We start from the raw sequence: 72089 nt of genomic DNA on the forward strand, positions 1-72089 counted from the left end.
AATGAAGCGGTGCCGGTGACCGCTGATAGAGAAAGAGGCTGCGGCACCGAAGACAGGCAGGGGGAAGGAGCAGGACGCCGGGAGCAGGTAAGTATCGCATATTCACCTGTCCTCGTTCCACACGCCGGGCGTCGCGCCATCTTCCTGGCGTCTCTCCGCTCTGACTGTTCAGGCAGAGGGCGCGATGACGCATATAGTGTGTGCGCCGCCCTCTGCCTGATCAGTCAGTGCGGAGAGATGCCGGGAAGATGGCGCCGAGGAGCTGCAAGCAAGAGAGGTGAGTATGTTTGTTTTTTTTTTTTATTGCAGCAGCAGCAACAGCTATGGGGCAATAATGGACAGTGCAGAGCACTATATGGCACAGCTATGGGGCAACGGTGCAGAGCACTATATGGCACAGCTATGGGGCAATGGTGCAGAGCACTATATGGCACAGCTATGGGGCAATAATGGTGCAGAGCACTATATGGCACAGCTATGGGGCAATGGTGCAGAGCACTATATGGCACAGCTATGGGGCAATGGTGCAGAGCACTATATGGCACAGCTAATGGGCAATGGTGCAGAGCACTATATGGCACAGCTATGGGGCAATGGTGCAGAGCACTATATGGCACAGCTATGGGGCAATGGTGCAGAGCACTATATGGCACAGCTATGGGGCAATGGTGCAGAGCACTATATGGCACATCTATGGGGCAACGGTGCAGAGCACTATATGGCACAGCTATGGGGCAACGGTGCAGAGCACTATATGGCACAGCTATGGGGCAACGGTGCAGAGCATTATATATATGGCACAGCTATGGGGCAACGGTGCAGAGCATTGTATATATGGCACAGCTTTATGTGGAGCATCTATGGGGCCATAATGAACGGTGCAGAGCATTATATGTGGCACAGCTTTATGTGCAGCATCTATGGGGCCATAATGAATGGTATGGAGTATCTATTTTTAATTTTGAAATTCACCGGTACCTGCTGCATTTTCCACCCTAGGCTTATACTCGAGTCAATAAGTTTTCCCAGTTTTTTGTGGCAAAATTAGGGGGGTCGGCTTATACTCGGGTCGGCTTATACTCGAGTATATACGGTATCTTCATTTATAAAGGCTATAAAATAATAACTGCTCTGCCACCTTCAAACGTAGGTGGGCTGAATCAGTTGACAGACAGCTAAACTCTTTCCTAGCAATTCATTGAGGTAGATGCAGGGGTCCTTTACAACTTTTATTGCTAGGATCATTGTAAAACTACAACAGAAAATAGCAGTACTGGACATATATACAGCATATATTCATATAACACAGCATACAATGAGAATCACCAGTAACATATCCCTGCTGTTCTGTTTTTATTGGTACCATTTTTGGGCACATAACATTTGTTTATTACTTTTCTATTCTGCTTTTTGGGAGGCAGAATGAACAAAAGCAGCTATTTTTTATGTTTTTCCCATTTTACATTATAAAACAATATTAGAAAAAATAGCTTTAACTTTTAGGGTATTTGCACATGTTGCAGATTCCATTGCGGATTTTTCTGCTCGGATCCTGTGGATTTTGTACAGATTTTGTGAGGAATTCGCCTGCGGTTTTACACGTGTGGATTCCTATTATGGAATAGGTGTAAAACGCTGCAGAATCCGCACAAAGAATTGACATGCTGCAGAAATAAACCGCTGCATTTCTGCTCTGAATTTTCCACAGAATGTGCACTGCAGATTTGGTCTTCAATAGGTTTACATGGTACTGTATGGATCGCCCCCACGCCCAGGGCAATGGGGTACTCGGTACCGGGTCCTTCGGTTCGGGGGAATGTCACGGTGGCCCGACCCAACCCGTGGCCCTCTGAGGGGCGTCCAGTAATGACAGGACAAGAGTTTATAGGAATGATGTTCGTGACGCCACCTGTAGTATTCGGTCAGGGTGACCGACGCTGCTTAGGGGTCTGCTGGGGTGATGTTATGGCAGCTAGATGGTATACCTTCCCACAGGTGAAGTGTATCCCCAGGGCTTCCCAGAGGTGTAGATGGTGAATGATGTGAGGCACAGTGAATAACGAGGACACAAGGTTGCAGTCTCTTTACCTTTTACTGAAGGCTTCAGTGTCCACAGTCCAGGGCACCAGATCACAGGGTAGGCAGACAGAATTCAGCCGGTCTGAAGGCAAATCCAGAGCCTCCTTATATAGGTGGAATGCAATAGCCTTCCTATGCACACAGCAACACAGTAGGTCCTCACTTGCTTAAGATCTAATGAGGTCCTCACTGTTATTACTCTTCTCTCGCTGTTCCCCGTGGTCGGATAGAACAAAACCCGTATGACTGATGGCCTGAGGCTTGTGTATAGGGACCCTAGAGATGCCCCGACCCCCACAAGTTGCCACCGTGTCTTCTTAGGTATTAAGGTCGGGCAGCCAACTTGGAATTGACTGTCCTGACAGTCTCTGAAGCAATGGCGTAGAGCACTTTACTCCCTCGGTATTCTGGCTACCAGAACGCGCACCAGAAGGATGCCGCTTCTCTCAGCCACTATCCTCTCTGGTATCCACTTGTTGCTATGCCTTCGTTTCTCACTCACTACAACACGCTTCCTTTCAATGTCTCTCTCTTTGGATGCTGCCGCAAGTGGGGCAGGCGCAGCTCCGTGGACCCTCGTCCTGCTGCGGATCCACAGGACCAAGTCCGCTGCGGATCTGCAGCCAAATCCGCAACGTGTGCACATACCCTTATTTTTCGGCTTATGGAGCTGAGCATAACATACTGCACTTTTTTCAGCAGTATGATGAAAAAGCATCGTTTTTGCCAGTTTCTTTTTTTTGGTGTTCATTGAAGTGGTTAATTAGTGTGACTGTTTTAATCGTTCTGGACACGGAGATACCAAATCTGTTTTGTTTATTTTTTTTGTTGTTCCATAAATATGCATATTTACTTCATTAATATTTTTTTCATATGCTTGTTCATTATTTTATGGAGTTTTTTGGGGGTATATTTTTTTCAACTTCTTTTTTTTTACTTTGCTACTTAGTCCCTCTATGGTACTTTAACTTTTGTTTGTCTGATCACTGTTCTAATTCATTGCAGCATCTAGAACGTTCATCCAGATTCAGTGCGGGCCTTGGCTTTTACAGCATGAGTTTGGCTGTCACTTAAGCTGAGCTCCTGGTGACTATTGAGAGTGCACAGCTTCTGTGCCCACATAATTGCTAAGCAGTACATGTAGGTCCAATTGTGGGTATGCACTTCAAAATAGTATGTACTGGTAAGTCCAGTATCGGGAAGGGTTTGCATCTAATGATGAAAGAGTGTGTTCGCCACTGCTCAATACTCGATGGAGCATTGGGGTGGACAGATATGCTCATTCTCAATTTACTATCATGGGTGCTCGAGTGCCATACTCGATTCCCTACCCCGCATGTTTTAGGGCTGTTAGGGTATGGCTCCACGGTCCGGAGGGGCGGCGGTATCGCCGCTTGGCGCTAAGCCCCGCCCCCTTTCTGGGACGCGATGGTGCCGGATGTGTACAGTACACATCCGGGATCATCGCACCCCTCGCCATAGGGCCCTGTGATATGCCTTGCGGGGACGCTGCGTCCCCGCAAGGTGTACGGACATGCTGCGATCTGAAAAGACGCGCAGCATGTCCGGAGTCGCAGGGCCGCCGCGTGCGGGTTTCCACGCATAGTGGAGACGGGATTTCATAAAATCCCCTCCACTATGCTGGAACATCTGGACGCTGCTTGTTTGACGCTGCAGCGTCAAACAAGCAGCGTTTACTTACCGTGGAAACATACCCTTAGGCAGCCAATAAGTATGCGAGATTTGCCTGCCATACAGAGCAATGCCAAGTCTATCTAAGCAAATAAATAAATATTTTTAAAAAATTATTATTATTTTTATTTATATAGCACCATTAATTCCATGGTGCTGTACATGAGAAAGGGGTTACATACAGAGTTATAGATATCATTTACAGTAAACAGGTTTACAGTGACACACTGGTACAGAGGGGAGAGGACCCTGTCCTTGCGGACTTACATTCTATGGTGATGTGGGGTCCCCCAATGTTTGATTACCAGACAAGGTAAAGCAGACGGGTGGACACTGATATTATCAGGCTAGGAAGATCCATGGTAATTTGGCCCTTCCCAGCCTAAAAATACAAGCCTGCCGTCACCCCATAATTGGCACATCACATTAGATGCACAAATTCTGTCACTTTTCCTGGCTTTTCCCAGTTGCCCTGGTGCAGGGGCAATAGGGGTAATATATTTTGGGGTGATGTCAGTTGTGTAATATCAGCTAGCATCAAGCCCAGGGGATAGTAATGGAGAGGTATCTATCAGACACACCTATTACTAACCCAGTAATACAAAATAGAAACACACACAGAAATAACACTTTATTTGAATAAAGACTCCCCTCATACTTTCCCACATTCACCAATTTATTATCAAAAATGTTCCCACGAAGCTCCTCTGATGTAGTCCACGTTCACCGACTGCAGCTCCGGTCACTGTGAATAGCAGTAAAGTACAAGAGTGACGTCAATTCTCATCAGAGGCTCGATGCTTCACTCAGCAAGACCCGGCGACGCTGATAAGAGTGGTCATCAGCACCTGGCACCTGTGAATAGTTGTACTTTACTGCTGTTCACAGTTAATAGTCTGCCATTTGTTCACATATGGCAGATTTGTTTTGCAGCATATTTTTGTACAAGCAAACTGTTCCATACATCTGAACAAAGATTTTTAGAATAAGCTAGCCCTGTGCAGGGAAATTGCAACACCCTCTGTGACCATGAGCAGGCCAGATGATGGGGTCTGCTCGTAGCCAGCACAATTTTCAAATTGGATGTGCATCCTCAAACACACTTCCAATTTATAACTATTGTGTAACAGCGAGCCACTGACTCTCTGCCCGCATTACATATACAAGCCACAGGTTTATTCGAGGCCTGCAGAATCAGTGGATGTCAATGCTTCATAGCAGGCAATTTAATAATGTTACTGCATTGGCCAAGCTGTATAGGATTATGGAAGAGAAAGACACAGTCACTAGTTGTGGAAGTTGGAAAGATAAGATGCATGTTTTTTTATTGCTATGTAAAGAGGACGACTATGGGAGGCATTATAATAGTGCATTGGATGGGTCCCATACTAGTGGACATTATTAGCATATGGGGCTGCAATGGGGGAAATTAGTAGTGAATGAGGCTACAATGGGGACATTATTGTTGTATGGGGCCACAATGGCACACATTATTAAGGTATGGTGCCACAATGGATACATTATTAGTGTATGGGGACATTATTTGTGTATTACATTACAATGGGGTATATTATTTGTGTATGAGACTACAATGGGGTATATTATTAATGTATTGGAAGACAATGAGAGATGGCAGTATTGTGTGGCAGCACAAGGAGTTATTCTCATGGATATATGTAACCCTGTGTTTAATGTTGACAAACGACTTATGAACCCATGCATATGTAATATACATCATTGTTAAATGTGTCTCCCAATATTTCCCTATTTTGCTATAATATTAATTGGGTAGATCACTGTTATTATTCGCAGTACATTATTCATGGTACATACATTTTGTATACACATATAATTTATTATACATATAATATTGGCAATCTAAGTGAAGTCTATCTCTGTTTTAACATCCCTTTTAATCATGTCTGATATATTGTGTCTTATGTATACTCAATAGAGTCTTTTGAATTTTATTTGTGGCTTCTTTTTGCCTAGTTTTCTATTATGATTTGCAGAGTTTTTAGATATAGCCAGGGCAGCAGAGCTGAAAAAGTTAAGCCAACCCATACCAGTTTCTGTATATACATTGTCTATTGACGGTGAGCTGCTTATCGCAGGAGGGGGCGGAGTTGGGCTAGATCTCCTGCACAATCTGACATGTGACACATCGCTCAATTTTGTATTTAATTCCTACTGCATGCTGTATTTAGATTGCATAGCAAAAACCTGCTGACAGATTCCCTTTAAAGGCTTAGCAGTACTTACAATTTCTTGTGAACTGTTTTGATGAAAATTAAGTTTTGGGGAAAATATTGAGGAAGCTTGCACATTTTTATTACAAAGATTTAATCACCTTTAGTGGTGATATGTGTCTGTCAGGACTCAAACCTCGTAATTCCTTTGTACAGGTAGCAGTTCTTCCAATGAGTTATTCAAGTCTCTGCACAGCTCCATGGTAAGTCAAATGCCGGTACCTGTGTTGTCCCTGATTGTTCCACCCTGTGATTTCCTGATTTCCTCCACTGGGTGATTTCCTGATATAACACCCTATTTAAACCTGGCCTTGCACTTCCTTTCCTGTGAGATTTTTGAGCTCCCAGTGTTTAGTTAGCCACTCTCATTCTACCTGCTTCTACTCCATATTGTACTGCTATTACCATGTACCAACCTGTGGCTTTCCTCTAACAACGCTGCCTGCTGTTCCTCCAAAGTGTACTGCTGTATCCATGTACAGACCTCTTGCATCTACTGACATCACTACTCGTTGCTCCTTCATATCCTACTGCTGTTCCTGTGTACCAACCTAAGGCTCTCTACTGACTATGCTAACTGCCTTTGCTACCCCTAGTAGTTACAATAATAAGACTCCAACCCAGACCACCCGGATCATTAGTGTCTCTTGTATGTGGTGCTATTGCCCTTTCACAGTGGGCTTTGCTCAGTATAAGGATACGTTAACACATTCAGTATTTGGTCAGTATTTTCCATCAGTATTTGAAAGCCCAAACCATGAGTGAGTGAAAAATGCAGAAGTGGTGATGTGTTTCTATTATACTTTTCCTCTGATTGTTCTGACGCACCCCAAATTTTGGGGAGGAAGATAGTAAACATTTTTCTTTAATAAAATAGTGAAACTTCTTATCATCCACTTTTACAGTAGCTTACTTGGGAGGCAGCAGCAGTGGAGTGAAGTCCCAGGAGGCAGGGTCGCTGCTACAGGAAGCTGGCAGAGGATTCAGGAGGTGCTGGGGGCCCCAGGCTGGTAGGAGGGGGCGTTCGGTGCTTTAGGGGCTCCACCGAAATTTTTTGAAAGCCCAGAGCCCCTGGACTTTCCATGCATTTCAGTGTGCTAGATTTCAGAAAAATGGCTGCCAGAGGCGGTGCATGCACAATTGAGATTGCAGGAGCTGAAATCTTGGGAGATGAGATCTCTGTGCCAAGATCTCAATCTGCGCATGTGCTGCCTTCGGCAGCCGTTTTCCTGGAGTCCACTGCATTGAAAAGCATGGAAAGAGCGGAGCTCAAGGCTGTCATAAAATTTTAGCGGAGCCTACATGCCACTGAAAACCTCCTGGGACCTGCAGCTTTGCTCCACCATTGCTTCCGTTATCATCAGAAGCTTACTGCAGCATCGACCCTGGGACCCCACTCCAATGCAGATGGTAAGCTACATTCGTGTTATAAGACGCTCTCCCATTCTTCCCCCAAATTTTGGGGAAAATAGTGCATCTTGTAATACAAAAAATGCGGTATATATTTTATTATTATTTATTTATTTCATATGTAAATGTTTTGAAAATCACTATACATTTCAATATAGAAAAGGTAAAAGTGTACCAATACATTCTGGCTAATGGACATTTTGGGGTTGAAGAGTTTTCCAAAAGCTACACTGTTGACTGTAATACAACATCAGCTGTTTAATAGACTCTTTATTTACTATTCAATTTGATAAATATCAAATATGAGAATTTTATAGTTAGTGAAATCCAATATTCTGCATGATGCTTCTAATGTATGTGACTGAATCACATAGTCTCAATTTAGCTATGACAAAATAACTTTCCATGAAACAATGCAGGAAATTGAAGGATTTTTTAATGTTTAATAGAAATGTATACAAAGTAAATGTTACAAGTATAAATCAAATAATTCTTTCAACTTTCTAAACTCTACACAAGTGTAGCAATCTTGTATTGTTGACATTACTACAAGGGTTTCTCATCTTGAACATATTTCAGAATTGTCCTCTATTATTTACTGATGTCTATTAATGTGATAGGGTACTGAAGGGTATTATAATAGATGCTATCAGGTCTGTCATTCATACATTATTGTGTAGATATATAAATGAAGCCACATGTATTCACATATATATAGAAATGCCACTGTTGCCTTCAGAAATCAAAGCTGAAAATTGAGCAGGCAATACTCCTATCACATCTATTACATAGCATATATCTCACTGAGTGCACTGTGGCAGACTCTTGGAAGATGTCCCATACATCGGCTCATTAACTATACATAAGAGTTGTGCAGCTGCCCCATCTTCACATGAGCAGGGATAAGAGAAATAATGTAAAATGCCTCTGTGGGTAGTCATTCTGTTTTCTTGAAGTTATTACCAGCCAAAGAATAGATTGAGGATATTACATTGGAATTTATAAGTAATGCGCAGTGTGTGGAAAAGTAAAATACTGTGATCTTTCTAAAATAAAGATATCTCATTGTTTTATGTTGGCGGATGTAGTATAACTCTTAAACCCTTCACTCTAGACTTGACATCGATTAGTTTAGCAAATGAAATCTAGAGCATTTGGATCAACATGAAGTCAATTATGCTATTGCATGATGAACAATTACAGAATGTCAACTATTTCATGAAAGTTAAACATTTGACAATAATGTTATATAAAGAAAGCTATGTAAATATAAATGTCATATAATTATGATCAAATTAAATTCTCAGTCTGCTCGCTCAGGTGTTGATAATAAAAGACTTTGTTCTTTCATTGAAGAAATCAAATTGCACAGTCCTTTGTGTATTTTACTGACAGAATACAGGCAGTGTGTTGAGCTTCAAAAACTTGAGTGCATTTTTTACTCTTTGTCTTACTTTTTGAATGACTTTTTCTTTCAAAAACAAGCAATTATACAATTACATAGTGACAGTACATCCTTCTGCCTATTAAATGTAGGCAAATAAAACAAGGTCTGCATTGTCCCTCTCTCTTGTATAGAGTTACCCTACCATGCCCAAACTTACTGGTAGGAAACCAAGTGATAAAAAAACCATATAGCTGGCTTAGAAAATGAAAGAATAAGGTTTCAGAAACGGGTAGGTTTTTTAAGGGATGAATTAATCAATTCAATGTGAATCGAATTTGTGTAATTTTATTTTTTAGGAATTTGCAAGAAATTTAAACAATATAAGATTCTATACATGTGAATCACCTAAAATGTCCACTACTAGTTTGCACATTGCAAAAGATTGCATCAGCTAAAAGGGGTTCACATGATCTTGTGGGCATGCAGGCGGGCTTCCCCACAATACCTGGCAGCTATCACATCATTTATAGCACAGCCAGTCAGGATAGACTATAAAAGCTTGCATAAAAGGAGAAGCAGTAAATGTAACATAATAACATAGTAACATAGTTAGTAAGGCCGAAAAAAGACATTTGTCCATCCAGTTCAGCCTATATTCCATCATAATAAATCCCCAGATCTACGTCCTTCTACAGAACCTAATAATTGTATGATACAATATTGTTACGCTCCAGGAAGACATCCAGGCCTCTCTTGAACCCCTCGACTGAGTTCGCCATCACCACCTCCTAAGGCAAGCAATTCCAGATTCTCACTGCCCTAACAGTAAAGAATCCTCTTCTATGTTGGTGGAAAAACCTTCTCTCCTCCAGACGCAAAGAATGCCCCCTTGTGCCCGTCACCTTCCTTGGTATAAACAGATCCTCAGCGAGATATTTGTATTGTCCCCTTATATACTTATACATGGTTATTAGATCGCCCCTCAGTCGTCTTTTTTCTAGACTAAAATAATCCTAATTTCGCTAATCTATCTGGGTATTGTAGTTCTCCCATCCCCTTTATTAATTTTGTTGCCCTCCTTTGTACTCTCTCTAGTTCCATTATATCCTTCCTGAGCACCGGTGCCCAAAACTGGACACAGTACTCCATGTGCGGTCTAACTAGGGATTTGTACGGAGGCAGTATAATGCTGTCATCATGTGTATCCAGACCTCTTTTAATGCACCCCATGATCCTGTTTGCCTTGGCAGCTGCTGCCTGGCACTGGCTGCTCCAGGTAAGTTTATCATTAACTAGGATCCCCAAGTCCTTCTCCCTGTCAGATTTACCCAGTGGTTTCCCGTTCAGTGTGTAATGGTGATATTGATTCCTTCTTCCCATGTGTATAACCTTACATTTATCATTGTTAAACCTCATCTGCCACCTTTCAGCCCAAGTTTCCAACTTATCCAGATCCATCTGTAGCAGAATACTATCTTCTCTTGTATTAACTGCTTTACATAGTTTTGTATCATCTGCAAATATCAATATTTTACTGTGTAAACAGTAAATGTAGCAGCCAGTTTTAGGTGAATCTGGATAGTGATAGGGTGTCAGGGCTTACAGTTTAAACATTGAAGTAACAGTACAGATTGTGTATGGCAGCACAGTCATGAAGAAGAATAGTCTGTGAACAAATTATAATACCAATGGAATTGATATGGAAAGAGACCTTTCTGTGAGGTAGGACCATAGAGGAACACATTTCTGTCAGCTCCTGCTGCTTGTGGCATTTGTAATCAGTGTGGCTATATTGCTGTGAATGCAATTCAATCACATTTTTCATTTATTCAAAAAAAGCCATCAATAATGCTAAAAAAAAAAAAATTAACAAAATGGTTGCGTCACAAAGTACAGATTTTTTGCACACCTGTTTAATAGTCCAATTTGACATACACAACCAGTACATGCCACAACAAAACTGCAGTCATTGTTGCTATTAATTATACCCAGTATTTCTTGGCAATAGCAATGGCAAAATATTGGTTACTGTAAAAGAAAAAAAGTCCATGCAATGGCATCTGCCTATAACAATAAGGGAGAGTCAAACAGTAACACGGCCACCTCTAGCACCAGTCATAACAGCAGTAGTATTACCAAACACAGGTCACCTTCATCACTTTTGACAAGTGTTCCAACAAAGTGTTAATCCGCACAGCGAGGAAGCCCACTCAGTGCACAGGTAACTGCATAACTGCAAGCATATATACAGCAGTAAGTGCTCCGTGAGCCGGGGTGCCACTCCAAAGGAATAGCCACAATGTATACAAAAATTGAAAGGAACGGATGGCATTCACCGGTTAAAAAACTTCTTTATTCCAATACTTTAAAACATCGGCATCGGGAGGATGGGAGCAGGAGTGGAATGGACGACAGCCGTTTCGTGCTGCAGTGGCGCTTCTACTGGTCATGCCGATGTTTTAAAGTGTTGGAAAAAAGAAGTTTTTTTAACCGATGAGTTCCATCCGTTACAATTTTTGTAACCTTTGACAAGTGTATTAGTAGGAATAAAAGGGAGGATATTATGAATAATGATGGGCGAACCTGAACGCTAAAGTTTGGGGTCTGTATTGGAAACCTTGTGTCTGTGCCTGGACTGTGAACATTGACTTCTTACGGAAGTCTGTGTTACAGTTTGGGTTCTGCAGCCCCAACAAAGCTTGTTGAAAGGCTTGTTGTAGGGCTGGAGAGGAAAGTGCGAGTGCAGGACTGATGAGCGACTACTCATCAGTCTGACACTCATGCTGTCCTCATGAAAACCGGCCACTGTGAACTGAGGTAACCTTGCTGATGTCACTTCAGTTCACAGCAGTCTGGTCTCACAGAGTGCAGCGCATCACCTGGCAGTGGATGATGCTCCAGTCTATGGAGCTGCATTCTCTGAACGAGCTCCATAGACCAGATGAAGGAGACTGGAATCACCGTGGGACATCCATTTGGATTACCCTGTGTTAGACCCTGTGGATTATTTTTTTTAATAAATGGGGGAAAGAGGGAAATTGTTGGGAAGCTTTTTGTATTTTTGTGGGTTTTTTTCAATTTTTTTGGTGTGTTTTCTTCTGTTTTTACATACTGGGTTAGCAATGGGTGTGTCTGATAGATACCTCTCCATTACTTACCTTTGGGCTGGAAGTCAGTGGACATAACACAGCTGACATCAACCCCACAATCCCATTACCCAGATTGCCACCACACAAGGGCAATCAGGAAGAATCGAGGCTAACTGCCAGAATTGGTGAATCTAATTGATGCACCATTTCTGGGGGACCCAATGTCTTTTTTTAATTTATTTATTTACTAGTATTAGAGATGAGTCAACGTACTCAGTGATACTTGGTTATTATTTGAGTATCACGGTGCTTGGATCAACTTGTTACTCCTTGTTACTCAGTGAGTAATGGGCAGTGCAATACATAAAACTCGAAACCCCATCCCTTCATATTTGGCATCTGTTACACAGCCACTAAGTATGTGGGGATTGCATGTGTCACTGTAATGCCATAGCCATCTTGCTTGTGGCATTTCTGTGATTGCTGGCCGTGTGACATCATCAGGGGTGTAAAAGAACAGGTGCCACCTGTGGCTCGGCACACTGACGCTATTGCACAGCTCTGTGACACTTCATATTGGAAAGAGAGTGTGCTTGTCAATGCCTGTTTGTGTGCACAATATAAAAAATCGGAGTCCTGTAGTGTTGATATTTGTGCTGAAGCTGAGCCTTCATGCTAATCATTTGCTTTGCTGTTTGTATCACAAACAATCTGAATTTAGCCTAGGGAGGAAGAGAGAGTTGAAGGAGCAGGGAGATTGACAGAACCCATTTGCAGACAGGGATTAGGGCTGTGCAGTCTGTTAGCACATATATAGCTGCAGTTTTTCTTTTGGGGGGTGAAAAAACTGAACATATTTTTTATCCATCTAGTATTATGTGATTTGTGTTACTTTTTTGTGTTATGTAACATGCCAAATATCCTTAAAAAATTTCCCTGGGTTAAATTTCTTACCGATACACTATTCTGTGTCTTGAATTTTTTTCTTTATATATAGATCTAACACTCCAAAAAAGCGTTTAAAAATTTTGCAGGCTTAGATTTGTCACCTATACAGTATTACATGGTCTGGGTAACATTTCCTGTGAACTATAAAATTGAAAAAAAAACTTTCAAAAATTTTGCAGTCTTAAATTTCTCAGCCATACAGTTTCACGTGTTCTGTGGTACATTTCTGTGCTTATTTTCTACCATATTTTGCAAAATAAATCTTGCCAAATCAGACTGTCACGATCCAGGTTTGGATCTGTGGCAGATCTGGTTTCCCTCCGATTAAAACCTTTTTTCCTTTCTGGTCATTTGGGGTTAATGCAGTTTTCCCCCCGCTGGCTTCTGGTGTTATTGCATTGCATTGCTGCTGGGTCAGCTGATGATGGTGACCACTCCCACCATCCTTCATAAGGTCACCTGATGCATCAGCTGACAGTTGGTTAAACAGGTCCTTTGGATACCAACCTTGCTGGAAAAGGAGCTTGCTGAGTGAATTCTCATACCTGGTGCATTACTCTGCTGTACGGTGCATTGCAGCAGAGAAAGCTAAGTGTGGTGTTATTGTTTCTTTGTCCCTTTGTTGTGTAACTTTCCCTGTGTTGTATTAGTGCAGCGGTGGGAATAGTGCTCTCACCTGCCAATTCCCTACCCAGGGATAGGTGCAGGGCAAGTGAGGGCTGAGGCATCCAGCTCGGCGACAGGTTGAAAGAACCTGTATAGGGACATCAGGAAGATTAGGGCACATCCTTAGGAGAGTGCAGGAGGTGTCCATTTCCCCATTCCATATCGCAGGGCCCATCATTGCTAAAGTGTCCCCGGTGTACCCTTGTGTGTTCTGCTGTTTTGTGACCGACCTCTTGTCGGGTTGTGTCATGCTAGGACAGACACTTTGTGACACAGACAAGGTGATTTTCTGGATTTGTTTTCTCATTTTAACTCTCACAGTTGTGGTCTACCTATAATGTCAATTACAGGCTTCTTTCATCTTTTTAAGTGGGAGAGCTTGAACAATTGGTGGCTGACTAAATACTTTTTTTTCCCCACTGCAAATAATAATCCAAAAAAAGAGTAAAAAAAATTTTCTTGGTTAAATTTGTCATCCATATAGCATTACATGCTTTGGTACATTTCTGTGGCATATAACACTCCCAAAAAGTGTTGAAACTAGAGCTGAGTGAATGTTTGGAAAACGATTGCCAAACATAAATTTGGCAGGAATATGGCACATTTGGATTCATGGTTGGTAACACAACCATTTTTCTTAAAATTGGACAAAGTCGGTAAAATTCTGTAAAAGTGCAGGAAAATAATTGCATTGCCACTAAAATATTTTAAAGTAGCTGATAGAAAGATATATTACATAGAAGAAAAGCCAGTAATTCAGCTGCCACATATTGTTAAATCACATCAGGACACATCAGGATAGAAGCGATGGATTACACACAATATACACAATATATTCTCAGAAGAAGCAATTTGCATATTAACACAATATATACACATAGAATGAAAAAAATGGTTTGGGGCTCTCGTGTAATTTTCTTAACCAGCAAAGGGAAAGCCAACTGCTGAGGGCCGATGTTTATAGCCTGGGAAGGGGTAATACCCATGGAGCTTCCCAGGATATAAATATCAGCTCACAGCTGTATACTTAGTCTTTCCTTGATATTAAAATGGGTAACCTGTTGTGGATTCTGTTTGTGGGCTCCCTCTGGTGGTTACTGCTGGTACTGGGTGACTTTGGTGGGTTGCGGCCTTTGGTTTCCACCTGTCCATCTGAGGCTGGGTGTTTTCTATTTTACCTGGCCTTTCTGTCATTCCCTTGCCGGCTATCAATGTATTCAGATGTGCTCTGTTTGGTTCCTGCCTACCTGCTCCCAGATCTTTCAGGATAAGCTAAGTGCTGATTTTCAGTTGTTTGGTTTTTTTGTCCAGCTTGCTTATTATGTCTCTATGCTAGCTGGTAGCTCTAGTGGACTGAGGTTCTCCCCATGTGCCATGAGTTGGCACATGGGTTCTTGTAATCTCAGGATGGTTTTTTTGATTAGGGTTTTTTGCTGACCGCTCAGTCCCCTTTTGTATCGTTCTGCTTTCTAGTTTACAGCGGGCCTCAATTTGCTAAAACTATATATATCATCTCTATGTGTGTGCCTTCCTCTCATTTCACCGTCAATACATGTGAGGGGGCAACTATATCTTTTGGGGTTCATTCCTCTGGAGGCAAGTGAGGTCTTTATTTTCTCTGCAGTACTAGTTAGCTCTTAGGCTGGTGCGTGGCATCTAGAACCAACGTAGGCACGCTCCCTGGCTATCTCTAGTTGCGTTTGTCAGGCGTAGGGCAGCGGTCAGCCCAGGTTCCATCACCCTAGAGCTCGTCCGTTATTTATTTGTACTTTGCTTGTCCTGTGCTATCCCTAGCCATTGGGGATTCATGACAGTATAGCCGGCCCACAAAGTGTTAATTGTTTGGGCTGAAGCAGGAGAAAAAGAAGTGTTTAAGGGAAATTTTTTTTTTTTTTTTCCCTTCAGAGTTTTGCTGCCTAGCCCTTAATTGCTGTCTAGCTGCTTCTTACCTCCTCTTAACCCTTGAATGGCTCTGATCTTAGCTGTTTAACATGGATGTCCAGAGTTTGGCTTCCAGCCTGAGTAATCTCGCGGCAAAAGTTCAAAACATACAGGATTTTGTTGTTCACACTCCCATGTCTGAACCTAGAATTCCTATTCCAGAGTTCTTTTCTGGAGATAGATCTACCTTCCTGAATTTCAGGAACAATTGTAAATTGTTTCTTTCTTTAAAATCTCGCTCCTCTGGAGACCCTGCTCAACAGGTCAAGATTGTAATATCTTTCCTGCGGGGCGACCCTCAGAATTGGGCATTTGCATTGGCACCAGGGGATCCTGCATTGCTCAGTGTGGATGCGTTTTTTCTGGCATTGGGATTGCTCTATGAGGAACCTAACCTGGAGATTCAGGCTGAAAAGGCTTTATTAGCCCTCTCTCAGGGGCATGATGAAGCGGAAATATATTGTCAAAAATTTCGGAAATGGTCGGTGCTTACTCAGTGGAATGAGTGCGCCCTGGCTGCAAACTTCAGAAATGGTCTTTCTGAGGCCATTAAGGATATTATGGTGGGGTTCCCTACGCCTACAGGTCTGAATGAGTCTATGGCTATGGCCATTCAGATTGATCGGCGTTTACGGGAGCGCAAACCCGTGCACCAGTTGGCGGTGTCTTCTGAACAGGCACCTGAGACTATGCAATGTGATAGAATTCAGTCCAGAAGTGAACGGCAAAATTATAGGCGGAAAAATGGATTGTGTTTTTATTGTGGTGATTCAGCTCATGTTATATCAGCATGCTCTAAACGCACAAAAAGGGTTGATAAATCTTTTGCCATTGGTACTCTGCAGCCTAAGTTCATTTTGTCTGTGACTCTGATTTTTTCACTGTCTTCCATTTCCGTCGATGCCTATGTGGATTCGGGCGCTGCCCTGAGTCTTATGGATTGGTCATTTGCTAAACGCTGCGGTTTTAGTCTGGAGCCTCTGGAAGTTCCTATTCCTCTGAAGGGAATTGACTCTACACCATTGGCTATGAATAAACCGCAGTACTGGACACAAGTGACCATGCGCATGACTCCCGTTCATCAGGAGGTGATTCGCTTCCTTGTACTGTATAATTTACATGATGTACTAGTGCTTGGTCTGCCATGGTTACAAACTCATAATCCTGTCCTGGACTGGAAAACAATGTCTGTGTTAAGCTGGGGATGTCAGGGGGTTCATGATGATGCACCTCCGATTTCAATCGCTTCATCTACTCCTTCTGAGATCCCTGCGTTTTTGTCTGACTATAGGGATGTTTTTGAGGAGCCTAAGCTCAATTCGCTCCCTCCTCATAGAGAGTGTGACTGTGCTATAGAATTGATTCCTGGCAGTAAGTTCCCTAAGGGTCGTTTATTTAATCTGTCACTGCCAGAGCATACTGCTATGCGGAATTATATTAAGGAGTCCTTGGAAAAGGGACATATTCGTCCATCTTCGTCCCCTCTGGGAGCAGGTTTTTTTTTCGTGGCAAAAAAAGATGGTTCCCTGAGGCCTTGTATAGATTATCGCCTTCTGAATAAGATTACAGTCAAATATCAGTATCCATTGCCATTATTAACTGATTTGTTTGCTCGCATTAAGGGGGCTAGGTGGTTCACTAAGATAGATCTTCGCGGTGCGTATAATCTGGTGCGGATAAAACAGGGTGATGAGTGGAAAACCGCATTTAATACGCCTGAGGGCCATTTTGAGTATTTGGTAATGCCTTTTGGACTCTCCAATGCTCCGTCAGTCTTTCAGTCCTTTATGCACAATATTTTCCGTGAATATCTGGATAAGTTTATGATTGTGTATTTGGATGATATTTTGGTGTTTTCTGATGACTGGGAGTCTCATGTTCTACAGGTCAGGAAGGTGTTTCAGGTTCTGCGAGCCAATTCTCTGTTTGTGAAGGGCTCAAAGTGTCTCTTCGGAGTCCAGAAGATTTCTTTTTTGGGGTACATTTTTTCTCCTTCTACTATTGAGATGGATCCCGTCAAGGTTCAGGCTATTTGTGACTGGACACAACCTACATCTGTTAAGAGCCTTGAGAAGTTCTTGGGGTTTGGTAATTTTTATCGTCGGTTCATTGCTAGTTTTTCCAGTATTGTTAAACCTTTGACTGATTTGACTAAAAAGGGTGCTGATGTTGCTGATTGGTCTCCTGCGGCCGTGGAGGCCTTTCGGGAACTTAAGCGCCGGTTTTCTTCTGCTCCTGTGTTGTGTCAACCAGATGTTTCACTTCCTTTTCAGGTTGAGGTTGACGCTTCCGAGATTGGAGCGGGGGCGGTTTTGTCACAGAGAAGTTCTAATGGCTCGGTGATGAAGCCATGTGCATTCTTCTCTAGAAAATTCTCGCCCGCCGAGCGCAATTATGATGTGGGTAATCGGGAGCTTTTGGCCATGAAGTGGGCATTTGAGGAGTGGCGTCATTGGCTTGAGGGTGCTAAACATCGTGTGGTGGTCTTGACTGATCACAAGAATCTCATTTACCTTGAGTCTGCCAGGCGTTTGAATCCTAGACAGGCTCGTTGGTCGTTGTTTTTTTCTCGTTTCAATTTCGTGGTTTCATACCTGCCAGGTTCAAAGAATGTGAAGGCAGATGCTCTTTCCAGGAGTTTTGTGCCTGACTCTCCTGGAGACTCTGGGCCTACTGGTATCCTTAGGGATGGGGTAATATTGTCCGCCGTATCCCCAGACTTGCGACGTGCATTGCAGGAGTTTCAGGTGGATAAACCGGATCGTTGTCCACCAGAAAGACTGTTTGTCCTGGATGATTGGACCAGTAGAGTCATCTCCGAGGTCCATTCTTCTGTGTTGGCTGGTCATCCTGGAATATTTGGTACTAGAGACTTGGTGGCCAGGTCTTTTTGGTGGCCTTCCTTGTCTAGGGATGTGCGTACCTTTGTGCAGTCTTGTGAAGTGTGTGCTCGAGCTAAGCCTTGCTGTTCTCGGGCCAGTGGGTTGTTGTTATCCTTGCCCATCCCGAAGAGGCCTTGGACGCACATTTCCATGGATTTTATTTCTGATCTCCCGGTTTCACAGAAAATGTCCGTTATCTGGGTTGTGTGTGACCGCTTTTCTAAGATGGTTCATTTGGTGCCCTTGCCTAAGTTGCCCTCCTCCTCTGAGTTGGTCCCTTTATTTTTTCAGAACGTGGTTCGTTTGCATGGGATTCAGGAGAATATCGTTTCTGATAGGGGATCCCAGTTTGTGTCTAGATTTTGGCGGACGTTTTGTGCCAAGATGGGCATTGATTTGTCTTTCTCGTCTGCATTCCATCCTCAGACGAATGGCCAGACGGAGCGAACTAATCAGACCTTGGAAACTTATTTGAGGTGTTTTGTTTCTGCTGATCAAGATGACTGGGTTGCTTTTTAGCCACTGGCCGAATTTGCTCTTAATAATCGGGCTAGTTCTGCCACGTTGGTCTCTCCTTTTTTTTGTAATTCGGGGTTTCATCCTCGTTTTTCCTCTGGTCAGGTGGAGTCTTCGGATTGTCCTGGAGTGGACGTGGTGGTGGACAGGCTACATCAGATTTGGAATCAGGTGGTGGACAATTTGAAGTTATCTCAGGAGAAGACTCAGCAGTTTGCTAATCGCCGTCGCCGCGTGGGTCCCCGACTTTTTGTTGGGGATTTGGTGTGGTTGTCTTCTCGTTTTGTCCCTATGAAGGTCTCTTCTCCTAAGTTCAAGCCTCGGTTCATCGGTCCTTATAGGATCTCGGAGATTCTTAACCCTGTATCTTTTCGTTTGGATCTCCCAGCATCGTTTGCTATTCATAATGTGTTCCATCGGTCGTTGTTGCGGAGGTATGAGGTGCCCGTTGTTCCTTCGGTTGAGCCTCCTGCTCCGGTGCTGGTGGAGGGAGAATTGGAGTATGTTGTTGAGAAGATCTTGGATTCTCGTGTTTCCAGACGCAAACTCCAGTATTTGGTTAAGTGGAAGGGTTATGGTCAGGAGGATAATTCCTGGGTGGTCGCCTCCGATGTTCATGCGACTGATTTGGTCCGCGCCTTCCATAGAGCTCACCCTGATCGCCCTGGGGGTTCTCGTGAGGGTTCGGTGACCCCTCCTCAAGGGGGGGGTACTGTTGTGGATTCTGTTTGTGGGCTCCCTCTGGTGGTTACTGCTGGTACTGGGTGACTTTGGTGGGTTGCGGCCTTTGGTTTCCACCTGTCCATCTGAGGCTGGGTGTTTTCTATTTTACCTGGCCTTTCTGTCATTCCCTTGCCGGCTATCAATGTATTCAGATGTGCTCTGTTTGGTTCCTGCCTACCTGCTCCCAGATCTTTCAGGATAAGCTAAGTGCTGATTTTCAGTTGTTTGGTTTTTTTGTCCAGCTTGCTTATTATGTCTCTATGCTAGCTGGTAGCTCTAGTGGACTGAGGTTCTCCCCATGTGCCATGAGTTGGCACATGGGTTCTTGTAATCTCAGGATGGTTTTTTTGATTAGGGTTTTTTGCTGACCGCTCAGTCCCCTTTTTGTATCGTTCTGCTTTCTAGTTTACAGCGGGCCTCAATTTGCTAAAACTATATATATCATCTCTATGTGTGTGCCTTCCTCTCATTTCACCGTCAATACATGTGAGGGGGCAATTATATCTTTTGGGGTTCATTCCTCTGGAGGCAAGTGAGGTCTTTATTTTCTCTGCAGTACTAGTTAGCTCTTAGGCTGGTGCGTGGCGTCTAGAACCAACGTAGGCACGCTCCCTGGCTATCTCTAGTTGCGTTTGTCAGGCGTAGGGCAGCGGTCAGCCCAGGTTCCATCACCCTAGAGCTCGTCCGTTATTTATTTGTACTTTGCTTGTCCTGTGCTATCCCTAGCCATTGGGGATTCATGACAGTAACCCCCCAAAAAAAATGGTGTAGGGCGGCCTATAATTAATAACCAGCAAAGGCTAGGCAGACAATTTCAGGCTGATGTTAATAGCCTAGGAAGAGGACATGGATTCTAGCCTCCCAGGCTAAAACATCAGCTCTCACCCGCCACAGAAAAGGCATTTAGCCTCGCTCTTCTCACTTGCCCTGTAGCGGTGGCAAGAGGTGTGATAGTTGGAGGGGTTTGATGTCACCTTTGTATTGTCAGTTAACATCATGCCCTGAGGTTAGTAATGGAGAGGCATCTATAAGGTGCCCCCATTACTAACCTCATAGTCATATTATATAAAAACAGAGACACACAGAAAAAAGTCCTTTAATTGAAAGAATGACACAGACTCCTTTAATAAATTTTATTTAAACCGTACTTATGACATTGCCTATTCCACCGATGCCATTGTCTTTTGCAAAAGAGTTAAGATAGAAAGCAACAATATTCCTCACCTTTCCGCTGAGAAGATAATAAGCCATTTGTCTCACGACGGGTCTAGCTCTGCTATATATAGATGGCAGGATGCATGGTTTCATGATGCCACTATACAGACTGCCATCCAGCAGAGACACTGAGCAATTGCAGTCCAATGTCTTGTGGTGAACTGGTAGGACCTGTTTGATATCACCTAGAGCGTGAGAAAGTACTCCAGCTCCCGATGCCTTCAGAAAAGTCCTGGGAGTTCACAGTCGATTAACTCACTTCACCTATCTTAGGCTACGTTCACATTAGCGTTGTGCGATGCAGCGTCGGGCGCCGCTGCGGCGACGCATGCGTCATGCGCCCCTATATTTAACATGGGGGCACATGGACATGCGTTGCACTTGCATTTTGTGATGCATGCGTCACTGCGGCGCACGCGTCAGGGCACAGAGGACACAGCAAGTTGCATTTTTTGTGCGTCCAAAATCAAGCAAAAAAAGGGCGCATGCATCACAAAACAATGCATTTTGCATGCGTTGTGCGTTGCATCGCCGACGCAACACACAACAACGCAAATGTGAACGTAGCCTTACTTAAGCGTGAGAGCCATTAGAAATTTTCCAACAGCGCTTGTGCTAACATCAAAATGGTACCAGAGATGTCAGTGTCAGTGTGTGTATTACTTGCTGCACGCATGTGGCAACCGTGTGCTGCATCAGTACCACATGGTGAGCACCAAAGAAGAAGCAGTACAGTAAGAACTGTTCCCCAGTGCCGGACACTGAAGACGACTCTCATCATTCTCCCCTGCTCTGCCGGGAATCAGAGAGTTGTATTCAAGTGAGAAAAATAAAAGCAGGCGACGGCTTTTGGGACTATTATTCCCATCATCCTACATCTGTTGCCGCTAATAAAAGTGAATTCAGTGATTTATAAATGAAAATAACAGCATGTGTTCCCCTGTATTTTTGATAATTAGCCAGGCAAAACTCACAGCTGGGGGCTGCAACCCTCAGCTGTCAGCTTCAGCAACGCTGGTTATCAAAAATGGAAGGACCCCCATGCCTTTTTTTTTTAATTATTTAAATAATTTTAAACAACAGCGTGGGGTCCCCCCCATTTTTGACAACCAGCCTTGCTAAAGCAGACATTTGTGGGCTGGAATTCTCAGGCTGGTAAGGGGCCATTGATATATCTCCAAGCCAAAAAATAGCAGCCCACAGCTGCCCAGAAATAGCGCATCTATTAGATATGCGAATTCTGGTGCTTTGCCCAGCTCTTCCCACTTGTCTTGTTGCAGTGGTAACTGTTTGCTGGGTTGGTCTATCCTGTTCGTGACGCCAAAATGAGTCCCACCTGTGGTATTCGGTCAGAGGTGACCAACGCTGCTTAAAGGGGTCCTCTGGGGTGATGTTATGGCAGCCAAATGGTATAACTTCCCACAGGTAAAGTAGGTCCCCAGGGCTCTCGGTGAATAGATGGAAAATGGTGAGTGGTGCAGTAAAGAATGAAGGACGCAGTTGTGCAGTCTTTTTTACCTGGTTTACTGATGGTAGCAGGCAGCCACAGTCCAGGGCACCAGATCACAGGTACAGGCAGGATCCGGCTGGCTTGGAGGTGAGTTCAGAGTCCAGCTTTTCCAGGTAGAGTTAAAAGCCTTCCTTCTAGCGCTGTGTTGTTATAGTTCCTTACTGCCTATGGCTTTGTAGCAAGGTCCTTTCAGTTCTCTCTGTCCTTTATTGAAGTGGGACACAAACCTGTATGACAGGTGACTCGAGCCTTTTTACAGGGTCTATATCATGACCCGGGCTCTGTGTGACTGGTTCTCCTGGGCATTAGGGTGGACAGGTTACGTGTAGTCTAGCCAGAGGCTGGCTGGCAAATTTTAGCCTGGAGGGCAAGCACAATGCAGTGGCCTACTGTGACGTGGGCTGTGGCCCATCTTAAGGCTTGGGTCTCCTGTAGTAGCCCCCCGATGTAACCTGAAAGATAAGAAAAGCAAGTTAGATTATACTCACCCAGTAGAGTATACTCTCTCGGCTCAGTTCGGGTCCGATGGGCATTGCGGTCCGGGTCCGGCGACTCCCATCTTCATGCGATGACGTCCTCTTCCTTGCTTCTGTTGTGGCTCCTGCACAGGCGTACTGATTTGCCCTGTTGAGGGCAGTGTAAAGTACTACAGTGCCCAGGTGCCGGGCCTCTCTGACCTTTCCCGGCACCTGCACGCTGCAGTACTTTGCCCTTGGGTGAGGATAATATCGCTTGTTTTTCTTATGTTTCAGGTTACATCGGGGGCTTATCTACAGCATTACAGAATGCAGTAGATAAGTCCCTGATGGCAGTGGCCGCAGTTTATAGGGCCAAAATTTGGTGACAGATTCCCTTTAAATCAGTAAATATCAGATAGACGATTTTAAGTGTTCTTCCGTGCAAATGCACTAATAAGACTGACACAAACACTATCGTTGCATTTATTCTTGTTAATACCATCTAATACAGTTGGCTATTCAAAAAATGGCACAATACAACCCAAAGGTATCTGTGTGCCTATATTATTAGCAGTTAAAGTGAGAAATAAATATAACCAGAATACATGCAAGGAAGGATCCAATATGTGATGTCCGCATGGAGTGTAGTTAATTATCTGACTCCTGATCGAGGCAGGAGGCTGCAAAGTCCAGAAAACGGCACTATAAGGGTATGTGCACACATTGCGGATTTGCCTGTGGAATTTTCGGCGCAGATTCTTCCTCTCTTGCCAGAAAACACATGTAAAAATCCACGTGGATTTGATGCGTATTTTCATGTGGCTTTCTTTACAGATTTGTATGCGTTTTTGTAAGCTAAATAAAGATATATTATTTAACAAAAAAAAATAAAATAATCGTGATGTCCGTTCCTTGTGCAACCTCTTCTTTTACATACTCCATTGAAGACCATAATATCACATACCATGCACACACAAAACAAATATAAGTGAATATATTATATATCTATCTGTACACAGGGTCCAATCCGCAGCAAATGCGCCATGTGGAAACATAGCCTAACACACTACAGCGGCACTCAGGTATTTAATTACACTGCATGCAGACATCACATATTGGATCTTTCATTGGATGAGAGATTATGATGAATTCATTGTCACAGGAGCACTGCACTGCTGCAGTCAGATGGCCACTAACAACAGTACAGTATGTGCAGCCAGGATAGGGGATGTATGGAAGTGGGTGGACACTGGACACTTCATCAGTGATGGGCAGTTAGGCTCTTTTTGGTGATCCGGCTTACTCGGCTCCGCTCACCAAAAAGAGCCGGCTCTTTTTGACTCAAAAAAGTCTCTTCTTGCACATAGTGCTACTTTTCCCACTGTTATCACTCCAGTCCCTTAACTATCAGGCTGTGTGCACACGTTCAGGATTTTTTGCGGGTTTTTTTGCGGTTTTTCGCTATAAAAATGAGATAAAACTGCGAAAAAATGCATGCATTAAGCATCCTACTATTAGAATGCAATCCACAATTTTTGTGTACATGTTGTGTTTTTTTTTCCGCAGCGGAATCGGTTTCCGGAAAAAAACGCGCATGTTCATTCTTGTGGAAATCGCGGGGATTCCACACACATAGGAATGCATTGATCTGCTTACTTTCCGCATGTGGCAATGCCCACCAGGGTGGAGGAGAGGAGACTCTTCTCCAGGCCCTGGGAACCATATAATTGTTAAAAAAAAGAATTAAAATAATAAATCGTGATATTCTCACCTTCCGGCAGCCTTCCCCCTCCACGCGATGCTTCCGTTCCCAGTGATGCTTTGCAGCAATGACCTGTGATGATGTAGCGGTCTCACGAGACCGCTACGTCATCTGGGGTAATTGCAATGAGGCATCGCTGGGAACGGAAGCTGCCGGGAGCATCGCGAGGAGCGGGAACGCTGCGGTGGCCGCCTGAAGGTGAGAATATCACGATTAATAATTTTTGAAATTATTTTTAACATTAGATCTTTTTACTAATGAAGTTGGCCACACTTGTCAAACACTATGTTTGACAAGTGTGACCAACCTGTCAATCAGTTTTTCAAGCGATGCTACTGATCGCTTGGAAAATGCTAGCATTCTGCAAGATAATTACGCTTATAAAACACTAGTGTTTAGCGGGAAAACACATGCCAATTCCGCATGCGTTTTACCCGCTGCACAGTTGCGGAATTGCCGTGGAAATTTCCGCGGCAATTCCGGACGTGTGCATATAGCCTAAAGCCTGGGCCTCATTATACGGCTGTACAGGTGTCTAGTGAAGGCTTTTTAGCCATTTTCTCAGATTGTAGTTCCTGGGATCAGGCCCTCCTAGTTTGCATTGCTGACTTGTGTTATTTTTTAAAATTGTATATTTGTACATGTCATTTCTACATTAGTACAGTGTATGTGTACTCACTGACACTTTTATGTGGACATCCTGGCACTGTTTGGATACTGTTAATGGAACTCTGGCACTTTTATCGGGAGATCGTGGCAATTTTTATGGTACATTCTGGCACTGAGTGTGGGTAGGTTGGTACAGCTTATGGGGACAATGGTACTGTTCATAGGGGCCCTTTGGCACTATTTGCTCATGTGTACTCTCTTGAACTGTTTGTGTGTACTGTCTACCACTGTTTATGGGGGCACCCTGGCACTGTTTGTGTGCTCTCTGGCATTGTTTATGGGGACAACTGACACTGTTTATGGGGGCATTATGACACTGCTTATGGTGCACTCTGGTACTGTTTGTGTACTCTCTGGCACTGCTTATGCATACTGACACTGTTTGTTGGGGAACTCTGGTACTGTTTGTGTACTGTCTGACACTGTCTATGGGGACAATATGACACTGTTTGGGGACAATATGGCACTGTTTATGGGGGCACTCTGGCACTTATGTGTATTCTGCTTATGTGTAAGGCCTGTTTATATGGACAACCTGACGCTACTTATGTGTACTGTCTGACACTGTTTGTGGGGGCACTCTGGTACTGTTATATGTATTCTTTGCCATTGTTTGTACTCACTGACTGCTTATGGGGGTGCTCTGGTATTGTTATGTGTACTCCCTGACTGCTTATGGGGGCGCTCTGGTATTGTTATATGTACTCCCTGACTGCTTATGGGGGCGCTCTGGTATTGTTGTGTACTCCCTGACTGCTTATGGGGGTGCTCTGGTATTGTTATGTGTACTCCCTGACTGCTTAAGGGGCACTCTGGTATTATGTGTTCTCCCTGATACTTCATGACTGCTTATGGGGGTGCTCTGGCATTATATTTACTCCCTGACTGCTTATGGGGATGCTCTGGTATTGTTATGTGTACTCTGTGACTGCTTATGGGGGCGCTCTGGCAGTGTTAAGGTGTACTCCCTGACTGCTTATGGGGGTGCTCTGGTATTATGTGTACTCCCTGACTGATTATGGGGGCGCTCTGGTATTATGTTTACTCCCTGACTGCTTATGAGGGTGCTCAGGCATTGTTATGTTTTCTCCCTGACTGCTTATGGGGGCGCTCTGGCAGTGTTTGTGTACTCCCTGACTGCTTATGGGGGCGCTCTGACAGTTGAAGCTTTCTCAGTGTCACCGGTGATTATACCATTATTACGTGATATTATGTGATGACTGTAGCCACCTTGTGATGCCGCTTGCAGGCAGTGAGTACCAGGGCTGGACTGGGACTAAAATTCAGCCCTGGCATTTGAAGTTACACAGGCCCACTTGTCACATGGTGACTGTATAATATCTTTGTACACTTGTAGGCTACAAGAAGTGAGAGGAGTGTAACACGACTATATAACATAATTACAGCTGTATCCAGCATTACAGCTCAGTCCCCATAGAATGTAATACAACACAGCCCCCATAGAATGTAATACAACACAGCCCCCATAGAATGTAATGCAGCACAGCCCCATAGAATGTAATACAGCACAGCCCCCATAGAATGTAATACAGCACAGCCCCCATAGAATGTAATGCAGCCAGCCCCATAGAATGTAATGCAGCACAGCCCCCATAGAATGTAATGCAGCACAGCCCCCATAGACTGTAATGCAGCCAGCCTCATAGAATTTAATGCAGCACAGCTCCCATAGAATGTAATGCAGCACAGCCCCATAGAATGTAATGCAGCACAGACCCATAGCATGTAATGCAGCACAGCTCCCATAGAATGTAATGCAGCACAGCCCCATAGAATGTAATGCAGCACAGCCCCCATAGAATGTAATGCAGCACAGCCCCCATAGAATGTAATACAGCACAGCCCCCATAGAATGTAATGCAGCCAGCCCCATAGAATGTAATGCAGCACAGCCCCCATAGAATGTAATGCTGCACAACCCCCATAGAATGTAATGCAGCACAGCCCCCATAGAATGTAATACAGCACAGCCCCCATAGAATGTAATACAGCACAGCCCCCATAGAATGTAATGCAGCCAGCCCCATAGAATGTAATGCAGCACAGCCCCCATAGAATGTAATGCAGCACAGCCCCCATAGAATGTAATGCAGCCAGCCTCATAGAATTTAATGCAGCACAGCTCCCATAGAATGTAATGCAGCACAGCCGCATAGAATGTAATGCAGCACAGCCCCATAGCATGTAATGCAGCACAGCCCCCATAGAATGTAATGCAGCCAGCCCCATAGAATGTAATGCAGCACAGCCCCCATAGAATGTAATGCAGCACAGCCCCCATAGAATGTAATGCAGCCAGCCTCATAGAATTTAATGCAGCACAGCTCCCATAGAATGTAATGCAGCACAGCCCCATAGAATGTAATGCAGCACAGCCCCCATAGAATGTAATGCAGCACAGCCCCCATAGAATGTAATACAGCCAGCCCCCATAGAATGTAATGCTGCACAACCCCCATAGAATGTAATGCAGCACAGCCCCCATAGAATGTAATACAGCACAGCCCCCATAGAATGTAATACAGCACAGCCCCCATAGAATGTAATACAGCACAGCCCCCATAGAATGTAATACAGCACATCCCCCATAGAATGTAATACAGCACAGCCCCATAGAATGTAATGCAGCACAGCCCCCATAGAATGTAATGCAGCACAGCCCCCATAGAATGTAATGCAGCACAGCCCCCATAGAATGTAATGCAGCACAGCCCCCATAGAATGTAATGCAGCCAGCCCCCATAGAATGTAATGCAGCACAGCCCCAAAGAATGTAATGCAGCACAGCCCCCATAGAATGTAATACAGCCAGCCCCCATAGAATGTAATGCAGCACAGCCCCATAGAATGTAATGCAGCACAGCCCCCATAGAATGTAATGCAGCACAGCCCCCATAGAATGTAATGCAGCCAGCCCCATAGAATGTAATACAGCACAGCCCCCATAGAATGTAATGCAGCACAGCCCCCATAGAATGTAATGCAGCCAGCCTCATAGAATGTAATGCAGCACAGCTCCCATAGAATGTAATGCAGCACAGCCCCATAGAATGTAATGCAGCACAGCCCCATAGAATGTAATGCAGCACAGCCCCATAGAATGTAATGCAGCACAGTCCCATAGAATGTAATGCAGCACAGCCCCATAGAATGTAATGCAGCACAGCCCCCATAGAATGTAATACAGCCAGCCCCCATAGAATGTAATGCTGCACAGACCCTTAGAATGTAATGCAGCACAGCCCCCATAGAATGTAATACAGCACAGCCCCCATAGAATGTAATGCAGCACAGCCCCCATAGAATGTAATGCAGCACAGCCCCCATAGAATGTAATACAGCACAGCCCCCATAGAATGTAATACAGCACAGCCCCCATAGAATGTAATACAGCACAGCCCCCATAGAATGTAATACAGCACATCCCCCATAGAATGTAATACAGCACAGCCCCATAGAATGTAATGCAGCACAGCCCCCATAGAATGTAATGCAGCACAGCCCCCATAGAATGTAATGCAGCACAGCCCCCATAGAATGTAATGCAGCACAGCCCCCATAGAATGTAATGCAGCACAGCCCCCAAAGAATGTAATGCAGCACAGCCCCCATAGAATGTAATACAGCCAGCCCCCATAGAATGTAATGCAGCACAGCCCCATAGAATGTAATGCAGCACAGCCCCCATAGAATGTAATGCAGCACAGCCCCCATAGAATGTAATGCAGCCAGCCCCATAGAATGTAATGCTGCACAACCCCCATAGAATGTAATGCAGCACAGCCCCCATATAATGTAATACAGCACAGCCCCCATAGAATGTAATACAGCACAGCCCCCATAGAATGTAATACAGCACAGCCCCCATAGAATGTAATACAGCACATCCCCCATAGAATGTAATACAGCACAGCCCCATAGAATGTAATGCAGCACAGCCCCCATAGAATGTAATGCAGCACAGCCCCCATAGAATGTAATGCAGCACAGCCCCCATAGAATGTAATGCAGCACAGCCCCCATAGAATGTAATGCAGCACAGCCCCCAAAGAATGTAATGCAGCACAGCCCCCATAGAATGTAATACAGCCAGCCCCCATAGAATGTAATGCAGCACAGCCCCATAGAATGTAATGCAGCACAGCCCCCATAGAATGTAATGCAGCACAGCCCCCATAGAATGTAATGCAGCCAGCCCCATAGAATGTAATACAGCACAGCCCCCATAGAATGTAATGCAGCACAGCCCCCATAGAATGTAATGCAGCCAGCCTCATAGAATGTAATGCAGCACAGCTCCCTTAGAATGTAATGCAGCACAGCCCCATAGAATGTAATGCAGCACAGCCCCATAGAATGTAATGCAGCACAGCCCCATAGAATGTAATGCAGCACAGTCCCATAGAATGTAATGCAGCACAGCCCCATAGAATGTAATGCAGCACAGCCCCCATAGAATGTAATACAGCCAGCCCCCATAGAATGTAATGCTGCACAGACCCTTAGAATGTAATGCAGCACAGCCCCCATAGAATGTAATACAGCACAGCCCCATAGAATGTAATGCAGCACAGCCCCCATAAAATGTAATGCAGCACAGCCCCCATAGAATGTAATGCAGCACAGCCCCCATAGAATGTAATACAGCCAGCCCCCATAGAATGTAATGCAGCACAGCCCCCATAGAATGTAATGCAGCACAGCCACCATACAATGTAATGCAGCCAGCCCCATAGAATATAATGCAGCACAGCCCCCATACAATATAATGCAGCACAGCCCCATACAATAGAATGCAGCCAGCCCCATAGAATATAATGCAGCACAGGCCCATGGAATGGAATGCAGCCAGCCCCATAGAATATAATGCAGCACAGGCCCATGGAATGGAATGCAGCCAGCCCCATAGAATATAATGCAGCACAGGCCCATGGAATGGAATGCAGCCAGCCCCATAGAATATAATGCAGCACAGGCCCATGGAATGGAATGCAGCCAGCCCCATAGAATATAATGCAGCACAGGCCCATGGAATGGAATGCAGCCAGCCCCATAGAATATAATGCAGCACAGGCCCATGGAATGGAATGCAGCCAGCCCCATAGAATATAATGCAGCACAGGCCCATAGAATGGAATGCAGTCAGCCCCATAGAATATAATGCAGCACAGGCCCATGGAATGTAATGCAGCCAGCCCCATAGAATATAATGCAGCACAGGCCCATAGAATGGAATGCAGCCAGCCCCAGAGAATATAATGCAGCACAGGCCCATAGAATGGAATGCAGCCAGCCCCATATAATATAATGCAGCACAGGCCCATGGAATGGAATGCAGCCGGACCCCCCCCCCTCCATAGCTCCACAATCCAGTCATCACTCATTGATAAAAAAAAAAAACACTCTACTCACCTCTCTCCTCGTGCCCCGCGCTGCTCCGGGCTCCGGTCTCAGCAGATGCAGTCTGCCCGCCCGGTCACACTGCAGGTGCGCGATGATATGACGTCATCGCGCACCCGCAGTGTCAGCGGCAGGCAGAGCGGGGAATGATGGGAGAGGGGGCGTCAGCGGACGCTCTCTCCTCCATCATTGCATTCAACTGTACCGGCGTCTATGACGCCGGTATAGTTGAATGCGGGGCCGGGAGTGTGCCGTGACAGCATGGGGAGTGTGCCGACAGCGGCACACTCGAGCGGCCCACTACTGCCATCGGCCCTTCTGGCATTTGCCAGAACTGCCCGATGGCCAGTCCAGCCCTGGTGAGTACCCCTGAGCAGCAGTGTCCGGTGTCTTTCTTGTGAGCTCGTTATGTAAGCAGCTCTTCAGTGATTCTGTCCTGCGTGGTCCCACACCAGCTAATATCTGCGGTCCCTTTATCCCCTTAGTGACCGCCGATACGTCTTTTAACTGACCTAAGATATAAGAGAATAGCATCCCCATACAGGAGACAATCCAGCAGCCGCCAGCTGAACACTATAGCTGACAATTTGCTGCATCAGCCACGATCAGTGTTGTCACCGTCCATATCTGTTTAACCCCTTAGATGCTGCTGTCAATAACGACTATGTTATATAAATGTTTAAAAGAGTGTGGCTTCTCCTTCTTTATCCCCATCGACATACTGAGATCATGACTGTGTGGTCCTGATGTTTGCCATTTCAATTCACGAGCAAATAGCAGCTTTAGAGTCTGCCGGTTACACTGACCTGTAAGGTTGTAAAAATCAACTTTTTCATGCCTATCATGCCACTTTGTATTAATTCCTGAAAAGCACCTGAAGGGTTAATAAACTACCTATCAGCAGTTTTCAGTATGTCAGGAGGTGTTGTTTTTAAAATGGTATCAGTTTTGGGTGTTCCAATACATAAGACCTCAAGAGTCACTTCAAATCTGGATAGGCCCCTAAAAAAAATTATTTTGCTGCTATAATTACTTACTGTTTTAATTACTGCTATAGTTGTAAACCTCCTAAAATGCTAAAAAAATAAAATAACATTTTACAAATGTTGCCGATGTAAAGCAAACGTGGAAAATATTATTTATAAGGCTATGTGCCCACGTTGCAGAATGTTTGCAGAATTTTCCTGATAAAAACCGGACTCCTTTCACAGGAAATCCGCTCGCATTTTTTTCGCGTTTTTTTCTGGAGCTTCCCAAAACAATAATATAGAGGAAAATCTGTCGAAATTCCGCAAAATTAATGAACATGCTGTGTTTATTTCCGCAATTCGTTTTTTCACCGAAAAAAAAGCAGCATGGGCACAACAATGCAGAATTCCATTAAAAATAATGGGAAGCGTTTTGTAAGCGTTTTTTAAGCATTTTCACTGTGAAAAAGCGCAGAAAAAACGCAACGTGTGCACACAGCCTTAATGTTCTGCTATGGTATGGCTAGCTGAATTAAAGGGATAATCACTCAAAGTTTGAAAAGTGCTATTTTTTTTACATTTGTCAAATTTCAGATTTTTTTTTATTAATAAACACAAAACATATCAACCTAAATTTATCATAGAGTATAATGTGTCATGGAAAAACAATCTCAAAATCACTGGGATTTGTTGAAGCATTCCAGAGTTATTACCACATAAAGTGACACTGGTCAGATTTTTAAAATTTGTCTCTGTCACTAAGGGGTTAAGAAAGGATGCATAACAAGTCAAGCATTCCCCACTTGTAAACAGGGCTATAAGTCTCCTCCTCCACTCCTTCTAGCCCCCAGTCAGGTAGGAAGAAGCTAAGCAAACAGCAGGGGGGGGGGAAATTGGGCTCAGCTCCCAGTCCTTCACATCAAAAAGCCTGCTCTTCCTCTGGGATCCTTCTGACACATCACTACTTCACTTACCGCAGGGCAGGGTGCAGGCACTGGGCAGCAGGGAGTGTGGGAGTGGAGTGGACTGTGGAACCACTATATAGACAAGTTCTCTCTCCAGTCACAAACTGCTGCCTGTGGCACTGTAATGGCGGTGGCTGGATGTCTTCATGCTCAGCCTCAGGGTTCAGAGGCATGCTTACGTAGCACGCTATACACGACACACCTCTCTGAACCCTGGCTGGCTGGCTCATCCAATCCCAGCGAGCCGGGTGCCATAGCAACGTGTTCTCAGCCTGCACAGTGTGTGAAGTGTCCAGCCCTCTGTTAGCTGAGTGTGGCCCGCAGCCAGGTGGTCTTGAATCGACAGTATATGCTGCTGGGAGGGCGGGGGGCCCTGTCTGTTGATAATTAACTGGCCTAGGGGGCAAATGCTTCTCTGTCACCTGGCCCAGTCTGCCCCTGAGTCTAGCTGTCCTACCGGCTTCTGCTGTGCCTCCTAGAGTATGACACAACCTCGGTCTTCCAGTTACCGGTATCTATCCTCTATCAGGGAGGTAGCCCAGTCTCAGCTATTCTCCTGTGCTTCGCTCTCCGGCAAGTTAGCTATAGGCTGTTCTTCCTTCTGTATCTTGCTATCTAGGAGCTACAGCATCTCAGGCTGTATGGCCCCTCACCCATCCTTCTGCCTCAGACTGCTCCAATCTGCTGTCTGGCACCAACTGTCTAAATCTTCCTAATTCCTAGCAACTGCATAGCAACTAACTCCTCCCGACCAGAGAGAGCAGTTCCCCTGAAGTCAGGTGTAGAGCTCCCCCTTCTGGCCTGGAGTCAGAACAGTGTTGTATGTGCTAATTACCTGTTAGGCCGGGATCACACATGCGAGAAATACGTCCAAGTCTCGCATGGTAATACCCGACATTGCCACTGTCACTCAGGAGCGGAGCGTGCGGCCGCACTCTCTGCTCCTGAGTAATGGCGGCAATGCCGGGTATTACCATGCGAGACTCGGACTTATTTCTCGCATGTGTGATCCCGGCCTTAATAGGAATCCTCCATCACTTCCAAGTGTGACATCACTCTCCCCATGAGGAAAGCAATGCCACTGTGACAACCAGGACCCTGGGGTGTCACACTTGTAACATCTGCTGTAATTAAAATTTTTTTGCTGCAATATGGCCAAAAATGACATTTATTTATATGTTGGTGTGTTCAATCCTAATTACATTCTGAAATGATTAAAAGATATGTCTTAGAGTGGCAACCATTTGTTGTGAGAACATATTTATTCAGGGAACTCATTCAGCTCATGGGGTCCTCAATACTTCTTGGTGTTTCAGTGATATTCAGTAACAGCTGGAGAAAGTAAAGTGCTTGCTGAGACAATGTTTTCTTAAAAGTTATACTTCACATACCCCGTAGGAGCTGGCATGCATTAAAAAAATTATGTCTGTAATGTTTTGTAGATACTTATATAGTTATTATGTGCAATTGTCAAATGTTTGTTATTTCATCATAATTGAGTTTAAGATCAAAATTTCTACTTTTGATCCAGAAACAGTTATAGAATCTTTGTTAGTGTTACCATGGTATTTTTGTCTGTTTTTCAGATGATAAAAGGATGTTCATTTCTTCATTGTATGTGTTGCCTAAATATATATTTCTATAAAGTTATAACTTCCTGTTGCTTTTTCATGCCTCAGACACTAGTAGTTTAAGAGGTTTCATTCCCTTTCGATTTAGGCTAGGTCTACACAGCAAGATGAGTCCTGGGGCACACAAATCACTGCATACATCTAATGATTTTCTATGGTATCACATTGCGGCCTGCAACCTCCTGCAACTGCTGAACAGAGACGGAAATGTTTCCTAATGTATTGACATTTTTGGCCCTGCTCGCAAGTTTCATGTGACTCATTTACCATAAATTCAATGCAAGTCATGACTGCACCTTATCTGCAATTTGGCCATTTTTTCCAACAAAATTATAGTTCTAAAATAGCTGTGTGTCTGCAAGACGCAGACAAGTTGCACAGATGTTTTTGGCTTGTCTAGAGATTAATGTCACTCAACACATGTTACTGTGTAGACCCAGCCTTAACTTTAGGATGGGTGTTAGTCTTAGATGTTTGATCCTTAAAATATAGGACCTAAGCTCCCTAAAATATCCTGTGGAGTTTGTATGGACCAAAAATCAAGCAGGAAAATTGCTCCTCTTTACAAACTTCATAGGACTTGCAGATGAAGAAGACTTGGGATCCCCTTTCTAGTGATTGTTGGGGGGGTAAGAGGGATGGGCAGGTTATAAAAGTTTTTGCTAGGGAGAATTTCTTCTTGCATAGATTTGAAGTTCACTACATGAACTGTTTGTATATGCTCAGAATGGTGTTGATCATATACAGGCATGACCTTCCTTACAGTTCCCCTTATAGCAATGAGTGGTGTGAAATTATAGCTCTGAAAAAAGAAACTTGGTTTAGTGATACACGGTGGGGAAATGTTTACGCTATATGTTTCTATATGGGGCTAGCTATCCAAAGTCAGAGGTTGACACATTTTGTAGATTGGTCCACACAAACTACAATACAATTTAAGACATAATTACCATATTCAGATATTGTCTTGCAATACTTGTGCATAGATTTTATTAAAATTAATAAGAATAACAATTTTAATCTAATTTTCCATTATTATTTATTAAATTTGTTTTTGCACAAATTTGTAACTATTTTTTTTCTAAATGACTCCTTTTTCCATATCTAAATGCAACATGCCTAAATTTGCTCTACATGCAAATTATCTCTTCAGAGTGGAAGAGAGCTAGAACTCTAGTGCCAACTATTGGAAGGTAGCAGTCCTACAAGTCAATGTTGACCCTTTAACGAGCCTTATCACATGACTTAGGATAATAGCCAAACCAGAATCTCAATTTGTAAGCACTGTGTTTTGGGTACTGCCCCTCATCAGTGCAAAGCGGAGATCTGGCTTGGCTGTGTAAGAGGCGTCAGACCGTTATCCAAAAAATATCGCTTCTCCTTGCGGAGATCGACATGCTAAGCATGCCGAGATGAGGACACTGAAAGCCGCAATGCTCCTCTGGGTAATATGCTGATTATGCAAATTGTCTCTTCAGAGAGGAAGAGAGCTAAAACTATAGAGCCACCTATTGGAAGGTTGCAATCCTAGAAGTCAATGTTGACCCTTTAACGAGCCTTGTCACATGACTTAGGATAATAGCCAAACCAGAATCTCAATTTGCAGACACTGTGTTTCGGGGTACTGCCCCTCGTCAGTGCAAAGCAGAAATCTGGTTTGGTTGTGTGAGAAGCGTCAGACTGTTATGCAAAAAGTATTGTTTCTCCTTGCGGAGATTGACATGCTAAGCATGCCGAGATGAGGAGACTTAAAGCCGCAATGCTCTTCTGGGTAATATGCTAATTATGCAAATTGTCTCTTCAGAGAGGAAAAGAGCTAGAACTCTAGTGCCACCTATTGGAAGGTAGCAATCCTAGAAGTTGTAATAATTATAGGGGATAACTCAGGAGACTCTTTGCGTGGAACAAGACAACTACAGGACACAATTTTATAAGTGGTAAAGTCTATATTATCACATGGTGATTCAAACAGGTGCAGAGAGAAACTCAAGTCCACAACACTTGGTGCAAATAATAAACGCAGCTTAGCAGTCTATAGGAAACTTCAGAGGAAAACGCAATCAAGCAGAAAGTCTATGAAGCACAGTTATTCTTGAGGATACTTGACACGAACAAAATCCTTGTCTTAGTCCAGGCACAGATAGATATGCTTATTAGGCAGTTCAAATCATATCTTAGCTCAACCAGGGAGGCCTGGTTAATAGTCTCAGGTTATTGCAAAGCAGAAACAGCTTACATGTCCAGCAAATGCAGATGGAAGTAAACACGAACAGCAGATGAAGGAGGAATACTGGAAACTTGTGTATGCAGCAGGAACTCAGAGGAGAGTAGCAGGATAACCACACAGGTTCACAGGAGCAGGTGTATAGCCAGGGAGTAATCAGAGGTCAGGAGCTGGATGCAAGGCAGAATACTCTAGCACAGACTGAAGGCTGGGGTGGAGTTTTATAGCAGTAAGACACAGTGCACATGAGACCAAAGATGCCATCTTGGGAAAGGGCAGTAATGCACAAAAGGTAAAAAATGTTCAGAGTCCTGACAGAAGTCAATGTTGACCCTTTAACGAGCCTTGTCACATGACTTAAAATAAACCAGAATCTCAATTTGCAGACACTGTGTTTCGGGGTACTGCCCCTCGTCAGTGCAAAGCAGAGATCTGGTTTGGCTGTGTGAGAAGCGTCAGACCGTTATGCAAAAAGTATTGTTTCTCCTTGCGGAGATCGACATGCTAAGCATGCGGAGATGAGGAGACTTAAAGCCGCAATGCTTCTCTGGGTAATATGCTAATTATGCAAATTGTCTCTTCAGAGAGGAAGAGAGCTAGAACTCTAGTGCCAACTATTGAAAGGTAGCAATCCTAGAAGTCAATGTTGACCCTTTAATGAGCCTTGTCACATGACTTAGGATAATAGCCAAACCAGAATCTCAATTTGCAGACACTGTGTTTCGGGGTACTGTTTCTCATCAGTGCAAAGCGGAGATCTGGTTTGGCTGTGTGAGAGGCGTCAGACCGTTATCCAAAAAGTATTGTTTCTCCTTGCGGAGATCGACATGCTAAGCATGCGGAGATGAGGAGACTTAAAGCCGCAATGCTTCTCTGAGTAATATGCTAATTATGCAAATTGTCTCCTCAGAGAGGAAGAGAGCAAGAACTCTAGCTAACTCTAGCTAAATCAGCTCTGGCACAGTGTACTGCTTTCAAATAGCTGGAACACTGCATTTGCAATAGATTGATTTCAATAAATGCAGGAAATAAGATGCAGATTTTAAGAGATTATTGTTGTTTATCCCTATTCAAATCAACTAGGACTTTTTGTGCCTGCAGCACAAGCTTCCCTTGTTACAAGGCAAATAAAAAATTCCCTTTCATGCTGTAAAAAGAAGGTATGGGAAATGCTCAGAAATAACTGCTTCTTAAAGATCACACATAACTAAACCACAAATCTTCATTTTTTTTAAAGAAATAAAGGTTTCAGATGCCATATTCTAACAATTCGCTGCTGTTTTTAAAACAAAATTAACAATTGAGCAAAGCAAGACCTTTGTTTCATTAGTGTTAAGTGACTCTAAACACAGAGAGCAAAATGTATGTGCATGCATCACATAATATATATAAAAAAATAACGATATTGATGAGCACAAATCTACAAGCAGTGAAAAAAAACAATGTGGTTCACACATTTTTCAAATACTATATCCATTTTTTATACATGTCAAGTTGTTATAAATTAGCCTCAAAATGTCCAGATGCACGCTGCAATTCCCATAACAATTATTTGTTGCACTATTGGAGTGTGTCTCTGCAAAACCCCAATGTACCCAAAGATTTGTATAAGTGTAGATATGTTAAAGGTTGTTCAAATGTTATGTATGTAAAATGGATTTTCTGGACTCCTTGATAAACAAGTAAAGGTGTTGCCTAATATATTAAAAATTTTGGCCATATGCATCAATATCATCATTCCAAGACCACCTTCTCTTTCTACCCCACTGCCTTTTTTTTTACCTGTACTTCAGTGGTGATGCCATGTGTACACCTAAACATGTTTTGATGCAGCAGTCTAATGAAACTATACAGGCATAAAATTGTATATGTCTGCCTATGCATTAGAAGGGACTGAAATTTGTGCATATTCATAATTAATCTTCATTAGAACCTTAGAAACAAAGAAAAAATAGATAACAGAAAAACTTTCTGTTGTAAGGTAATAAGCAGGTCAGGAATTTAATGGATTAGGTCATTTGGTTTAAAATGTTATACCTTTAAGTGAATTCTACTAAAGTGATATATTGCTTAAGCTGTCTTCTTAAACAGATTGCAATCCTCTTCCCAGAAAGCAATTGTATGAAACTTTGCATTAATTACTTACTTGACGCTAGGCAGAGTGCCATATTTTCTTTTTTACCCCAAATAATGTATAATCTGTAACAGTAAGAAATGCATCTCCAGGCAGAAATCATTGTGATCGTATTCTGTGTCATACAGGTTGTAGAATTTGTTTATTTTATTTTTTTTGTACACAAAATGTTTATCCTTCCATTCTTATCTGTAAATTCTACAGTATGCTTCTGCAAGATCCTTTCAGTTTTTGATGAAGCTTTTTGCAACACTGGAGGGAATTCTAAAAGGAGGAAAAGTAATGACAAAGCCTGTTTATAACTTCCTGACCAGAACAAATTTTCAAATCTGACGTGTGATTTTATGTGGTAATAACTCTGAAATGCTTCAACATATTCCAGTAATTGTAAAATTGTTTATTCATGAGACTTTTTTAATCTCGAGCCATGTGACTTGATAAGTTTAATGATCTGTAGGAAGATAGATCTTGTGCAAGCCTAGATATGTCCACCAGGGTCTTCTCCGCCATTATCTTGATAGTATCAAGTCATCGTGCTACTGGTCTTCACCTTATTCCTTCTATTCTTCCGACCATGATGTCCTTCTCCTGTGATTGTTCTCTTCGTATGACGTGTCCAATGTAGGCAAGTTGTAGCTTGGTGATCCTTGCTTCTAGTGACATGACAAGTCTGGCTTAATTTGTTCCAAAATTGATTTGTTTGTTCCTATTGCCATCCATGGTGTTGATAACATCCTTCTCCAGCACCACGCTTCAGAGGTGTTGATTCTTCTGCTGTCTGGTTTCTTTATCGACCAGTTTTCGTATCTGTATGTTGCTGCAGAAAAGACGAAATTATGTACATGCTGTGTCACCAGTGAAATATTCCCTATTTGAAGACCTGATCCAGTAACTTCATTGTTGATATAGCTATTCTATTGACTTCCAGTTTGTCACTGCATCTTGAGTGCTCATTTATCCAAGTAGGATGAAATATGGTGCACCACCACATTATGGGTGTCAGGTCCGAGCATTCCTACATGAACAGTTTCCTGGAAAGTGGATTGGTCATCATGGGCCAGTTGAATGGCCACCAAGGTCTCCAGATCTGACCCCATTAGACTTTTATCTTTGGGGTCAACTGAAGGCAATTGTCTATGCTGTGAAGATACGAGATGTGCAGCATCTGAAACAACGGATTCTGGAAGCCTGTACTAGCATTTCTTCTGAGGTGTTGCTATTAGTGTGTCAAGAGTGGGAGAAGAGGGTTGCATTGACAACCGAACACAATGGGCAGCACTTTGAACACATTTTATAAGTGGTCATAAATTTGTAAATGAGTCAAGAAAGAATAAAGTTATGTTGAAAACAAGCACACCATTGTTTTTCTTGTGAAATGCTCAATAAGTTTGATGTGTCACATGACCCTCTTCCCATTGGAAAAAATAATGTTGGATCCAAAATGGCTGACTTCAAAATGGCCGCCATGGTCACCACCCATCTTGAAAAGTTTTCCCCCTCCCATATACTAATGTGCCACAAACAGGAAGTTGATATCACCAACCATTCCCATTTTGTTTAGGTGTATCCATAAAATGGCCCACCTTGTATATGCTATAATACCACAGTTTTGTAGTGCATAGGGAAAATAGTTTTCTCCTTAGACAGAATATGGCACCTGAACTACTATTAGTTCATGAATTCATCACCAGAAAAGTATCAGTACATAAATACATCAACAGAACCTCCATCAATACATGGAAACATTAAACAGTAAATGAATACAGTACAACAAAATCATATAATCGCTACTAGTACATGAATACAGCAACATTACCACCTCAGTACATAAATATAGCACTTGCATGGCCATCAGTACATGAATACAGCCCCAGAAGCAACATCAGCACAGGAACACTGCATTAAAACAACCATCTGTACATGATTACAGCACTAGAAGCACCATCAGTACAGTAAAACATCACCTGAGCCACCATTAGTGCATGAATACAGCACCAGAATCAACATAAGTACATTCATTCAGCACCAGAACAGTCATCAGCACATGAATTCATCACCACAACCACCATTAGTATATAAATACAGCACCAGAAGTAATATTGTTACATGAGTACAGCAATAGAATCACAATTACTACATGACTACATCACCAGACCCACCATACATTAATACATAATCAGAACAACCATCACTATATGAATTCCATACCAGAACCATCATCAGTACATCAAGCTCAGTCCAGCAATCAATTACAATGTCAGGTCCGCTCCCACAATATACATTTCTATCATATGAACCAACAACTCCCAGGATGTCCTTAACATTATTAAGGAGATACTGAGAATTATTGTTACCAGTTATCATCAGACTACAGACTATAAAGGAATCACAGTACTGCTTGGACACAGGTAGTGTCACAAATAAACATTTATATCCAGGTATCTTATAGATGATATTTTCTGTGATTGGAGTCATACTCATCCCTTTTGTCATGATCTGGTCTAGACGCCATGTTGACTTTCAACATCCACAGCTCTTGTCTGCAGATTTACTTTTTTTCTGCTGCACATCCTTACACAGTGCCCTAAAAAACAACAGGGTAATTACACTGTTTCTGAATAAAAATATATTTCTTATGCTCTGCCTCTGAAGAATAATTACTTTTTACTATGTCCACATTGTCCCTATTATTAACCTCCATACTGTCCTCTCCTTTAAAATATTGCTTCCATGCCATTCAACCTGATGAGCTATAGCCTCTACATTGTCCACCCTTATGAACTATGTCCTCCACACCAACCACCCTTTTGAACAATAACCTCAATGCTCCCTTTAAATAACATCTGTGCTTCCATAAAATGGTAATGATCCTTTTTATGCCTCCTTACAATGATGCCCTACTGCTCCCTGTATGCAGTATTATTGCCACCACCCTCCAAATACAGTATGATGTACGCCAAAGTCCATCATGCACAGAATAATGACCCATCCAGACTCCCATACACAGTATGATGGCCCCCACAGTTCAATATATATTATGGGGCCTCACAGCCTCCTATGTGCAATATTATGGCCACCACAGTACCATATAACAGTATAATGGCCCTCACAGCCTCTAATATGCAATATGATAGTCCACTGCATCCACCTTAATGTAATATGATGGCCTCCATAGTTGCTTATAAACAGTATTGCCCCCCTTAACTCTCTAGAATTAGTATGATAGCACCACAACCTCATACATGTATATTCAAATTATATAATTATATTGTAACAAATCACTTATTAACAGTCACATATTAAAACAGGAAAGGCAAGAAGTGGCAAAGAAACCTCACAATACAGTGTGATGGCCTCACAGCTCCCTAAATACAATATGATTCCCTTGCAGCACGCTATATGAAGTATGATGGCATCCACTGTACTTTAGTGCAGTATGATGACCCCCATAGCCCTTTAAATGCAATATGATGGCTCTTCCAGGTCCTTATATGCAGTCTGATGCGCCCCACAGCTCCTTAAATAGAGTATTATGTCCATCATAGGTTCTTATATTCAGAATGATTACCTCAACAGTTCCCTAAAAGCAGTATGTTGCCCCACAGGTCCTTATATGCAATATTTACCCCACAGACCCCTAAATGCAGCATGAAGAACCCCACCAGTCCTCATATGCAGCGTGATGGCCCTTATAGTCCCCTAAATTCCCTATGATGACCCTCAGAACCCCCAAACTGCATTGCATCATAAAAAAAGAAAAAAAACTTACTCAATTAATCCTGCACCCTGTCCACCACTGCTTCTATCTCTTCTTCTATCCTGTCTTGCGGTGGACGCAATTGGCTTGATGCAGTGATGTAATCGTGCTGCCGAACATCCTCTGCTGAGCTCAGTCCCAGTAGGCCGCAGGTCAAAAGCAGCCTATATCCTGCTGGAGTAAGTAGAGGAGCAGGGAACTGATGGCTCCCTGCTGCATCACAGCTGTTAACTGTGTCAGTGTCCTGAGAACTGTAATTCTGCAACATTTTATTGGGGGTCCCCATCCATGACAGATCACTACCTGAGGAGAGTTGCTCGTCTTGCCTCATGGTCGAAGTGACGCTGGTCAGAAAGAGTGCAAAAGGACTCCATCAGCCTCATTATCATAATTGTTACATTGTGGGTTTCATCTTAGCCACGTATATATCAGAAATGTACAAGGAATCTACAATAATATAAATATTTATAATATTAATATATTAAATATAAAATCTAATATACTGGTGCGCAGCATGGAGTACACGATAAATGTAAATCAAGCCTTATTGCCATATTGACATCTGTGGGAAGCAGAATAACACAAAACAGTTCAATTGCTTTTATCTATTTTTTTTACACTGTGAGATTCAAGTTATAAGATGGCTTTATTTTTTGGATCATTACAATTACAGCAATACCAGATTTATATAGTTTTTTAAGTTTTGTTGCATTCAAACATTAAAAAAATAAGTTTTTATTGAGAGCTATAATTAATTTTGCCAATAAAAATTGTTTTTGCTTTGCCATATTCTTAGAGCTATAGATTTTTAATTTTTTCTGCTGCCGGAGCTGAGTGAAGGCTGTATTTTTGGCAGAACAAGATTTTGTTTTCAGGGATACCATATATTCTTCCATATGTTTTTTTGTTCAAGTTTTATTCCACATTATGTTTGGCTGAATGATGAAGAAACAGTTTTTGCCATGCTTTTTTTTTTAGGTATTAACTGTAGCAATTAAATAGTGTTAAATAGATCAGGTAATACAAAATATGTGTACCTCATTGTTGTTAATTTTTGGTTTGACATAAATATGCAGATTTATTATCACAATATTTTTTGATATTTTTTCGTCCTTTATTTTGTGTGTGGTTATTTATATATTTTTTTTTTACAATTTTTTCACCTTTTTTAAACCTTTTTGCTTAGTCCAACTATGTGTTAGGGCTAGCGGAACGCACCGAGTAAATATAAATGTTTTATGAAACAGATGCGTTCGCAGCCCGGGGTCCACCGTGCAGGAGAACCTGCTGCTAGGAAACGGCGGCACTATATGGCGGTATGAACCAGCTCTGTTAGCTTCACAGAGCAGCCAAGAAAGCAAAGCTCTGTGCCCTGTTAACTTTCACAGAGGCACAGGCTAATTACCCAAATTAGAGCAGTCAGTGGTCATGCATGCATACAAAACTCGCCGGAGGTGCCAGCATTCTAGGGGCTTATTTCAGCCGGGTCCCTGAATACATTCAAACACAATCTCCTCGTCGGAGGTGCCAGCATTCTAGGGGCTTATTTCAGCCGGATCCCTGAACACATACAACCACATGACCACACTGGCGCAAAGCACAAAACTTGAAAAGACACTAGCGCATGGCCGTGCGGCCATGCGAGCCTTAAATAGATGCAGCACGTACAGGACCTTCCTAGAAGGACCAATGAGAGGCTGCTACAGAGCCTGCGCACCTACAGGACCTTCCTAGAAGGACCAATAGAATTGACAGCAGTATCTGAACATATGACCCTCGATCTCCACTGAGAGATCTTACTCTGGGCATGCTCAGAATGAGGAAAGCAGGACTTAGTCCCAGCAGCATCTGCTCGCCGCTGCCCAACACTGGCCTCAATGGCAGAAGCAGGAAAGGCAGCAGCAACTCTTTGCACAGAGTCAGCATGAGTGAGACGCTGGGACCGACGTCTCTGCTGAGCAGGCTCCACTGCGGCAGGAGAAGAATGGGAGACCGCAGCGGAGATGGCCCAAGATTCCCCCTGTGCAGAGGCGGGAACTCGACCCCTAACATTACCCCCCCTCCTAGGGCCCCCCTCCTTGGACCTCGCTACGCTCGAATGCAGCAATGAGCTGCAGAGCCTGAATGTGCTCAGCAGGCTCCCAGGACCTGTTCTCAGGACCATAACCCTTCCAGTCCACCAAATAAAATTTGTTGCCACGTACCACCTTGTACCCCAAAATAGCGTTCACCTCGTAATCGTCCGAACCCGATGTCCCGGCAGATGACTCGGAAAACTGGGACATGTATATGGGCTTCAAGAGGGACACATGAAAGGTGTCGGTGATACCCAGGCGTGACAGAAGGGCTAAACGATAGACCACAGGGTTGACCTGCTCAAGGACCTTGAAAGGACTCAAGTAGCAAGGTGCAAACTTAGTGGACTCAACTCGCAGCCTGATGTTATGGGCGGACAGCCACACCAAGTCGCCAGGAGCGAAGGTCGGAGCGGGGCGCCAATGTGCATCGGCGGAGGACCTCATTCTCTCCTTGGAAGCCCGAATGGCATCCTGAGTGCAGTCCCAAATATCCCGTGCCTCCACAGCCCAGTCTGCCACCCTGGGGTCGGCGGAAGACATGGGCATAGGCACAGGTACCCGCGGATGCTGACCATAATTGAGGAGGAATGGGGTTTGTCCAGTAGAGTCAGCTACGGCATTGTTCAGCACAAACTCTGCCCACGATAGCAAGGATGCCCAGTCATCCTACCTGACTGAGACAAAATGTCACAAATATGTGACCAAGGTCTGGTTGGCTCTCTCTACCAACCCATTCGTCTCGGGATGATATGCGGAGGAGAGATTTAACTCAATGCTGAGAAGACGACAAAGCTCCCTCCAGAACCGAGACACAAACTGGGGACCCCGATCACTGACAATTTTGTCCGGCATACCGTGTAGGCGGAAGATGTGTTTTATGAACAATGCTACCAAGGCCCGTGCAGAAGGTAACCGTGGTAGCGGCACCAAATGCACCATTTTCGAGAAATGATCAGTGATGACCCAAATGATGGTACAGCCGCGAGACTTGGGCAAACCCACTACAAAGTCCATCCCAACCATCTCCCAAGGCCTATCTGCCACCGGCAAGGGATAGAGTAACCCAGCTGGCCGTTGTCAAGGAGACTTATTTTTGGCGCAGGACACACACGCCTGAATATAATCTCTGACATCTCGAACCATATGTGGCCACCAGTACATCCTCGCCAGCAGTTCAGATGTCCTCTTTGTCCCAAAGTGTCCACCCACCTTAGACGAATGAGCCCAAGAGAGAACCTCCGGTCGCAAATTAATGGGCACAAAAGTCTTGCCCGGAGGCACAGACTCTAGCGAAACCGGAGCTACGATTCTCAGGCTCTCCGAAGGGACAATAAGCCGAGGCTCTCCTTCCTCCTCCTCAGATGACACAACAGAGCGAGAGAGGGCATCAGCACGAATGTTCTTCTCCCCAGCGAGATAATGGAGGGTAAAGTGGAACCGGGAGAAGAACAAGGACCATCTGGCCTGGCGAGAATTTAGCCGCTGGGCTGTTTGTAAATATATCAAGTTTTTGTGGTCCGTGAAGACTTGAAAGGGAAAACGAGCCCCCTCCAAGAGATGTCTCCACTCAGAGAAAGCCAACTTCATCGCCAGCAACTCCCTGTCCCCGATGGAATAATTCCTCTCCGCAGGTGTGAAGGTCTTGGAGAAGAAGAATCACGGATGCTTCCGACCTTGAGCATCCTTTTGAAAGAGTACTGCTCCTGCACCAACAGAAGAGGCATCCACCTCCATTATGAATGGCTTATCAACATCGGGACAATGTAGGATGGGAGCGCAAGCAAAATGAGACTTAATAGCAGAAAAGGCCCTGGAGACCTCTTCAGACCACAATTTGGGATTTGCTTCCTTCTCTGTGAGTGCTACCAAGGGAGCTACCAAAGTTGAGAAGTGGGGAATGAACTGGCGATAGTAATTTATGAACCCCATAAAGCGCTGCACCGCTTTAAGAGAATGGGGTTCTTGCCAGTCCATCACAGCTTGTAGTTTGGCAGGATCCATAGCCAATCCCTGGGCTGAGATGATATAGCCCAGGAAAAGTAAAGACTCCTGCTCAAACATACACTTCTCCAACTTTGCATAAAGAGAATTTGCCCGTAAGAGGTCGAAGACTCTGCCAACATCTCTCCGGTGGGAGTCAATATCTGGAGAGAACATGAGAATATCATCCAGATAGACTACGACCGAGGTGGAGAGCATGTCCCAGAAAATGTTGTTGACAAAGTCTTGGAAGACGGCTGGGGCATTACAGAGCCCGAAGGGCATCACCAGATACTCATAGTGCCCATCTCTGGTGTTAAACGCCGTCTTCCATTCATCCCCCTAACGGATGCGAATCAGGTTATAAGCACCCCGCAGATCTAATTTGGTAAATACCCTTGCTCCCCGAAGCCTATCACAAAGCTCAGAAATCAGGGGCAGCGGGTACTTATTTTTAATGGTGATGGCATTAAGACCCCTGTAATCTATGCAAGGACGTAACTCTCCATTCTTCTTCTGCACGAAGAAGCACCCCGCCCCTGCTGATGACACTGACTTCCTAATGAACCCTCTTGCCAAATTCTCCTGGATGTATTGGGACATAGCCTCCGTCTCCGGGAGAGAGAGGGGATAGACACGTCCCCGAGGAGGTTCTGCTCCAGGCAAGAGATCTATAGGGCAGTCATAGGGACGGTGAGGTGGAAGGGTCTCTTCAGTCTTTTTGGAGAAGATGTCAGCATAGGACCAATAGCATTTGGGAAGAGAAGAGAGATCTGCGGGTATCTCAGTGGTGGAAACCTGAACACACACTTTCACACATCTGCCCTTACAAGCATCACTCCAACCCAATATCCTCCCAGAGGTCCACTCAATATGTGGGGAGTGGAAACGGAGCCAGGGTATCCCCAACAGAATCTCATCCATTCCCTCAGGAAGGACAAGAAGGGAAATAATCTCCGAGTGGAATGGGGACATGGCTAAGGTGAAAGGGACAGTCTGATGTGTGATCTGTAATTGAAGTGTTGACCTATTCACCACTCTAACAGTTACTGGTTTGGGTAGCATTACCAGAGGTATTGTGTGGCGCAAAGCAAAAGCAGAGGACATGAAATTCCCCTCTGCTCCTGAATCCACACAAAGCTCAACTGTATGAGTGGATGAGCCTAAGAGGATTGTCCCTTTAAAGGACAACTTGGAGAAAAATGCCGCTGAGTCTAGTAAACCCCCTCCTATGGTCACTAGACGCGATCATTTCCCTGACCGCCGTGGACATTGATTTGCATAATGTCCCAGTTGTTGGCAATTTTTACACACCACGGGTATTCAAGCGGACTGAGACCTTGGTCCCGCTCGAGAAACCTCTATGGCCTCATGGGAGTCGGATGCCTGAACAGGAGACTCTAGAGGTTTGGCAAAGGTGGGAACCAGCCGACACCTCTGCCTACACTGGGTCCGCTCCAACCTCCGCTCGTTAAAACGGAGATCGATGTGGGTAGAAATGGAAATGAGCTCCTCCAGTGTGGCCGGAATCTCCCTGGTGGCTAAGGCGTCCTTTACCAGGGATTCAAGCTTGAGGAGGATAATTTGCATATTCCAGGTGCCTTCTGGGAAAAGCGAAGAGTCTCCCTCAGCAAGAAGTTCGTTGGGTACAGCCGGGACCAGCCGCTTGGAAAGCATCACCAAACCGCGCGCCTGTAGGACATTATTGCAAGAAAGCTTGGCTGAGTAGATTACACAAGAAGGAAAACACACAGCAAGTCAGCAGGATCTAGGAGCAACACGGCAGATGTGACAACCTACATGGTGAGCTGCAGCATGTGCTACATGTTCACAGATCGACCAGAAGAAGAATCCAATTTCACCTGTCAGAAGTGTAGACTAGTGGCCCTTTTAGAAGAAAAGGTGCGGGGTCTGGAAGAAAGAATAGCAACTTTGAAACTCATCAAAGAGAATGAAGACTTCCTAGACAGAACAGAAGCATCTCTACTGGTCACAGAAGGTGAAAAAAGTGTCAGAGAACCTCCAAAAGCAGATGAGTGGAAGCATGTGACCAAAAGAAGCAAGAAGACCATGGAGAAATCACCAACCACACAACTGAAGAACCGATATCAAATCTTTGTAGAGGATGAAGATGGCACACCTAAGGATGAAGCACTACCAGCAAGCAAAAAAGAAAAGGGTACACAGCAACAAGTGACAGCAAAAAGTACAGCCAAGAAGCAACGAAGACTGGTGGTGGTGGGAGACTCACTACTGAGAGGCACAGAATCAGCCATCTGCAGACCGGACATAACCGCAAGAGAAGTATGCTGCCTTCCAGGTGCGATGATCAAGGATGTGACCGATAGGATACCAAAGCTCTTCAGCTCCAAGGACATCCACCCATTTCTTCTGATACATGTTGGCACCAATGACACGGCAAGGAAGGACCTACCGACAATCTGCAAGGACTTTGAAGAGTTGGGGAAGAAAGTAAAGGAACTGGATGCACAGGTAGTTTTTTCTTCTATCCTTCCAGTAGACGGGCATGGCACCAGGAGATGGAACAGGATCCTTGATGCGAACAACTGGCTAAGACGATGGTGCAGACAACAAGGATTCGGATTCCAGGACCACGGTGTGAATTACTTGTACGATGGACTCCTCGCCAGAGACGGACTACACCTCAACAAACCTGGGAAACACACATTCGCCAGAAGACTCGCTACACTCATCAGGAGGGCGTTAAACTAGAAGAAGAGGGGACGGGAAGAAAAACATTAGACTCGAACAAAGAAGACCCAGGAAAACATACTCAGAAGGGAGGTAAGAACATTTCTAAAACAATCCACAGCGAGGAGATTGGAACAAAACAAAATCCTCTAAACTGCATGCTCGCAAATGCCAGAAGCCTGACAAACAAGATGGAAGAACTAGAAGCAGAAATATCTACATATAACTTTGACATAGTGGGAATAACCGAGACATGGTTAGATGAAAGCTATGACTGGGCAGTTAACTTACAGGGTTACAGTCTGTTTAGAAAGGATCGTAAAAATCGGAGAGGAGGAGGGGTTTGTCTCTATGTAAAGTCTTGTCTAAAGTCCACTTTAAGGGAGGATATTAGCGAAGGGAATGAGGATGTTGAGTCCATATGGGTCGAAATTCATGGAGGAAAAAATGGTAACAAAATTCTCATTGGGGTCTGTTACAAACCCCCACATATAACAGAAATCATGGAAAGTCTACTTCTAAAGCAGATAGATGAAGCTGCAACCCATAATGAGGTCCTGGTTATGGGGGACTTTAACTACCCGGATATTAACTGGGAAACAGAAACCTGTGAAACCTATAAAGGCAACAGGTTTCTGCTAATAGCCAAGAAAAATTATCTTTCACAATTGGTGCAGGATCCAACCAGAGGAGCAGCACTTTTAGACCTAATACTATCTAATAGACCTGACAGAATAACAAATCTGCAGGTGGTCGGGCATCTAGGAAATAGCGACCACAATATTGTACAGTTTCACCTGTCTTTCACTAGGCGGACTTGTCAGGGAGTGACAAAAACACTAAACTTTAGGAAGGCAAAGTTTGACCAGCTTAGAGATGCCCTTAATCTGGTAGACTGGGACAATATCCTCAGGAATAAGAATACAGATAATAAATGGAAAATGTTTAAGAACATCCTAAATAGGCACTGTAAGCGGTTTATACCTTGTGGGAATAAAAGGACTAGAAATAGGAAAAACCCAATGTGGCTAAACAAAGAAGTAAGACAGGCAATTAACAGTAAAAAGAAAACATTTGCACTACTAAAGCAGGATGGCACCATTGAAGCTCTAAAAAACTATAGGGAGAAAAATACTTTATCTAAAAAACTAATTGAAGCTGCCAAAAAGGAAACAGAGAAGCACATTGCTAAGGAGAGTAAAACTAATCCCAAACTGTTCTTCAACTATATCAATAGTAAAAGAATAAAAACTGAAAATGTAGGCCCCTTAAAAAATAGTGAGGAAAGAATGGTTGTAGATGACGAGGAAAAGGCTAACATATTAAACACCTTCTTCTCCACGGTATTCACGGTGGAAAATGAAATGCTAGGTGAAATCCCAAGAAACAATGAAAACCCTATATTAAGGGTCACCAATCTAACCCAAGAAGAGGTGCAAAACCGGCTAAATAAGATTAAAATAGATAAATCTCCGGGTCCGGATGGCATACACCCACGAGTACTAAGAGAACTAAGTAATGTAATAGATAAACCATTATTTCTTATTTTTAGGGACTCTATAGCGACGGGGTCTGTTCCGTAGCACTGGCCCATAGCAAATGTGGTGCCAATATTCAAAAAGGGCTCTAAAAGTGAACCTGGAAATTATAGGCCAGTAAGGCTAACCTCTACTGTTGGTAAAATATTTGAAGGGTTTCTGAAGGATGTTATTCTGGATTATCTCAATGAGAATAACTGTTTAACTCCATATCAGCATGGGTTTATGAGAAATCGCTCCTGTCAAACCAATCTAATCAGTTTTTATGAAGAGGTAAGCTATAGGCTGGACCACGGTGAGTCATTGGATGTGGTATATCTCAATTTTTCCAAAGCGTTTAATACCGTGCCGCACAAGAGGCTGGTACACAAAATGAGAATGCTTGGTCTGGGGGAAAATGTGTGTAAATGGGTTAGTAACTGGCTTAGTGATAGAAAGCAGAGGGTGGTTATAAATGGTCTATTCTCTAACTGGGTCGCTGTGACCAGTGGGGTACCGCAGGGGTCGGTATTGGGACCTGTTCTCTTCAACATATTCATTAATGATCTGGTAGAAGGTTTACACAGTAAAATATTGATATTTGCAGATGATACAAAACTATGTAAAGCAGTTAATACAAGAGAAGATAGTATTCTGCTACAGATGGATCTGGATAAGTTGGAAACTTGGGCTGAAAGGTGGCAGATGAGGTTTAACAATGATAAATGTAAGGTTATACACATGGGAAGAAGGAATCAATATCACCATTACACACTGAACGGGAAACCACTGGGTAAATCTGACAGGGAGAAGGACTTGGGGATCCTAGTTAATGATAAACTTACCTGGAGCAGCCAGTGCCAGGCAGCAGCTGCCAAGGCAAACAGGATCATGGGGTGCATTAAAAGAGGTCTGGATACACATGATGAGAGCATTATACTGCCTCCGTACAAATCCCTAGTTAGACCGCACATGGAGTACTGTGTCCAGTTTTGGGCACCGGTGCTCAGGAAGGATATAATGGAACTAGAGAGAGTACAAAGGAGGGCAACAAAATTAATAAAGGGGATGGGAGAACTACAATACCCAGATAGATTAGCGAAATTAGGATTATTTTAGTCTAGAAAAAATATGACTGAGGGGCGATCTAATAACCATGTATAAGTATATAAGGGGACAATACAAATATCTCGCTGAGGATCTGTTTATACCAAGGAAGGTGACGGGCACAAGGGGGCATTCTTTACGTCTGGAGGAGAGAAGGTTTTTCCACCAACATAGAAGAGGATTCTTTACTGTTAGGGCAGTGAGAATCTGGAATTGCCTGCCTGAGGAGGTGGTGATGGCGAACTCAGTCGAGGGGTTCAAGAGAGGCCTGGATGTTTTCCTGGAGCAGAACAATATTGTATCATACAATTATTAGGTTCTGTAGAAGGACGTAGATCTGGGGATTTATTATGATGGAATATAGGCTGAACTGGATGGACAAATGTCTTTTTTCGGCCTTACTAACTATTAGTGTTGAGCATTCCGATACCGCAAGTATCGGGTATCGGCCGATACTTGCGGGTATCGGAATTCCGATACCGAGATCCGATACCAAGATCCGATACTTTTGTGATATCGGGAATCGGTATCGGGATTAATATCAATGTGTAAAATAAAGAATTAAAATAAAAAATATTGCTATACTCACCTCTCCGACGCAGCCTGCACCTTACCGAGGGAACCGGGAGCCTTCTTTGCTTAAAATACGCGCGTTTACTGCCTTCCATGACGTCACGGCTTCTGATTGGTCGCGTGCCGCCCATGTGACCGCGACGCGACCAATCACAAGCCATGACGTAATTTTCAAATCCTGAATGCCTAGAATTAGGCATTCAGGACCTGAAATTACGTCACGGCTTGTTGTGATTGGTCGCGTCGCCGTCACATGGGCGACCAATCAGAAGCCGTGACGTCACGGAAGGCAGTAAACGCGCGCATTTTAAGCAAAGAAGGCTCCCGGTTCCCTCGGCAAGGTCCAGGCTGCGTCGGAGAGGTGAGTATAGCGATATTTTTTATTTTAATTCTTTATTTTACACAGTAATATGGATCCCAGGGCCTGAAGGAGAGTTTCCTCTCCTTCAGACCCTGGGAACCATCAGGGATACCGTCCGATACTTGAGTCCCATTGACTTGTATTGGTATCGGGTATCGGTATCGGATTAGATCCGATACTTTGCCGGTATCGGCCGATACTTTCCGATACCGATACTTTCAAGTATCGGACGGTATCGCTCAACACTACTAACTATGTTACTATGTTACTATGATCTGCCAGTCCTTTCCAGAACACCGGAATAAGAACTTTATCTGGCCATTCTAGCTCAGAGGCAAGAGTCCGGTATTGGATGGCAAACTGGCTGACCATGGACGAACCCTGAGTAATTGCCAACAATTGGAGCACGGTATCGTGGGTAACACGTAGTCCCAAAAAGACCTGCCTCAGAGCGTCCAAGAAGAGAGGAGCACTCTGTACCACATGGTCATCACGCTCCCAAAGCGGCATTGCCCACTCCAACGCACTGCCCGACAAAAGAGAAATAATGAATGCCACTTTCGCCCGTTCCGTAGAAAAATGTGTAGCCAGGAGCTCGAGGTGTATAGAGCACTGGCTCACGAATCCCCGACACAGTTTACTATCACCAGCAAACTTGTCTGGAAGCGGGAGACGGGGTATAGTCGGAGCAGGGGTGGCAGCGGACAGACTGGCTGCAGCTACACTTGCAGCCTGAACAGCGACAGTGGTGACGTCCACAGCTGAGGTTGTACGCTCTAGAGCCGCCAACCTACCCTCCAGCTGCTGGATGTACCGCTGTAGACGCTGATCGTCCACCATTTTCTAGCCAGACCCTGGTGCTAGTGTACTGTTAGGGCTAGCGGAACGCACCGAGTAAATATAAATGTTTTATGAAACAGATGCGTTCGCAGCCCGGGGTCCACCGTGCAGGAGAACCTGCTGCTAGGAAACGGCGGCACTATATGGCGGTATGAACCAGCTCTGTTAGCTTCACAGAGCAGCCGAGAAAGCAAAGCTCTGTGCCCTGTTAACTTTCACAGAGGCACAGGCTAACTACCCAAATTAGAGCAGTCAGTGGTCATGCATGCATACAAAACTCCTCGCCGGAGGTGCCAGCATTCTAGGGGCTTATTTCAGCCGTGTCCCTGAATACATTCAAACACAATCTCCTCGTCGGAGGTGCCAGCATTCTAGGGGCTTATTTCAGCCGTGTCCCTGAACACATACAACCACATGACCACACTGGCGCAAAGCACATAACTTGAAAAGACACTAGCGCATGGCCGTGCGGCCATGCGAGCCTTAAATAGATACAGGACGTACAGGACCTTCCTAGAAGGACCAATGAGAGGCTGCTACAGAGCCTGCACACCTACAGGACCTTCCTAGAAGGACCAATAGAATTGACAGCAGTATCTGAACATGTGACCCTCGATCTCCACTGAGAGATCTTACTCTGGGCATGCTCAGAACGAGGAAAGCAGGACTTAGTCCCAGCAGCGTCTGCTCGCCACTGCCCAACACTGGCCTCAATGGCAGAAGCAGGAAAGGCAGCAGCAACTCTTTGCACAGAGTCAGCATGAGCGAGATGCTGGGACCGACGTCTCTGCTGAGCAGGCTCCACTGCAGCAGGAGAAGAATGGGAGACCACAGCGGAGATGGCGCGAGATTCCCACTGTGCAGAGGCAGGAACACGACCCCTAACACTATGAGACCTTAACTTTTATTGATGTGATTCCTGGTCTAATGCACTGCATTATTTATGTTTTGCAATACGTTAGACCTGTCAGTTTTACACTGACTGAAAACCTGTTAGACCCTGCTTATGGCAAGTTCAATCAAGCCACCATATAGGTCAGATCCTGAGGTTGTCATTTGACTTCCAGCTGCCATGACAACCATCGGCTTCCTTCGATCACATAGGAGGTGCTGATAGGTTAAGGGAGGGTGCCCCTTTCCTCTCACTACCTTCTAAATGTTGTGATTGCTATTGATCATAGCATTTAGAGGGTTCATGAACCAGGGACGGTGTTAACATTACAGCAATAGCTGACAGTCAAGCCGAGCGCTTGGCGGCGATTTTGCATGCACAGCACCTGTGCTTACATAATTGTATGAATGTACCAGTACATCTATTTGTGTGGATGCACTGCAAAATAGTACATAGCGATATGTTGAATGTCAGGAAGGCGATAAAGTGTATTTACACTGCACACCATGCTTTTTACTGATAATGCATTGTAAAAAGGCTTATGATTAGCTGCCAAAATGAGCAAAATACTCCTTTTTTGGGTGAAATTATCTTTTGGTCTACCTAGAAGATCATCGTTCTCAATAGTACTACATCCTCTGTAAACAATACATGTGCTGCTGAGAACAATACTCCGCACATACTTGTGGTCTTTCACGATGAAGAAGTCATTTGTACTTTGAAATGAATAAACCACGATTTCACTTTATATCCTTGGACATATGTCTCATTGGTCATCAGCAAGTGCCAAAATCATTGACAAACCTTTCCTTCCATCCTCTGCTGAGAATAATGTCAGCTTATATGCATTAAAACATCTACATTACTGATTGTTTAGTGTACATTGACTTGCAAAAGTACTCACATTGGCAGTTTTCATGTTTTGCTACGTCACAAGCTGGAATTTCACTTTTTTTGAGGGTTTGCATCAGTGCATTTAGAGAACCTGCCTACAATTGGGAAAATTTGGTTTTCTTTTTAATATTGAAGCAAACAACAAATAAGATAAAATTACTGAAAACTTTAGTGTGCATAACTATTCACCCTTCTAAAGTCAGCATATTGTAGAGCCTCCTTTTGCAGCAATTACAGATTCATGTTGCTTTGGATAAGTCTCTATGAGCTTTCCCCATCTTGCCTCAGGATTTTTGTCAATTCCTCAAGGCAAAACTGCTCCAGCTCCTTCAAGTCAGATGGTTTCCCCTGATGATCAGCAATCTTCAAGTTTGACCACAGATTCTCAATTAGATTAAGGTCTAGGTGTTAATAGGCCACTCAAAAACATTTACACGTTCCCTTTAAACCACTCAAGTGTTGCTAGTATGCTTTGGAACATTGTCTTGTTGAAAGGTGAATCTCCATACCAGTCTCAAATAACTGACAGATATTTTGTCTTATTTCTTGCTTGCTTCCCAATAAAAAGAAAACCAAATGTTCACAGTTGTAGGCATGTTCTTTACGTGAACTCATATAAAAAAATGTAAAATTCCAGGTTGTGAGGAAGCAAAAAACGGAAAATGCCAAGGAGAGTCAATACTTTCACAAGCCATTGTAGACCTGCTTTTAGACCCTTGATTTGAAACAAATATAGGGGAGTTTTTTTCATCTTCTGAAAGAGATTCAAATTTGGTGCATTACTAGGATAATCTGCTCCCTGCTCATTGAAGCTTTTGCTGAGTAGATGCCTCCAGAACGCACATCTGCTCTGGATGATCTTCTCAGTTCCCCACAGAACAGATACTCTCCCACCTGTGCCAGTGATATGGCCACAACAAATAGGTGAGGCAGCAGCAGCAGCAACAGTATTGCAGTATATATGACCTGAAGGACCAGATGCTTTATCTGTTGTTGTGCAAACCTCACGCATTGCAGCGAATACAGACACACTGTCTGAAAAGCCAAATTCAGTTTTACCTCTACTGTATCCTTTCTCTGGCAGATCTCCTGAGTGCCACCCTCTTGGAATTCTGGGCCAGCAGATTGGACAAGTGGCAAAAACTGGTTCAATTTTCCACGGGTGTACAGCATGTCCAGCTTCCAGTGTAATGTCAGCAAGTGTATTGGGTTGCTCGTGGCAGGTTGCTTTTTCATGCCCAATTGGACCAAGTTGTCTTCCAAAATCACGTAAGCCTTAGAATTGTCAAAATCAATCAGGCATCGATTACTGCTAACTTTATTTCACCTACAACTAATGCACATAATTATATCGACCATAACATTTGCCTAAATGTCTATCCATTGTGTTCTGTAAGGTTCTGAGCTCCCTACATATATGTGGACCCCAGGACTGATGTATAGTTATGTCAATTTGCTCTAAAAAAGTTATAGATTTTCTACTGTGAGGACAAGGGTTTCTTCAAAGTCCTACAAAAATAAAATAATGTCCCTTGTTGTCAGAAGAGCAGTTAATCCTGGCACAGGTAAAGTGCAACATGTAATACTGCACTTTACTTTAGAGAAGCTCTAGTAGGCTGCCACTTACTGCCTGCATTTCAGTAACACAGGTGTCTTACCACTGAAATGTTTATGCCGATGGACTGGATCTTCCAGATAGTCACATATGCCACAGATAATTGAATGTTGCATTTGGTTTTACGTAACAATTGCTCAGGAATACTTAGGATAGGTCCTTGTATGGTAAAGTATTGTAACTTGAGGCTATTTTAACTTTAGGGACCAATGTACCGTATGTTTCAATTAATTTTATTGTTTTTATAACTAGAACTTCTAACTGCATATATGCTTTTTTTTCTACATTACTAATGCATTTTACAGCAGCCATCGGTTTTAAAAATATGACATCTTCTACGTGACACAATATCACATAGCAAATGCTGTTGTTATCTGGTCATTGCATTGGAGATAATTAGCAACTGACATGGCAGGGGATATATCTATTACATCTCATATCCATACAGTTCACTGCTGGAAGTTTCCTTTTTCCTGAAATTGGTCATTTGAATAGAAGAGAATAGAAAAATGTTTTTTTCTGAAATATTTCTCTACAGCATATTTTATTTTAGAGTCAGTTCTACATTGCACTAATATCCTTGGTAGTACAAAAAAATATTTCTACAAAGTCAAATTAAGACATAATGAAACCTGTAATGCCAATATTTTACATGATGTATAGTACAGCTAAAAACATATCAAAACAGTATGTTTACTTGGGTTTACCAATTCTTTGATTTTGAATTAAACTTTACATTATATTCTTACAATATGGAAATGTGCCTAAAGTAGTGAAATACTAGCTAAAATATCGACATGTGATTGGCTGCAGTGTTTGCATGTTTGGCTGGGAGACAACATGCAAACAGCCTCTTCAAAGAGTAAAAGAACAGGTTCTCTAGTATCTACAATTATCGGTAACAATCTCTATATCAACCATTTAAATAACCTTGCCACCTGATTTAGGATATAAAGCTAAACCAGAATTTTTTCTGAAATGAAAAAAATCCATTTGCAGACAGCTGAAGAATGGAGACCAATTCTACATGGCTGATCTGCACACTAAGGCCATGTTCACACGCTCAGTATTTGGTAAGTATTTTACATCAGTATTTATAAGCCAAAACCAGGAGTGGGTGCAAAAAATGCAGAAGTGGTGACGTGTTTCTATTATATTTTTCCTCAGACTTCCCCACTTCTGATTTTTTTCTTAAAAATACTGATGTAAAATACTAACCAAGTACTGAATACTGAAAATGTGAACGTGGTCTTGTAGGAATAATTCCACTGTTTGTGTTGAAGAGGATTCTGACTGGGAAGTTTAGCTAATGAGCATGTGTGACCATCAATTTTAGATACACTACTTGAATGTATATATTGGACTTCATAGAAGTAAAAATTAAGTAAAAAATAGCAGAACTAAAACACAATTGGAATCTGGTCTTCTTTAACCCCTTAAGCCCCGAGGGTGGTTTGCACGTTAATGACCGGGCCAATTTTTACAATTCTGACCACTGTCCCTTTATGAGGCTATAACTCTGGAACGCTTCAACTGATCCCGGAGATTCTGACACTGTTTTCTTGAGACATATTGTACTTCATAATAGTGGTAAAATTTCTTTGATATTACCTGCATTTATTTGTAAAAAAACCTGAAATTTGGAAAAAATTTTGAAAATTTCGCAATTTTCCAACTTTTAATTTTTATGCCCTTAAATCACAAAGATATGTCACACAAAATACTTAATAAGTAACATTTCCCACATGTCTACTTTACATCAGCACAATTTTGGAAACAATTTTTTTTTTTGGTTAGGGAGTTCTAAGGGTTAAAATTTGACCAGCAATTTCTCATTTTTACAACACCATTTTTTTTAGGGACCACATCACATTTGAAGTCATTTTGAGGGGTCTATATGATAGAAAATAACCAAATGTGACACCATTCTAAAAACTGCACCCCTCAAGGTGCTCAAAACCACATTCAAGAAGTTTATTAACCCTTCTGGTGCTTCACAGGAATTTTTGGAATGTTTAAAAAAAATGAACATTTAATTTTTTTTCACACAAAATTTACTTCAGCTCCAATTTGTTTTATTTTACATATGGTAACAGGAGAAAATGGACCCCAAAAGTTGTACAATGTGTCCTAAGTACCCCGATACCCCATATGTGGCGGTAAACTACTGTTTGGGTGCATGGCAGAGCATGGAAGGGAAGGAGCGCCATTTGACTTTTCAATGCAAAATTGGCTGGAATTGAGATGGGACGCCATGTTGCTTTTGGAGAGCCACTAATGTGCCTAAACATTGAAACCCCTCACAAGTGACACCATTTTGGAAAGTAGACCCCCTAAGGATCTTATCTAGATGTGTTGTGAGAGCTTTGAACCCCCAAGTGTTTCACTACAGTTTATGACGCAGAGCCATGAAAATAAAAATTCTTTTTTTTTTCCACAAAAATTATTTTTTAGCCCCCAGTTTTGTATTTTCCCAAGGGTAACAGGAGAAATTGGACCCAAAACGTTGTTGTGAAATTTGTCCTGAGTACGCTGATACCCCATATGTGGGGGGTTACCACCGTTTGGGCGCATGGCAGAGCTCAGAAGGGAATGAGTGCATTTGGAATGCAGACTTAGATGGGATGGTCTGCAGGCGTCACATTGCATTTGCAGAGCCCCTAATGTACCTAAACAGTAGAAACCCCCCAAAAGTGACCCCATATTGGAAACTAGACCCCCAAGGAACTTATCTAGATGTGTTGTGAGAACTTTGAACCCCCAAGAATTTCACTACAGTTTATAATGCAGAGCCGTGAAAATAAAAAATCATTTTTGTCCCACAAAAATGTTTATTTAGCCCCCCAAATTTTTATTTTGCCAAAGGTAACAATAGAAATTAGACCCCAGAAGTTGTTGTCCAATTTGTCCTGAGTACGCTGATACCCCATATGTTGGTTTAAACCCCTGTTTGGGCGCACGGCAGAGCTTGGAAGGGAAGGAGCACTGTTTTTACTTTTTCAACGCAGAATTGGCTGGAATTGAGATCGGACGCCATGTCGCGTTTGGAGAGCCTCTGATGTGCCTAAACAATGGAAACCCCCAATTCTAACTGAAACCCTAACCCAAACACACCCCTAATCCCAACCACACCACTAACCCCAACCCTAACCTCACCCCTAACTCAAACACACACCTAACCCTAATCCCAACCATAACCCTAACCACACCCCCAACCCTGACACACCCCTAACACTAATCCCAACCGTAAATGTAATCCAAACCCTAGCCCCAACCCTAACACTAACCCTATCCCTATCCCTAACCCTACCCATAGCCCTAACCCTAACCCTAATGGGAAAATGGAAATAAATAAATTTTTAATTTTTTTTTATTTTTCCCTAACTAAGGGGGTGATGAAGGGGGTTTGATTTACTTTTATAGCGTGTTTTTTAGCGGATTTTTATGATTGGCAGCTGTCACACACTAAAAGACGGTTTTTATTGCAAAAATTTTTTTTGCATTACCACATTTTGAGAGCTATAATTTTTCCATATTTTGGTCCACAGAGTCATGTGAGGTCTTGTTTTTTGCGGGACGAGTTTACATTTTTATTGGTAACATTTTCAGGCACATGACGTTTTTTGATCGCTTTTTATTCCGATGTTTGTGAGGCAGAATGACCAAAAACCAGCTATTCATGAATTTCTTTTGGGTGGGGGCGTTTATACCGTTCCGCGTTTGGTAAAATGGATAAAGCAGTTTCATTCTTTGGGTGAGTACGATTACAGCGATACCTCATTTAGATCTTTTATGTTTTGGCGCTTTTATACGATAAAAACTATTTTATAGAAAACAGAATTATTTTTGCATCGCTTTATTCTGAGGACTATAACTTTTTAATTTTTTCACTGATGATGCTGTATGGTGGCTCGTTTTTTGCAGGACAAGATGACATTTTCAGCGGTACCATGGTTATTTGTATCTGTTTTTTTGATCACGTGCTATTCCACTTTATGTTCAGCGGTATGATAATAAAGGGTTGTTTTTTGCCTCGTTTTCTTCTATTTTTTTTACGGTGTTCACTGAAGGGGTTAACTAGTGAGGCAGTTTTATAGGACGGGTCGTTACGGACGCGGTGATATGTGTACTTTTATTTTTTTTTATTTAGATAATGGAATGTATTTATTGGAACAATATATATATATTTCTTTTTATTTAGGAATTATTATTATTTGTTTTTTTTACACATGTAAAAAAGTTTTTTTTAACTTTTTTACTTTGCCTCAGGGGGGCATCACATTATATTGACAGATTGCTGACCTGACACTTTGCTGTGCACTGTGTCAGATCAGTGATCACACAGGCACAGCAGGGAGGCTTCCCGGCGCGTGCTCTGAGCAGGCGCTGGTAAGCCAGCTCCCTGCAGGACCCGGATGCAACCCTGTGGCCATTTTGGATCCGGGCCTGCAGGGAGGAGGAGGTAAGAGACCCTCGGAGCAACGCGATCACATCGCGTTGCTCTGAGGGTCTCAGGGAAGCACGCAGGGAGCCCCCTCCCTGCGCGATGCTTCCCTATACCGCCAGAACGCTGCGATCATGTTTGATCGCAGTGTGTCGGGGGTTATTGTGCCGGGGGCTCCCGGCACTTAGTGCCGGATGTCAGCTGCGATAGTCAGCTGACACCCGGCCGCGATCAGCCGCGCTCCCCCCGTGAGCGCGGCTGATCGCACAGGGCGTACTATTCCGTCACTGGGAATTAAGTCCCAGGTCACCTTGACGGGATAGTATGTACAATGGGATTAAGGGGTTAAAGAGCTATTTTACGATCATAAAATGTAAAACCTAATGGAAAAATGACTACAGCATATTTTCTATAAGTCAGGTAAGTTAGCCTTTTTCCTTTTGGCATCGATTATGTTTATAATTCTGCTATTTGCAATAAAATATATATTTTTAATAAACACTGCATACATATGAACATGAACTTTTTTCACAGCATGCTATGCTTTCGGAGGTCAGTTGGTGGCCCATAAACAAGCTGACCAATTCATAGATGAAATAACATTGTGATGTGACATAAATCAAACTATTCTTACAGGCATTGTAATTTAATCCCAATCCATACAGAAAAAAAGAAAACAAAACTGTAACACAATGTCAAGTTTTCAGTTAAAAAATACATTTTATTGAATCCATTGCTTTTTTAGGTACATTTGATACCAAATTTCCCACTGAATTCAAATGTTTTATAATGTTTTATTTTATACAGAATTAAACTATTTGTGTAATCCATGACTGAAGGCCCTATAAGTACAGGTACAACAGTCCAGTACAGGCTACATTGTTACGCAGCCTGGATATTGCATGCAAATATTCGTGCAAATTTAAGAAAAATCTACTTACCAGAGTTTAGTGAGGCACACTTCAATATAGTATTGTCCCTTAACACTTTCATGACTTATGACCTTTATTTATGTCATATGTCATGTTACTGCCTTTACAGTCATCTTTCCTGGCTGATTGAATAAGCCATCATGTATCTTTAACAGCTGCGTACACCCATTGTATTCAATGGTGGTGCGCAAATGTCAGGTGCCGTGTAAAAAATTTTTGAGTCAAAATGTATGCCGCACATGTGCACACTGATGAAACATGAATGATATCGGTATGTAATCAGTGTGACATGTACTGGCGCCTGGGAAAAAGACGTACGGTTCATGCTATTCCCAGGTGCTGAGTGCTGAAGACAGCTCTTATCATTGTCACCTGGTCTCTCTGACATCAGAATGACCAGGCGACAGTTATGGGAGTTGTATTTAGCACCGGCTGTGTACATCGTATGCAAAACAAAGAATTAATTTAAAAAATTGGCATGGGCTCCCACATAATTTTGATTGCCAGCAGAGGGAAAGACCATGACTGGGGGCTGATCTTACTAATCTGGGAAAGGTGACAATATCTCAAAAAGTTCCCAGGCTATTAATAACAGCTCACAGTTGTTTGCTTAGCCTTTACTAGTTAGTTTACAGTGAACCCCTATAAATTCTAACCAGCAGAGTCTAAACAAACAGCTGTGGGTTGATATTAATAGCCTGGAAAGAAACCAGGGATATTGTCCCCCCTCCCAGGTGACCAACATTAATCAGCAGGCCCAGAAGAGGTGCAACCATAAGATTCAACAAATCTGGCATTTAGCCTCACTCTTTACACTTGCCCTGATGCAGAGGCAAGTGGGGTAATAGTGTTGGGGTCGGTGTCAGCTTTGTAAAATCACAACCCCATTACTAACCCATAGTCATGTTCTAAAAGAACCACAGCAAGAAAAAAATCCTTTAACTGAAATAAACACACCCTGCCCTCATTTTCTCATTTATTACAGTAAAAATTAAAATAACAATAAAAATATTTCTCATCTGTCCAACGATAATCCATTTGTCTCACAAAACAGTCCAGTGTCAGTAGTCCAGGTTTTCCAAATCACCTTGTGAATGATGTTGCCCGTTAAGATGGAGTTTGCTGTTTTTGTCTGCCTTACTTCCTGTTTGTTTGTTTAAAACCCGGATCAGGTGTCAGCTTCCTTGCTGGAGTATTCTGCTTCTGTTCCCCTTCAGCTCAGCTGCTTGTTCTGAGTGTGCCTCTACCCCTGGCTCTGGACATTCTCTGCATATGTAAGCTACACTCTCTATGCTATTATTAGTCTGTTGACTTTGGAACTTAACCCTTGGTTCACTCCTCCTGGTAAGAACTGTGTTTTTTTAACTATGCTTCTGGACTGTGTTTCTGGACTGCATGTTGCTACTTAATCTTTCATTTACTCCCCCCGGTGGGAACTGTTGGAAACAACACCAGTATAATACTTTAATGTGAACCTGTTTCTGGACTTAACCGTGTTTATGCCACATCTGGGATCAACTTGTGAACTAGTTTCTGGACTTACCCGTGTTCATGCCATACCTGGGATTAGCCTATGGACTTGATCTGGACTTCACCGTGTTTACTTCATACCTGGATTTGACCCTTTCTGCACCAACAGTGTTTTGGATCTGCACCCCGTCACCTGTCACTCTCACCTTTTGATCACCTTTCTGAGGACTCTGTATTAACTCTGCCGGTTTGCTGTATATGTTTCAAGGACTTGTTTCATTACAGGTCACTGTGGGTTATCAGTATATTGCTTTGGGTGTTATTGCTGTTGTACAAATACACTATTTGCACTGAAGAAACCGTCTCTGTCTGTTCATTGCCCCACGCTATCAGAATCCTCGAGTTCATACAATAGTATTACATCCAGATTACAGATGAATGAACCTTTCAAGGTTCGGTCCAGTTCAGATTCACCGAACAGACCGATGATCGCTAAACCTATCTGAACTGCATTGAATTCAATGGAAGGCAAAATCTCAGGTAAAAACAACACCTTCAGGGAAGCAAAAAGCTGCCCAAAAAGCTAAAATTAGGGGCAGACACCATGAAAAGTAGCATCAGTTGACCCACAGTAGAAATGTTATAATGGTGCAGCAGTCAGGCATGACACAGGGTCTGAGCCAGAATTTACAGCTCAAAATTAAAGTTTCAATTAGGACCTGGTAGTTAAGGGAGAAGTTTAAGCCCTATTATTTGTTAGACCTGATACCTCATGCAACATCTTCAATTTTTTTTTCATTATTTCAGCCCCACTCAGATGGCACGAACGTCACTTTCATACTATTGGTACAAAATTGTAAGGAAAGTAACACAGGTTGTTGACTGATCAATTGACCCACAGTATAACCTTTTACAATGGCACAGAAGCAGACAGCCATGGCCCATGCATGAGCTATCAGGGTCTGGCCCAAGAGTGACAGTTAGGAATTGAAGTTTTAATGAGGATCTGGTGGTTAAGGGAGCAGTGTGAGCCTTCTTAGCTGGGAGACCTGATACCTCTTGCAACACCTCCATTTTTTTTTATACCAGTCACATTCAGACGGCACAAACATCAGTTTCATACAGTACTATTGGTAGAAAAAAGTAAAGAAAGTAACAGGTAGTTGACTGAAAGTGAGTGCAGGCCTGACTGCCTGTCTGAGAGCCCTATTTACACTGGCAACCCACCTGATGGAGACCGAACTTGTAGTCTCCACATTTCAAAAAATAATTGTCGCACACCACTAAAGTGGCATCAATTTGCATAGAGTAGAAACAGTATAATAGGCCTCTGACACACAATCCACCAGAGGCAACCCACCTCACGGAGACCGAACTTGGAGTCTCCAAATTTCAAAAAAATAATTCAAACTGCAGAAGTGAGCGTGCTTTCTGCAGCAGCACGTCCTCCTCCTCTTTCTGCCCTGACAGCAGAGTACAGTCATAGTAACATAGTTAGAAAGGCCGAAAAAAGACATTTATCCATCCAGTTCAGCCTATATTCTGTCAGAATGAATCCCCAGATCTACGTCCTTCTAAAGAACCTAATAACTATAAGATACAATATTGTTACGCTCCAGGAAGACATCCAGGCCTCTCTTGAACTCCTCGACTGAATTCGCCATCACCACCTCCTCAGGCAAGGAATTCCAAATTCTCACTGCCCTAACAGTAAAGAATCCTCTTCTTATGTTGGTGGAAAAACATTCTCTCCTCCAGATGCAGAGAATGCCCCTTTGTGACTGTCACCTTCCTTGGTATAAACATATCCTCTGAGAGATATTTGTATTGTCCCCTTATACAGTTATATATGGTTATTAGATCGCCCCTCAGTCGTCTTTTTTCTAGACTAAATAATCTTAATTTTGTTAATCTCTCTGGGTATTGTAGTTCCCCCATCCCCTTAATTAATTTGGTTGCCCTCTTTTGTACTCGCTCTAGTTCCATTATATCCTTCCTGAACACCGGTGCCTAAAACTGTACACAGTTCTCCATGTGCGGTCTAACAAGGGATTTTTACAGAGACCGTATAATGCTCTCATCATGTGTATCCAGACCTCTTTTAACGTACTCCATGATCCTGCTTGCCTTGGCAGCTGCTGCCTGGCACTGGCTGCTCCTGGTGAGTTTATCATTAACTAGGATCCCCAAGTTCTTCTCCATGTCAGATTTACCCAGTGGTTTCCCATTCAGTGCGTAATGGTGATATTGATTCCTTCTTCCCTTGTGTATAACCTTACATTTTTCATTGTTAAACCACATCTGCCACCTTTCAGCCCAAGTTTCCAACTTATCCAGATCCATCTGTAGCAGTTTTCATGCTCCTCAGGTATCTGAGTCTCATCAGGATCACCTCCATCTCTGGGGGTTAAAGTCTGGTGATGAGAGTCTGGATTCTGCTTGGACCCTACTTTGCCCGGCCCAACATCCAACTGAAAAAAATTTGGGGCATTGGTGCATATGCTTTCCTCTTCTTGATTCTGTGAATCTTTGGAGCAGACCTCTGATGCCCCTGGAATAGAATGTGTGAACAGCTCTGCAGATACCCCCATCTATGGTTCCCCACAGTCAAATTAGGCGGATGGAAAGTTGTGACATGGAGGGAGGCAAGGGTAATCGGGGTGCCACCTCTGAGGCTTGTACTGTGTGTAATATTAAGGTGGAGGAAGAGGCGGAAAAGCCACTTGTTGCAGCGCTTAACATCCACTGGAACACATGCTCTCTCTGGCCCTCATCTATAAAGCGTACAGCTGTGCAGCTGCTAAAGAAAGGGAGTCAAATAGCCCATCCAGTAACAGATGTAGACAGTTGTCTTTGGATAGGATGAGATGATGTTTGTTCAGTAGAGCTTTCAATAACATTACCACCTATCCCACGTACACTTCAAACACCAAGTCTATTCTCACTTCCACCATGACTTTGCTTTTTCCCACTCATGTTGAATGTACCCTTCCCTCTTTTAATCAGCTGTTTAACAAACCTAGGCCCAGACCTGTCAGTCACCTGTCACTAAATTAATAATCAGTATTGATTTGCTGAGATACTGTGTCTGGACCACACTGTTACTAGAAAGGACTGAGATTCAGAAATGTGGGCTGGTGTTTGGACCATACTATTAACAGAAAGGCTTTAGGTTCAGAAATGTGGCCTGATGCCTGCACCACAGAATTAGCACAAACGATTCAGATTATGAAATGTAGCCTGGTGCCTGCACCACACTATTAGCACAAATGAGTTAGATGCTGGAAGGACGATTTCACACAGGATCTTATTTAGATGAGCAAACTGACAATAAATGACCTATCTAGCTATCTGACTACTTGCAGCAGCAGTAGGAGCAGCCTGTCTGTGCTGTTTCACTGATAAAATGGTGCTAAAACAACAAGTCCGGTTTTTATATTGAGAGGGACATGTGACTTGGACAGCCAATGACAGAAGCCCTTGTGTCTGTATGTTGTGGATAATTTCTGTGCCCTGATTGGCTGCTAACATCTCAATATATTATGTAAAAGATAATACAGTCAGTGGCTACTCCCCCTCTCCCACCTTTCTGCACCACCTCCCTTCATCAAACACATCCACCCCGCTCATCATACAGCACCATTGTGTGCAAATACTACGGTTTAATTTTTTATGAGGCACTCCACTTGGTGCCTTCAAGGGTGCATGGGTGACCCTTATAAGTTTTTTTTGGCTTTGCACTGTTCTGCAGTTAACAGGGGATCATGACTGTTCACAAAATTAGCCGTATGTAGGAAGAGTGACTGCACATGTGTGTAGAATAGTAACTGTGGATGTGTGTCCACCAGCACTTAGATTATTGAATATCTTATAGTACCATTCCGAGTAGTGCACATCCCCTTTAAGGAATCAGAGTGAAACAAAGAAGAGAGCCAGTATAGTAATTCTATTTTTCCCGTCTCCCATGACAGCACACCTGAGAGAGGGATCTGCCCAGTCGGGACAGGAAACCTACTGAAATAAAAGAGTGGTACCTCTCCCTCGCTTCAGTTGGGTTTCCTGTCCTGATGGGAACCCTTGTGCTGAAGTCACAGCGGTATTTTTTGATCAAGGTTCCACTCACCCACTCCTGCCCCGGCACTGGAAGAGCAGGCAGGGTGCCTGTATGCTGGCCTTCAGGAAGCTGGAAGCGCCGTTCGCAGATCCTGCGGGCTCTCGCGCACGTGCGGGCGTTGGGCTAGCACAGTCTGTGGTCCTGGGGCCCTTCTGTGTCTCCCACGCCGCTCTCTCACCCTCTGTGATCGGTCACTTCCAGGCGCACGGCTGGCGTTGCGCGCGAGGCATGCTGGGTGTGGGCGTGCCTGCGTGACGTCGGAGCTGTGCGCCAGATCCAAGATGGCGGTGCCCATCGTTCAGAACACCGGCATCGATCCAGGCTTCCCGGCGGGATTCTGGAGGTGAGAGAAGCTCATAATAGGGACCGGAAGAGGCGGTGAGCACGGCGGATCACCCTTTTTTAAGGGTGAAGTGGCATATACCATCGCTCACTTCATTAAAGCTCTCCAGAGATGGAGAATACTATGGAGCAGCAGCAGCAGCAGCCATCTTCACAGCAGCAGCAGCAGCAGCAGCATGAGCCCTTGTCAGGTGATTCACCTGCCCCCCAATGCATTAAAAGAAGTAGCCGCTCCAGTGGAAGGAGTGGCAATCGTCCACGGACATCACAGGACTCTTCAGCGTCTAGGAGGGACGTGGTCCATGCTCCTATCCATCCTCAGAATCCGGTACCCTTCATGGTCAGCGGGTGGTGAGTGATCTTCGTGAATGTCACGCTGGTGGTAATGGGCTACATTTTCTGTTTACTTGGCAGGCGCCGAGGAAGGCTAGCACCAAGTCTAAGAACAAGGTATGTGCCCTCTGTAGTGTTCCGTTGGCAGTCCAGTGGCAGAAAAGTCATTGTGTGGATTGCATCCAAAAGACTATCCAGGAAGAGACCCCTGACTTTGCCTCTAGTCTTAGAGCCATAATAAGAGCCGAGGTTGAAGGCTCAGTTAAATCAGCCCTTAAGAGAAAGGGTAGTAAGAACCCTGAACATATCTCAGATTCCGATGTCTCTCTATCTGACGAAGAATATCAGGAGGAAATGTTATCTCCTGTCCACTCTTCTTCTATATCCCCCGGCTCCTTTTCAGATAGCAATGTGGGAGGACGTCCGTGCTTTCTGACTGAGAACACGGATAAGTTAATAAAAGCCGTTAGAGCTTCAATGGGCCTTAAAGATGAAAAAACGGCCAAGTCCCTGGAGGACATTATGTTTGGGGGTTTAGAGGTAAAAAGAAAACGTACTTTCCCGGTTAACTCCAAAGTTAAAGCCCTTATAGAAAGGGAGTGGAAGAAGCCGGAGAAATCGGGTAATCTGCCCTCGGCTTCTAAAAGGCGTTACCCCTTTGAGGAGAAAGATTCAGAGACATGGGATAAGGTTCCAAAAATTGATGGTGCAGTTGCCAGGTCGTCTAAAAAGTTATCTCTTCCCTTAGAAGACTCTGGTGTATTAAGGGACCCTCTAGATAAAAAAGCGGAAGGGTTCCTAAGACATACCTGGGAGGCAACCGCAGGTGGTTTAAAACCGGCAATTGCGGGAACTTGTGTTGCTCGATCCCTTATAGTCTGGTTACAACAGATAGAAGACCAGTTAAAATCTAAAGTATCGAGAGAAGACATCCTAACCAATATAACTATGGCTAAAGGAGCGGCAGCATTTATAGCAGATTCATCGGCAGACTCCGTGAGGCTGGCAGCCAGAGCTGCAAGTCTATCTAATGCGGCTAGACGTGCTCTTTGGTTAAAGGGGTGCCCGGGCGACTTGCCTTCGAAAAATAGACTTTGTTCCATTCCGTGCGATGGCCATTTCCTTTTTGGACAAAAATTAGAAGAAATTTTGGAAAAAGCAGGGGATAGGAAGAAGGGATTCCCTCGCTTTCCGGTGGACATTAGAAGGCCCTATTTTCGGAGGGGGAAATTTAGTAGAGGCCGCCCCCCGGGAGCTGGAAGGAATTGTGATTCCAGAGACAAAAAAGGATCTGTATACATGTTTAAGGGTCCCTCAACATCGGCAAGAAAACCCTCCCAATGACGCCAGGCTAGGGGTAGGGGGAAGACTCTCATTCTTTTTCCCAGCCTGGGTAAAGATCTCCCCCAGTCATTGGACTCTGAAGGTTGTCAAAGACGACCTAAAGATAAACTTTATTCATCCTCCGAGACAGACTTTTGTTTTGACTCCCCAAAGGAAATCCCCGGAAGAGCAGCTAGCTTTGGAAGCAGAGGTACTAGAACTGGTGTCAAAGCGTGTTCTGGTAGAAGTCCCGAGGGTGGAGGAAGGAAAAGGTTTCTATTCCCCTCTTTTTTTAATAAGAAAACCAGACGGGTCATTCAGAACTATTGTCAATTTAAGAAATCTCAATCAGTCGGTAGTAAACTGCTCCTTCAAGATGGAGTCGGTAAATACAGCGATAAAGCTTTTGTTCCCAAACGGCTTCATGGCGACTATAGATTTTAAGGACGCCTACTACCATGTCCCAATCCATTGGGACTACCAAAAGTATCTAAGAGTAGCAGTTTATGTCCAAGGAATTCTCAGGCACTATCAATACGCTGCCCTCCCATTCGGCCTGTCTATTGCGCCAAGAATATTCACCAAGCTTATGTCAGAGGTCATGTCCTTCCTCCATTCTCGGGATGTGGTTATAGTTCCATACCTAGACGACTTCCTTGTAATAGGAAATTCAGCAGTACACTGCCTGACACAAATAAAAGAGGTCACAGCTACGCTAGAGGTGTTAGGTTGGAAAATAAATTTCGCCAAGTTGAGGTTGTCGCCGGAGTTAGTTCAGTCCTTTCTGGGCCTGGTTCTGGACTCCAGATGTCAACTTTGTCTCCTGCCAGAAAACAAACTGGTCAAATCTGGTAGAGTCAGCAATACAACACCCTGGGATGACATTGAGAAAAGCTATGTCCCTGTTAGGTTCTCTGACATCTTGTATACCCACAGTAAGATGGGCGCAGTTTCATCTAAGGCAGTTGCAGTGGGAGGTCCTGTCAGCACAAAAGTCGCTAAAAGGGCATTTAGAGGGGAAGCTATGTCTGTCGTTGGAGGTAGTAGATTCCCTAGTATGGTGGACAGTAAGAGATCATTTGCAGTCGGGCGTCCAGTGGGTAACTCCTATAGAGCAGGTCATCACCACAGATGCAAGCGGTTCAGGATGGGGGGCTCATATAGGAACTCTCTCGGTTCAGGGGTCCTGGTCCCATCTAGAATCTCAGCAGGCGTCCAATTTGAGAGAATTGTGGGCAGTAGAGAGAGCTGTAAAACATTTCCTCCCTATCCTTCGGGGTCACCATACCAGAGTCATGTCGGACAATTATACAGTAGTAGCATACATCAACCACTAAGGGGGAACAAGATCCTCTTCCCTTATGAAGTCAGTATCTGTCCTCCTTCAACTAGTGGAGCACCACCTACTGTCCCTCTCTGCACTTCACATAAAAGGGGTCAAAAATATAACTGCGGACTATCTAAGTCACAGGACGCTAAAGCAGGAAGAGTGGTCATTGAATCCCCGCGTGTTTCAACAGATAGTGCAAGCCTGGGGCAGACCTGTAATAGATTTATTTGCCACTCTACACAACAGGAAAGTAGACACTTTCTGTTCGTTAGACCCGAGAGAGAAACCTTTTGCGGTAGATGCTCTTCAAATTCAATGGAATTTCAGTCTCGCTTATGTGTTTCCACCGATAGCGATGATTCCAGCGGTGGTAAGAAAGATCAGAATGGAGCAGGCGAGAGTAATTTTGATTGCTCCATTTTTGGCCGAAAAGACCTTGGTTTTCCCTCTTGAGACAGATGTCTATAACCGATCCATGGATTCTACCAGAGATTCAGGACCTGCTTACCCAGGGCCCAATATGCCACTCTCAGGTGAAGGGCTTCTATCTTGCAGCCTGGAATTTGAGAGGGCATTACTAAGTCGGCAGGGGTTTTCACCAGGGCTAGTCTCCACCTTGTTGAAAAGTAGAAAACCGGTTACTTCTAGAATTTATGGTAGAACATGGAAAAAGTTTCAAGATTTTTCAGGACAACCTTTGGGGGAGGAGGCTCCTGTAGGTACTATTTTAGAATTCCTGCAAGCGGGTTTACAACTAGGGTTGGCAACCAATACGCTTAAAGTACAAGTGTCGGCGTTAGGAGCCTTATACAATTGTAATCTGGCCTCCAATAGGTGGGTGTCCCGCTTTATAAAATCCTGTACTAGGTCTAGGCCGGTGGTAGTTCAGAGGGTTCCCCCGTGGGATTTGAATCTAGTGTTAGAAGCTCTGACTGG

The sequence above is a fragment of the Ranitomeya variabilis genome, chromosome 5 (assembly GCF_051348905.1).
Source record: "Ranitomeya variabilis isolate aRanVar5 chromosome 5, aRanVar5.hap1, whole genome shotgun sequence".
NCBI lineage: Eukaryota > Metazoa > Chordata > Amphibia > Anura > Dendrobatidae > Ranitomeya > Ranitomeya variabilis.